Genomic DNA, 72,089 nt, shown 5'->3' with positions numbered 1-72,089 from the left:
GCTTTGTGGGCATGAAAGGTCAAAATTGAAAGAAAGAACACGTGTTTTTGAAAACCATCTACAATATTGTAGACACGACCACAGACCAATAGCACATATTCATAAAAACATGGGTATTATGTTTAAAACGTGATCCATTGCAGCCTTTAAACATAAACGATCTTTAGTAATCACAAACCTTGCTACAAAGATGTCAACATGTGGAAAGCAGAGTGGTTGAAGCACATAAGTCAAATGACGAGTTGCATTGAGTTGATTCCTTATTACTGGCACCCTCTTATTTACTCTCTCGTCCACCTTCCAGCTAATTCTCTCTCTGAGTAGAAGGGGAGAAGATAGATTGAGACTCTCGTTCTGCATATTGAGTCGTAAAACGTTGCTTGGCATTTGCAATTCAAACACAATGATGCCCCCCGCCCCCCCCCCCCCCATTTTATTTCCAAATCGATATTTCCTTTCAGCTGCATTTTTGCTGACAAGTCAGAGGGCTGATATAAGCTGATTAAGATGCTAGACCACAGTATCAAATGATGGTAAATATAACAGATTCACATCTGTGCATGTGTGTGTACAGATTAGTGTGTCTGACTGGCATAAGTGTGTTGTCTCCTTTGACTTTGAACGTAGATCAAATGTTTTTCACCCCCACAGTCACTGCAGGAGACAAAACCGTGGAGCTTCTTGCAAAAACAAATGTTTGTTCACATGGCAACAGCAGCTTAAACATCAGCCATTCGTGGGAGACACATGATCAGAGTTTTCATCACTCCAACATAGACACTCCCATGTTTACATCGGGAGAATGGCACAGAACACATCTTAAGTAATGACAGAGAAGCCCGTTTATGGACCACAGCAACAGGCAACGTTACGGAGAGCTGCGTTCAATGGTACATGAAAATACTTTTTATGGTTTACTGGCACAAACCAGAACATGCCCCGAGTAGTTGGGCTGACCACGTTGCGTCTTGAATTAGTCAGTGAAAATGAACAAACACAACGGAGCATCTCAAAAAGTAAACTTTGTATACATTTCTATAGCAAAACCAAACCGAAAGAGACACCTCTAATGAGGTTCAAGGTATTATTTAGACTTTTAAAATGTCTTGCTGTGTGTGTCTGTGTTTGTACGTCAAGGACAGACACATCAAAGCAAAAAGAAGAGGTGTCAAACCTCAATGTAACAACGTCACCCATTGCTTTGTGCGCTACGGTTTTGAAGCCTTTAATTCGACATTTTGTCCGTCGCCATCTTGGTATTTTGGCCGCCGCCGTCGTGTTAGTACAACCGAATGCTGGAGATATTTGTAGGCCACGACAATGTTACAATTGATTTTGTATGAATTGAAAACACACTATGAAAGAGTTGAAGTTCTAAGACCCAGACCTGACAACACCATGGTAGCGACCTGTCTATCAAAAGGTAGCCCCGCCCTAAAGCCTGCCCTGCTTTATCGCCTATTCTAATCTAAATGGGACGATAATTCCCTAAATGACCATCATGCTGTATTGAAGAAGACTTGAAAATAGCGATTGACAACATAAACTCATGTCTATAAATTCAGACTTCTTTTTGCATTCTTTCTAATCTGTGTGCGTTGGTATGTTTATACACATGTTCTTACAAGTGTCTGACTGTTTGTGTGAATCCCTTCTTTCAGTTTACCCCTGCATAGAGGCATTCTGGTCTGTGTGTGTGTGCTCTGTCGTGGGAAGAGACAGAGGAAGAGAGTGAGTGTTGTGTGTTGTGTTTGTGTGTGTTGGCCAGTGTTTGTTGGTTAGACAGAGGCGTCGAACCACCCAAGTCAAACTGCGTCACACAGCTGTGGCAATCAGACACCTCTAAGGAATTCACAGGGTGGAGGAAGGATGACGGAAGAGGAGATGATCATCAAAAAGCAGCTGGAGAGATGCTCCTGGGTGTTTGTGTAAAAAAAAAGTGCGAGCTTTGTGTTCACTTCCTTTTGAGCCACTCTGCAGCTCTGTGGGTGTTTGTGCCTCTGTCTGTGAGATGCTCTGCATCATTATCGTGTGCCTCCAACTCGTTTCATGAAGTTAAGGAATTTAGAACCAGGGTGCGTTATTTATCCCGGCTGTGTGAAACCAGCACAAAGTGATTCCCGTAACAGCTATGAGAGGCTGTCTTTGATTGAACAGGTGCTGCTGGTATGTCTGGACATTTCATGTTCAAAAATAAGATGTTTGAAAATGTAAACGTTTCTTTAGTGCATGGACACTGACAACTTTTAAGACTCAAGATTTTGGGATGAGAACACTTGGCAAAATACTTGATCTGATTAAACCCGAACTAAACTAACCTTAAAGTTGAGATGAAATTATAAAAAACAAACTTTGAACCATTTTAGATCAAATCCACGGTTAAATTGTGCGCCTTTTTACCAACCTTTTTTACAAAAAAATCTATTTGTATTTTTGTAATCAGTAAGCTAATTTTAACGAATTAATAATATGACATCCATTAATCAATGCGACAAGGGAGGTGTGTCTGTGGAGCCACAGTTCCCTGCAGCTCTGTATGGTGTTACATTATAAGCCCGCCCACTTTTTAGCAGTCCAATCAAATGCAAAGGATTTTATATAAATCCCTTTTTTAACTGCACACGCCTCAAAAAATCACTGGGGAATCCATCACAGCACGAAGCTAAAGTCGCTCTAACTTCAGTTAGATATCGACTGTTTAAAGGAACAGTCGAACTGATTTACCTCTTCAAGGGAAAATATAGCCACAGGCATATTTGTGTGTGGTCAATGATGGATTAGTGCGTGTGATCGGAAGAGTGTGCAAGCAAACGAGAGAAAGATTGTCTTGAAGGTCTTCAAATATGGCATAAACGGGTCCCTCATGAGTCATATTTTTGTTGGGAAACATGGGTCTTTACTCTAGAAAGGGTGTTAGTGTCTTCTAACCGCATTTGTAGTGAAACCAACTCCCTCTCTCATTTTTCTCGATTTGTTTTGTTTTATTTTCCAATCACATAACCGATTGACATAAGAACAATCGCCACTGGCCAGGCTACCGCCTGAGCAGCCTCTGTGCCGCTGGCTCCACTAATGAATGTAATTTAAGTGGTATAGAGGACGGGGCCTCATATTGATGATGGACGATGGTGTTTGGGGGCCTATTTTGTGTTGTGGTGGAGGTGTATTAATCATTATTAAAGACGGCTTAAATGCTTTCCCTATATGCCACGGTGATTTAGACTCCTGGGTGGACCGTGTGCGTAACACTGAGGGAGCCGCTGCTGCTGGTGTTCATAATGAAGCAGTTACTCAACCTGCAGCCGAGAGACTGCGAGGTCACGGTAAGCTGTTATGGCCAGGGTGAGGCAGTTTTACGGGCACACTCGAGGGCAAAGACAAATATACATGTGGCTACATGCACATGCAAAGACATATGACACATAGGACATATGACAAGATATCTGGCAACTACAGTATGGTTAGAGGAAAATATTGATATTTTGGGAAATAGTCTGATTTGCATTCTTCAGTGATTGCTACATTGAGTGGGAAAGCGGATTTCTCGCGGCGCTGTGCCGGCAGTGCCGACATGTAGCACGACTCCTGCCGCCGGCTAACGTCGCCTCGGTTTGCCGCACAAGCAGCAAACCCAATCACAGCTAGGAGCATCAGGAAAGACTCTTTGATTTGAACCAAATCGACAATGACAATTTTGTCAAACAATGTAATTACCTCGACTTGAAAGGCAACTGTCCTCTTTAGCAGTCCTCTGGAGCAGCACACGTTTGGTTTGAAATGCCAAAAACACTGCAGCAGCTCTCCACAGACGCCACAAAAGAATGATAAAAGGAGAGGACTGATGTATAGTTGGGCAATTAAATGAAGGCAACAAAGACAACTTTGCGGGGGTTGAATGATTCGATTAAAGGGTTAGGTAAGATTAAGGTTGATAAGCTCGATCAGACAAATGATCCTGTCAACAGCGTCAAACTATGCTGCAAAATGAAAGTCGTGAAGCGGCCTCTCTCGTGTTCATGTGGGTGTGGTGCGTGGCGTAAAAGGGTTGTTCTTCCACGTTCTGACCTTTCAGACTGTAGCCTGCAGCCTGTTTGCCCTTTTCCAAAGCGGGAGCGGGTCCAGGAACCCGTTGAAATATAGCAGCAACGTGTAAAAGGGATTATTAGTTCCTGGTTTTAGTTCATGGGGCGCCTTAGAACTATTTGTTGGAAAATAGTCCCAGGGTGAAACTGCAGGCCGCTTCATGCTGCTATAAACATGGAGGACAAATGGGAGACAATTTTCACAGTGAAATATCGTCACACGAACATCATTTAAAGCCCATGAAAAACATATTCTTCACATCGTTGTATCTCTCAACAACATTACATAGTCATGGATAAACACGCAAAAAAAGGTTGCAAACATCTTCATGTATTATTGATTAAGAGTTGAACACTAAAGAAAATATAGTTCATTTAGTTTAGCCTATTTACATCAGGGTCCATGTACAAAAACACATTAATCTCATGCTGAGAGATGTTTTGTATCAGATTTAGCTGCTAGCTAATTCCCATAGTCCCTGGGCAGGTGAAAGAAAACAAGACCAAACAGGGCAAAACCTACACACACACACAAACACATCATAGGAATAAACATAAAACAGAATACAAGCATGCTTAAAGCTTCATGCATTGAGCCAGAATAGACAGGATTTAATGTAAATAAGAGCCACAAAGTGTACTGTGTGTTCAATGTCCAACAGCCCTCCTTCATGGAAACCTATCACATCAGTTTTTGTGCACTAAGCTCAAACTTTTCTCCAAAAGTGAAGGAAAAGGAAGTTCAGTGGACGTTCTCTCGGAGTCATGTGAGGGTTGAGCAGCAGTGCTGGACAGCTGCAATACAGTTTATTTATTTTTTTGGGCTTATATTGATTTGATCTTCCTCTGGGCCAGTTTCATGAATTCAGCACGATCGATATTAAAAACTTCTTTTAAATGTGGTCTCCAAAATCTCACACACCTAAACTTCGAAACTGCAACAAGAGATAGTAATCAAATTATTATTAACAGTACGTCACAGCGAGACCTCTGAGGTCCATCTGTTCTTTTATGTACTGTATATACCAAGGCTGCTGCCCCGTCAGCATCCCTGTGGCTCTCCATCCATCAGGCCCAATAAGCCGCCTCTCCCCCCACACAGCGCACCGCCGTCTGCCTCCTGACATGAATTACATTTCCGGCTCAACAAAGAGTCCCTGCGTGGAGGATGGAAACAGCATGTGAGTGCAAAGCAACAGGGGTGAGGAGGGAGACTGACGAGTAGCTGTCGCACGTACAACCCCCGGAGGTCAGGAGGGCGAGACCCGAATTAACGTCGACTGCATTCGGAACTGTAACACTGTGGCGCGTCTTCCTTTTTTTTTTTTAATGGAAGGAAATGGATACTGACTGCTGATTGAAATGGGAGGAAAGATACTCAAAACAGAAATCAGAACAGCGTGTTGTATTGGCAGTTTCCAACTTTGTGGTGTGGTATTTACATCCTGAAAACTCTAAAACTGATACGCACAGACCTTTTTTACCCTAACACAACCAATCATACCACTGTTGCTCAGAATTGGATGACTAGTGTTATTAATTCCGTGGTCAAAGGGAGTAAGACGGCAAATTTGTTAGAAAACCGACTCCAGTGCCCCTTTGTGCAGTGACATGTTGTCATTTCAGGTCCTTTAAGCCTTGCCGCCACAAACCTTTAGCGTTTGAGCGGAAAGGTTTATCCAGCGCATGCATTTATTCTTCTTGCCTGTCAAACAAAGAAAGGGGAAAAAGACCTGCTGTGCTCCGACTGAACCAACCTAGACAATGAAGCGACAGACAAAGAATAGAGATAAACGGAGATACATACTGCACAGCGGGAAGGCAATTCAGAACCAGCTGACTCCTTCGCTCCCCTCTGGACGTCGGCTCTGGAAAAGGTTATCCTCTTTCTCTGTGTGTCGCACCGCCTGAGCTGCCTTTTCTTGGTGTCTCGCTTCTCTCCCATCCAATACGCTCCTCTCTGTTCTTATTAAAAACCAGCTCAACCTCTGACCCCTGTATTTCACAAGTTCCCCCGACGCTGAAGGCCGTGGCCACCGTTGCGGAACATGCTGTCATCCACCTATATTTCAGGGAAGTTTCTGAGAAGTCAAAGTGTGAAATAAGCTCAGAGTATATGATTCATTTACTGATGCAGCCTCGACTCCGGGCAGACTTCAGTGAGTCAGATGTGGTGGGATCCTGAGTTTGACCCGTCATTTCAAACTCTACAGCGCGAGTGCAAGCGTGACAGTCTCATTGGGACCGGTGCTGTTATTAATTCAGCAGCAAATAAAATACATATTGCAGCAAATTGCCTCACTGCGCCTTCCACCGTTATTGCTGGAATCTTGATAATGAGGTCATGGGTTAGATCAGTTTTAGAGAGCGTGACCGTAAAGAAAAAACATTACATCATCAATTAAAGGGTTTGTGTTTCATATTACACACATTTTCCACATAAATGTATTTGCCTAGCCTCTGGCATATAGTGCACACCACCGCAGTAACACCAAAGTTGTTATGGAATTGCAACCTGAATTTCGAATTCACACTCAAAGGATGAAAACAGGTTGATTAAAGCATTTCTTAAAGCTGTAAATGCAGCGGTTTGGGAGAATTTATATATGTTATTTCAGCAGAGCTTAATTCGGCCAGTTTCACAGCACTCATTTTGAAATATAGTCCTCGTGTGCAAGCCGTTTTATTGGCGAAACCAGTGACAACCGTGATAAATAAAAGAAGCCACAGTGCAGACCGCTGCATGTGGAACAACCTTCAGAGGAGAAGGAGAGGATAATTTCTTGTGCTTCCTGAGACCTCTGGCCAGATGGCAGAATGGAGTTGTCAGGAGCTAACACAACAGTCGAATTAAATAGATAAATCTCTCCTCTCCGCCATTACCGATCGTCCGAGATGCTCCAAGCTGTGCTGTGGACGTCGATAATAGCTTCAACTGCTGCGATACCGCCGCTATAGTGATTTTTGCCGCTCAAAAAGCCACAGCTGTAGGTTCTCTGAAAACTCCTGTGACGTTTGTGAATGCATCATTTTGTCCATTTAACCTCCCTCTGGTCCTCTAAGCCCCTCATATGCAGCACAATGCACAGTCCTTTGCTTTCTTTTCCAGATAAAAACAAAGCAAACATATATTTTCTCTCTCCCTCTCTGTCTGTCTGTCATCGTAGCCACAGTGCAGACGTGTGGGTGCTTGTTGTTGTTTGATGGAGCTCATTTAAATATGCGGCTGCTGTTTGTGCCTTTTGGATTTATTCTCCAAACAATAACGGGGGCATTTGTTTCTTTCTGTGCCAGAATGACATTATGCAATTCATTATTATTTTTTTGGACACAGCAGATAATGCACAGTCAAGCTCTCGCAATGATAAAAACCTGTTTCTGCTGAATGCTAACTAATGATCTGCTTTACCTTCCTTTCTGTCATTCACATCTTTCTTTAGTGTGGCACAGAGAGGCTGCAGAAGTATTGCCTGTTGTTGGGTGTACCAGCGCGTTCTATTGTGCCATCCTGATTTCATACATGTGAGGAATTCAACAACTCTGTGCTGGTTGATTCAAACCCTGTTGAGCAACGCACTGACTCTGTCGTTACATTGTGAAGCACTGCTTTTCTTTTGTGTCATACATCCTGCTGAGGAACGACTCTGAATAGCTGAGGGAGAACGTGTTTCATGTCTCAGACACATATTATTCTGCTATGAAGTGAAATGTTACAGTAAATTCAAACAGGGAAATGCAAATATATTGTATAATCATAACCCTGCATTATTAGAGCCTTTGCATATCATTGCATTGCGGGGTTGTTGGCATAAAGTAGTGCACTGTGTAGTGGGAGTGATGTCCGACACAGCCATTGCATGCACTTGCTGACATGAACACTCTGTGTTGTGCTGTCCAGTTATCTATATATTTAGAACAAGTGGGATTTGATGCTGTGTTCACCTACATGGCTGCTTGTAATAGAAACTGTTGTGAATTGCCTCAAGTGATGTCACTCAGTTGACGATGGCGGAGGATTCGGTAGAGGACTCCGTCTGTACTTATCGTACTCGGGTTACAGTATCGTAACCTCCCTCGGGTACATTCCTGCCCGGGGCACAGAGCCCTGGCCTGCAGTCACCATCTGTGTGCCAGCCCAACAGGTTTGACTTTCCGTTCAGCATGTCCTACCATGGAAAGCACTGCAGAGGTGAGCAAAGTAAACCAGCACACAGTCCAGTTTCTAGTGCAACATTCCTGAGAGTCATTGGCCTGCAGGCTTAATGAGAAAGCCTTTTATGTTTTATTCAATAGCGATGTGGTGTTGCAAAACCTGAAGAAGAAAAGAGAGTCTTATAGTGAATCACTGGGAGCTGTTCTGCTGTTTGATATCGAGCAAAGCCGTGCTCTCTTCTCAAGCACAGGGTTTACATGATCAGTTGCAGATCAGCAGAGCTCCGGTGAGCTTAGTGCAATTGTTACACAGACCAAATCTGGCTTCCTGTGTGTTGACTCCTGACCTCAGACTTGTACTCGTGTGGATTTGAATGCAGCCTGTGTATTGTGTAGCTGTTTGCAGAGATCATAGATGGTTTTGATGCCACTATTGTTCATGTGCAGCATGCAAAAACAAAAGGCAGACGAGCCTAACCCAGGTATACTGTGTGTGTGGAGCTGTGCCAGTATCGATGTCAGTAAATGCGTGTCAGCAACGTGTGCTGCTTTGCACATAAGTATGCAGCTGCAGGCACATGCCAAGGCTTTGAAAAGCCTAAATGAGCGAGCGGTGCCTTTGAGAACACGGCGGCATGTGATTTTATTGACCTCTGACCTGTATCAGTGAGTGTGTAGTACAGTTAATGAACGTATTACCCAGCGTAGGCACCTTGAGAGGAGTCACTGACGATGTATGGGGTTAGAATGAGCAGTGAACTATCTTGAAAACAACAAAGCTTCAGCTTCATCCTCCACAGTGAGCATTAACGTAGAGAAGATAAAGACCCTCTCCGCCGAGCACACACACACACACACACACACACACACACACACACACACACACACACTGAGGAGTGAAGGTTAGCGAAGGACTGGAAGATATCTGATGCTGTGCTGTGATTTTTCTAACCTCCTTGTTGATTTACAGCAGCTGAAGTGGGCTCAAACACTCGGCCGTGAAGCAACGTGATAAACGTATGACCATATCTCATCGCGTTGCGAATGAAATGGATTCATCTCTAAATCAGTGACTTCTACTTTTAATGCATCATTGTATCCAGCCGAGGCAAAGTGTCCCCATCCCATCCCTCATACATTTATGCAACATCCCCAGAAGGGCAATGCTGTGAGAGAAAGGTTACACAGGAGAACAACACTGACAAGATTTGTCTCTTTGGTTTCAACTTTTAAACAATATAACAGTCTGGCGGAGTGCAGCTTTTTATAGAGCATAAAAACATGTTCAGGACAAGGCTACAGCAAATGAAAAGGGATGGGTGATGGGGTTGAAACAGAAGAGAGGTCTTTTCTATGTCTGTGCATGTGTGTGACAGCTCGACCCCCCCCCCCCTGCTGGAGGGGGCAGTTCTGTTTCTGCAGGACTAAATTGGCTGTCAAAGCTGCCACAGACGACCCTTCAAACAAGCAGCCCTCTCATATTTCTCCTGTAATATGAACTGGGGGAGAGAAAATGCAATTACCGCTCCCCTTTCGTGTGTCATCTCTGTCATGTATGAAGGTAAAGACACAGAGCCGCTCTTGTAATAATGACTCCCCCAAAACTCATTTTCCCCAGGTGTGTGGGATCCTATTACCGATACTAAGATTGTCAAAACTGTTCGACAGTGTATGCTATTACTCTTCATTCTCCCTCCATTTTGATAAAAGCTCTTTATTAAACCACAGAGGTTGAATTACATTACATCCTCTTGTCCTTACCGTCTCAAGGCTGTTTTCTTTCCCTCAGCAGTAATGCTAATTGTGCTTTGCTCGGCTTAAAAGGAGTCACACAAAGCCAAACCACTCCCCTGACATCCTCATTAAGAAAGTCTATAGACACAACGTGACCATCAAGGGTCCAAAATGACTTGTTTTTAATGCAAATTAACATAATGTGAGCTCGTAAAACCGTAAAGCCTGTATTACAGCTCATCATCACAAAATAGCGGATTGTTACTCTGCATTTATTTTACTTTTTTTTTGGGAAACAAATTCCTGTAATTAATTTTCAGTTTATCCCATACTGTACACTGTGTCGCAAATACTCCCGATGGAGCAGTGGTTCTCCACCAGAAAAATCAGTCTCCACCATGTGACTGCTATGACTGATAAATGTAAATAAGTAATGCTTTCTTAGTGATGACAATTTTAGTTTTAACACTGTTGCCCACTGTGCTCCAGACACTGGACTTTTGATGCGTTCAATGACTTTTTCTCTTCCGCTGACCAGTCGGAAAACACCGGTCAGAAACTCATGTACATGTGTTTTAAAAATAAACAAGAAAAAAAACAAAACATCCTCCAGCCTGAAATATGATATTTTATTTTTGAAAGGTTATTTCATTTTCTTCACAACCATCTGGCGACCTCGGAAATTATCTTGCGCCCCCCCCCCCCCCCCGCACTAGAGCCCTCAATCAAAAATACATTTGTGATCAGTCTTTGAAGATTGACATCTTCAGTACGAAACAAGGAGCTTGGTGCTGAACACAGACGGATTGTTTGAGAATACCAAAAATATATGAAAATATAGTCATTTCTTTCATAGTTCGGGGCCATTTTTCCTGCTGGCTGTGATGACGCTGACAGCTCATTTTCATATGCCTGATCTTCTCCTGTCGTACCTCATTGTACAAATGTTGCTGAAATTACATTTTAACCAAAAACTGAAAATAAGTTCGAAATAAAAAGGAATTATCCTTCAATGAACTAAATTCAGTAACAAGTCATGGTCAGATGGTCAGATGAATCAGTCATGGTCACTCTGCTCCATCAGCAGAATGTTGCACGGTCACGGCACACAGATCAAATTCCATCTAAAGTCTGATTGTTTGATTATGACTCTGTGTATCTGCTTTGATTCAGGAAACGAATGCATTTGGCGAGACCGATCGTGTTCTCCTTGCATCACACTAGATTGCCCTGAACGAGAGTGTCTGCTAAATGGTTGCTTTTGAAATGGATTGAGAGACGCCCACGGTGACAGACTGCCGTCTCCGTTCCTTGTCTGTCCAGATTTCCTCATTAAATGTGCTGCGATGAGACAGCAGAGGTGATCGATCGGAGGCAGCAGCGCTCTCTCATCCTCGTGTGCTCCAGACGTGATTTATCATTCACTCCCCCATCTCCACAGCAACGCCTCCTCCTCCATCATCAATCCTCATCATGTGTGTACGTACAGAGGCATAGGGCAGAATCTAGTGCGGGGGATGCACATGTTAATAAAATGTCTGAGGCAAACCCAAGTTTTGTTCCTGAGCTCCATCCGACATCCTGACTCAGAAAGACATTCCCACCAGCTGATACGCATTGTACGCTCTCGCTCACAAATTACATGGGAGTGCATTTCATCTGTTGCTTTTCCTTCTCCCTCGACACGAGACGAGGTGATTCACCAACTCAATGGAGGCGCAACAGGGACTGATGACTTGTATGACACATGAACTTCTCACACTCTCATTACCTCTGATCTATCAGCACCCAGCTGGCCTGTTCTCTTATTGCGGCAGCGTGGAGCCTCAGCTGACGAGTGACCACCAGATGAATCACAATTAAACACTTCTCCGCTCTCCTCTGTCGCCACCGCTACAGCTATATCACTGAGGTTATCAGCGCGAGACAGCCCGGCGTGTAAATTAAACGCCGACAGAGACGCGAGCTGTCAGTCACCCTGTTCAGAGTGAGTGTATCCATCCGTGTCTCAACCTCCGAGCCGCGGAGGCACCGAGGACACGCAGCGGCCCATCACCATTCAGGAATAGTTCCCATTTCCAGCCGCTCCTCTCTACTGTAAGATTGTTATGTTCTTCATGAATAAATTTGGTTTTCATTGCACGACTGTGCTGCACACTCTTGTCTTGGGTACAAGAAGAAACAAAGCAAAAAACAGACATTAATAGGGCCACAGGAACGCAGGGCACTCACACAGGAAATGCTTTTCTGAGCTGGAAAACAACTGTCTGGGGTTGTTAAGAAAAACAACAAACAAACAGCAGAAATATGCAATGTGTGCCAAGTGTGTATGTGCATGTACCACACACACACACACACACACGCAAACGCCCTGAGAGGCACAACTGCGATTGGATTTCCATACCTTCTTTCTGTATAATGATTTGCAGATGCTCTTTTGTGCTCCAGACAGCACAGCTTGTCTCTGCTTCCTGGCACGCAATCACAGGCTTACCATGCACTGCGTAGTGATGCTGGTGCTGTAGCCGAGTTGTTTGAGTTGAGAGACGACACGTTGGTTGGTGGATTGCTTTGTGGAATACCGTTTGGAACCTTCGAGTTTGGCATTTTGGCCAAGTGGGTGGAGCTCAGTACAACCGAATGCTGATTAAGGCATTTTTAGACTTTCACGAACTGAAAACACACTGTGAAAGGGTTAAAGTTCTAAGACGAAAACAGGAGCAACAAACCAATACAATGCCTGGTAGCGACCTGTCAATCATAAGGTAGTCACGCCCTAAAGCATATCCTGCTTTATAGTCTATCTTACTCGAAATGGACCTTAATTTACTCAACAAACATCAGGCTGTCTTGAATACAGACAAAATAGAAATTGAGACCATAAATGCAACATTGTTTAATGACATCATAAATCAAGTTGGTCGGGTCATTTTTATACAACTGGACTTCTTGCAAGAAGAGGAGTCGCCCCCTGCTGGCCATTAGAAAGATTACAGCTTTAAGACACTTCTGCAACGGCTTCACTATTCTCAACCGGAGGTTGCCGCCCGTTCCATCGTCTATTCCTTTAATTTATATTTACTTTTTCAGTCATTTCGGTGAAGTGATCTCTTAAAAATTAGCCCAAACATCCAGATGTAAGTCACCCATGACTAAGCGGGTGTCCATTGTGTTATTGAATGAGAATCCTTGTGCAAGAAAACTTTTAATAGCACACAACTTTGTCCATCAAAGTGTCTTTTATGGTACTTTTAAGGGGATCCAGTGAGTGTTAAATGCTTTCCCCTCATTAAATATCACTAACTGAAGCGTATCCATGAGTCATGCTGGGAGGGTTTTCATCATGTGGGAGCAAAAGGGTTTCAGGCCTTCTCGTGGTAAACATGGATTTAGAGTCTTACCTCATTGCCATTAAAATGCACGAAACAAGGAACAGATACCAATCGAGAAAAATATTTTACCGTATCACACATTTTAACCGGTCGGATTAATTATCCGAAGAGAGTCTCCAACAAGCTCTTTGACCTTTTGTCACACGTCTCTTGTTAGCAGAAAGAAGGCCTAATGGGAGACTCTTCCGCCGCTCTTTCTGACGCTAATTGGGCCCCTGAAACTGCCACCGTGTCTGAATTTGCACGACACTGCTTTGCCCTCCTGTGATTAAAATGCACACGGGGGCCCAGGGGTTAGTCGTGTTCCATGCCGTCTGTGTGTGGGTGGATTGGGAAGAAGCGTGAGGGGATTGTGGTTCTGATGTAAATAGCTTTTAGTTTGCTTCCTCTCGGTCTTTTTTCACTCTTAGAAATAATTTATGGTGAGTTTATGTAGAACGCGAGCAAAGATAATATGATAAAATAAGATAATTTATGTATTATAACCAGAAGTGAGCCTCGGTGTATATGCCCGTTATGTTTTCAGGAAAACCCCCCAAATGACGGGAAAAGGACTCCTTTCCCATTGCCAGTACTGGGGATTGGTAAACAGAAACGATGTTAAGGTGGTTACTTATTTTTTATATCCGTTACGTATTAATCTCTCTGTCAAACCAGAGTTGGGGATTTTTGGATCAGTGGACAGACTAACACATTTTTTATGAATTTAATTTTGTTGCATCGCGCCGGAAAAGGAGTAAAAACTAGCGCGTCCACCCGGGTGTCTTATTTCTATCACTGCTGATAAACCCGCGTGTGCAAAAGTTAGTACCGTTTGACTGGTTAATGGTAAACGGACTGCATTAAGCACGAATTATTGATGACAGATTCAACATTGCCAGCTTGTTCTCTCTCTCTCTTTAGGTTTCTGTGAAGCTGATAACAACCACCAGCTACTTTCCCACAGAAGCACCCACTGTTTGTCTCCAGGGACACTGAGCAAGGATTCTCACAGCTCTATTCGCTGTTAATCTACTTCTGCAGCCAAACACTCAGGTCGCCTGTGTATTTTGGCATCCCACTTGTTGGCAAATAGAGCCATGCCTCGTAAACTCTACATTCACTTCCTCAACTGATTCTTTCTCGTCTCTACTGTTGCAGGTTTTGCCAGCGTATGATTCACACGCCTCCGACACAACATTTTGTTTTGATTAAGGACAATGTTTTCCATCCAATTGCTTTAGGCGTGAACCGAATTGGCCTCGCTCATTGGAACATTGTGTGTTGTTAACACACAAGATCATTATTCCACTGACCTAAAACATCCACTGTGAGGTACAGCTTACTACTCCAGTTCCTTTTCACTTTTACAGTATTCATTAGAACATTTTGGTATTTTAAATCACTTTAATACTGTTCAACCCTAGAAAATGAAACTAAATCATTGATGTCAGTCAGTACAACTGCTGCTAGCAGGCCAATGTATAAATGCATTTGAAATACTCGTTCCTGTGCTACAAAGCTCTGAGATGTGTTTTTAATTTACGTAAATAAATAAACATTTGATCAGTGCCTCACAGCGCAACACTTCCAGATCAATCACAGATAGCAGTGTGAACAACAAGCAAACACGGAGCCCGTTGAGCTGAGGGGAGGGGGAAGCTAATCCAGAAAGAGGCTGCGATTTTAAAGCAATTGTTCTGTGATTGAAGCACTCCGCTCCCCAGCCCCAGGCTATCAAATAAAGTCTGATCCCCCCCCTGACCCCCAAAATCTTTTAATGAGACCAAATCCTTTTAACTCATACTCCAACTGCCAGAGTTATGAATATAACTCTGTATGTGTTTGCCAGTGTGTGCGTGTGTGTATCGAGGCAAGCTCAGAGCAGTTTTCCCCTTCTGTCGGGAGGAAGAGCAGCAGTTTCCTCAGGAGGAGGAATCACATCAAAGACATCAAAAGGCCGAAAACATACAGCGTCAATATCAGACCCAATGAGCATCATCTCACAAGACCAACCAGTCTGTGAACGCCGGCTGGCATTGCACGCATATACTTCCTCAGATTATCAAAGCTGAACTGCAGCTCAACTATAAATGAAGAAATATTTGCGTCCAATATATTTCACCTGACAGACTTTTAACGGTTACTGCTGTAAGCAATGGCTCGAGTCACGAATGTAAAACTTTGCCCACACGATGACGAGGATATAACATTTTTATTTGTTTTAAATTCACATTTTATATGCTGAGTTTCCAGGATGGTGATCTTCATTAATTACAGGCTATTTCATTTCACCGCGAAGGTAAATTGAGGGCCAAAAACCAAAATAATTTATCAGAGAAAATGTCCAAAATGATCCGATAGGCCTCTGTTCGCCTTAATGTGACCACACACACACACACACACACAAAGTGCTGATATATCTGTAAACTGTGTATTTGTCATATCCCCCCAACATGCTATAAGAAGTCAAACATCATTAATCAACTCAGTCTTCAGTCATCCAACCGCTGACACGCGGTTCATGCATCCTCAGCAAGAGACAGCAAGAAAGAGAGAGATGTAGAACGAAAGCCATTTGCCTAAATACAGCATTACATCATTCCACGCGCTTTGCAATACAAATGCTACGCGAGCCATCTGTTTAGCATTGGCTGCCTAACCTCAAGCGACAGGTTCTTGTTGCTGAAAATCAAAATGAAAAGACGGGGATTTCTCCGCTCGCTCTTGTACCTTTCTGAAGCTTTGAATCGAACATTCGTCACCAGGGAGATGCATTGCTTACCTTGCTCCCCTGCTGTTAGTCTTTTGTTTGGCACTGATGTGATGCATGGGACAGTGGCGCGGCTGAAGATGATGCATGATGATCCAAGCAGGCGCACGTAAAGTGTGTATCAGCATAACTCTAAACCATACATGGGGCAGGCATGTTGAGTTGTGTGTATGAATACACCATGTGTTACCTCGGTGGGGATGAAAATATATATATTTTTTAACTCAAACAGTACTGTTCATTTTAAGAAATTTGACAGGATGGTAAAGAAAAAATATTACTATGATGATGTGATTATTAAATCAAAGAAGTCATTCGGCAATTTCAAAATAAAACGCATTAATATAAACCTACACCAATATACTATTCCTTTATAGATGGCACTTTGCAGTGCATGCAGCTTTAATCAGTGTAGCCTTAGAATTAACCAAAAAACAGGACTAATGCAGGCAATTACATTAAAAACAAATAATAACAAAAGAAATAAGGACACCGTGGAAATGAAACAACCTGCCACTTCTCATGGAATCAGCAGCAGAACACAACTTCACCAAGGCAGACACAACACAGAGAGGTGTGTCTATCGGCGATATGAACTCAACAGTGGCTGCAGCAACATAAGCTACCACACTGGCAAGTGAATTAGCTCCAACAATGAGTTTGCTGTTGGACTCACCTGTCTGAACCTCAATTCTGTGAGCTTCAAGCACCGCGAAGTCCTCCACCATCTCCTCGAAAGTTCAACATCTTTCCGCGTTCATTGTCAAAACACAAGATGACCGGTCCGTTCCACGTCTCTGTCCCACTGCGCTCCTGAAAGTTTACGAATATTCCGAGCTGATTGAGGCTCTGCAGCCACAACCGGGACAGAGATTAACTGTCAACAAACGGCAACGAGGCCTCGAACGCCTCACCGGCATTTAGCTGGCAAGTTAGGTCGACCAGAGCATCTGTAGACCGCTCAAACACATGAGGCGGTTTAATTGGTGTCACGTAGTGGGCTCACGTGGTGCACTAAACCCCTCTCCAAACTACCCCCCAGGTAGCCGAATATAATACTTCCCTTAACGACATTCTTTATGATCTATTATTGCTGTACTGTTCACTGACATCACTAAAACTCATTTGTTCCAGCGATGGGAGTTCATATCATTTTTGACTGCTTCTGTGAGAGATACAAACAGCATGTTTATTATGGACTGATACAATAGATGACCTCCGCATACATCTCTAACGTCCTGACTTCTGTCTCTTCTCAGCAGCGTCAAACCGAACGGTGCATCAAGGGAAATGCACGACGACCCATTTCTAACCTGTTAAATCTGCTCTGGCCTAAATATCCGGTGTGCAGAGAGCATCGCTACCTCACAAGACAGAGGTCGAGCAGATGTGCCCGTGACTGAAGGCTGCAAATGCCGGTTTCCTCTTTGTGCACGGGCGGACAGAGGTGTGGACAGACCTTGTTTTCACCTGTTTTAATGACCAAGTGTTCATCCAGGAGGACCAGCTACTTGTTTACCGCTGCTTTCCTCTGATGTCGGGAAGGACATCGCCAAAGGGAAGCAGAGTGAGAGACATTAAAGAGCTCTCGGTCCGATGAACAGACAGGGATACTCATTAAGGGACAGAATAAACTGCATGGAAGCTAACAAATATGCATTTAGATGAACACACATGAAGGATATCTGCTGTTTAATTCAACCTGGGCCTTATTTTTTATAATTATTTTGCATAATTTCTCTTGGTCATAATAACCTGGCACCTATACCAAGTTCATTGCTACGGTTTGGGAACAGAGACATCGCTAAAACACAAGCAATGCGAGTTTATTTTCAACATTGTCAGTGCCCAAAACCCTCACAACACCCTACCTATCCATTATCCATGACCCCATACTTACACTGTCTCTTGCTAGCACGCACACCACACACGGACACCTGACAGTCCTGTATGATTTAGGAGGACAAAGAAGGAAAACGAGGGTCCCATTGAGAAGCAGGTGGGTGGGTTGAACTAATGAGTGAGCCTATTGTCGAGGATATCCAAGCCGTCACGGTGCAGGATCACAGTGGACTGCTCATCCATCGGGCTCTCACGAACGGCATCAGTTGCGTGTCACACACTCATCAAGTGCTGACAGGTACGGGCCCTTGGCGTGTATCAGGGCACCCCCCCCCCCCCCAGTGCAAAACCACCAAGACTGCAATTAAAGGAGGCCTTTAAAAATGGCCGCACTCTGTCAAGTCACAATCAGAAGAAAAGAAATTCTCTCTCTCTCTTCCTTTGTGAATTTTTGATGCTCTAATGTTGCCATGCTTCCGTGACCACACCACACACACACACACACACGATTAAACACATTTTTCTTCGACAGGCTAACACATATACACATGCTCCTGTAATGCTGTTGTGCCAACATCATCACAGGAACAACTGATGACACCTGATGACAGACAGAATGGAGCAGCGCTGACAGGACGGCAGGCGCCGAACACACTTCATGAAAAACAATACGCCGTTCAAGGCAGGTACGCCTCCAACATGTGGTAGGACAGATGCTGCGTGCAGTATCTAAAAACTTCTTTCTCATTGTCAAAAAAGACAAATCATGAAAAATAGGATTGTCATACGTGGCAAGCCAACGCAAATAGACACAAACAAGTGTAGACAAGCAGAGAAAGAAAGATAGAGGATGGACATGGATCTTCTTTTGTATTTATTTGTTTGGCTATGTGACCTCGAGGGTCGTCCGGTCGTATAAAGTTGTTTAATGGGTGTTCAGTGGTGGTCCAGGAAGAATGAGGGGAACGAAACTGCTGAATGAGCTTTTATGTCCTATACTTATATAGGCGACTAGAAATTTGCAAAGGTCCCATAATAATGTTGGCAAGCCGATGAATGCTGCGTTCACGTCACACGGAAGGATACAAGTTGCCATTTTCCAGCTTATAAAACCAACATCCAAGTCGTAACCCTGACCAGCTGACGTGTTTTTCCTAAAGTTCTGATATGCACAACTTGGTTTCCCACAATAGGGAAATGCTGTGTAGGAAACAAACATGGATGGCTTGCATCAACCAAAGTCAACCATTTCAAGGTAAATAAATCTTCTTTTGTAGCTCATTTCTGGAAAACTATTCATTCCTGTTTGTTCATCTTTAGCCTCCGGTGCCTATCTGACCTGCATACCGTTGCTTTGTGGCTGCGACATTGATGTCCGAGTGCTATAATTAGTATTTATTTTGGGGTAAACTGCATTGCACTTGGCTTTGAAACAGCTGCAGGAGACGACGGTGACTTTAAAAAGGGACGCGATGAGTGAAACCAATTAAATCCAAGGTCAGAAGTAAAGTAAATCAGACGGTGTGTCACTGAAAACGCCATTTCAAAAGTAACTCTGGATTCTTTGCAAAGGCTGCAAAGACACGTCATAACGATTGTTAAAGTTGCACTGACATATGTAGCTCCACCAAATATACTATTAGAGAAAAAAAGTATTAAAAGTCAAACAAATTTACAGTAAGTTGTTACAGTTGTCGTAGATTTTCTCCTCCAGCTGCGGTTGTGAACAGTCTATATATATTGTATCTGGCATTTCACTATATTTCACCCCCAGAGAAATCTAATATTGTTCAGCTTTCCCATAAAAGCATTCCTCACAAGGATAAGCTTTAATGGCCGTTGTTTATATTTGGGCCGGGCAGGTTTATTCAGTGCGCCTACAGAAATCATTACACTTCCCCTTGGGAGAGGCTTTAGCAACGCGTCTTTCACCCTGGCAGATGACTCGGCGATAATATGTTTCCCCTTTATCGGTTTTTCCTTTTGGCGTTATTGGTTACCTTCCACAGCGGTCATTAAAAAACAACTAGGGGAGACAGACAGAGGCCACAGACAGTACCGGTACTGTTTCTTTATGTATAATGAGGAAGGAACTACTTCTGATTGAGTCCACACGGACTGAAGGAGGGAGAGAAACACTAAAGAGCTGTAAAGTACTCAACACTATTTCAATTGCAATGCAAGTATAGTTTACTGAAAGACAAATTCACTTCAGGGTATTTACACTTTTTGAAAGATCCAGAGGCACATAAAGCACAAGCACATTTTGATTATTCTCATCTATGGTCCATAAAATCATGGTAAAGGCTGCTGCTCACTGAAGCAGACGCAGTGTGTCAAAGGTGATTAGGTGAGGCCTTAAAAAGAGGTGTGGGAAGAGAGTAATCTCAGCAAAAGGTATGGGCATCATGGATCCTGTGGGGCTACCAGGAGTACAAAGAGGATCAAACAGAGGTCTGACCACATCTCCACATGGCTCTCCAGTATGAAAGATCAGAAGGAGAAAGGCAAAGTGCTTCTATAGGGAATGGAAATGCATTAAAGCATTTAGAAGACTATGAAAATCCAAACAAAAATAAATGAAGACTTAATAATATAAGATGACAAATAAAAATAGAACATTAGCCAAAGGAATAGAAGGTATGTTGTGGTTACAGTACGAAAATAGCCCCAAACTCAGAGCGTAAACAGAAAAACATTGATTTAGAAGAGGTTAGATCTAGAGCAGACCTCAGATCTCCCAGAGGTTTGTTCCAGAGAGAGACAAACAACTGCTTCGCTATATTTGTTTTAACCCTCGGAAGTACCGATAAAGCAGTCCCAGATGACCCGAGAGGCCTGCAGGCTTGGTAAAACAGATCAAAGAGGCATGTTGGGCCTTAAGCATTTAAAAATCAATATGTTAAGATATAAAGAAGAAGTCACAGGGAAACAACAAAGACGGTATGAATAATATTGGAGAAAATGTATAGTCTTTGTTTGCATATTTCACATCATTTAAATGTGGATGTAAATGTGAGGTTACTTCGTAAGAACTCTGTCAGCAGCAATGTGACTGAGCTGGAGATGGAGGAAAAGCATTAAAGTAGTTTGCCACAAACCGTTCGTATGATGTCAAAATAGAAAAAGGTTCAGTAAAAACCTGTGGCGTGGCTTAAAATAAGTACATTTGTGATTGCTGTTTTCCTATCGTATGTATTGTTTTAATTTGGGGTGAACCGCCCTTTTAACCAAGTAAGTTACGTGACAATTAATATTAAAACCCCCAAGAAATATACAGTCAAAATCCATGCCATCAATGTTATACCAAATCATCAAAAAGAAGCCTGTTGGTGGCCTGTGGATGGTTCAGAGGGCGATTTAATAAAAGAGAAAGATATGGAAGAGACACTCGATCCTATCCAAATGACATCTGCTGGTACTAGTTTATTAGAGTGGCTTATCCACCACCGCTCTCATTCATTCGACTGAAGTTAAATAAGAAGGTAATCCAGTTTGAGTCAAATTATTAAAAACAATACGTGGTAATTAAAGCATGAATTACACTGGATGTCCCTGCAAATGACATTTAATAAAAGCAAAGTCTAATAATCTAGAAAGCTGTGTGGGGAGTGCAGCTGATAAGGGAGTTCGTAGCGCCTCAGTGAAACAATAAGGTGCATGTTGGCGGTAGAGCAGGGACCCTGTTCGTCTCAAGCATCTTCTGTCTGAAAGGGAAAGAGCAACAGAGACACAGGTGGAGCACATGAAAGACATTACTGCTGTCAGGGAAAGCCAGGAAGCTACAAATTGAGGAATCTGTTTTTATTTTTAGCCTCCGCCTGAGAGACAGGCTGTGATTCGAGGGAGTCTTTACACCTGTAAAGGTCTTTGTGTTTTCAGAAGTTTAAAGAATTAAACCCCCAAAAAAATTGCCGACACGGTTGATTGTCGCTGCCCGACAATACTGCGTTCATTCCGTAGCTGGATGGCTTTTGCGATTGCAAATTCAGAGGTGCAGTCTGACAGGAAATCATTTTTCATTCATGCACCTGGTCTACCACCTGCCACTGCTGGCAACCCAACACACGTCTGTTAGCACAGTTGGAGACGCTTCGCACTCAGACCGGGGCCATAAAAGCTGAAGTGATACTTGCACCCAAGCTGAATATTGTGTTTGTGCTTCAACCCGCTCGCTTGGTGATTGTATTTACACAGGTTACACTTCGCCCCATTTATTAGCCTAAAGAAAAACAAAGCACGATTTCAAGTTCAATAAAAGTCATTTTTATCAATAAGGACATGGTCCGAGCACACAAGACGAACGAACGGAAACACACCTGTTCATCTGCTCACACAGGTAAACTAATATACAACACAACCCGTCACAAAGCACTGTAAAACTCTTTTGTACTGCAATAAATAAATAGCACAAACATATATACATGGTACTAAAATCACATCAAAAATACTGCCACTGCCTTATTGTCCCATTAAGAAACTGCAACAGTACTTAGACATCTTTTATAGTGCGTGTAAAAACCATCAAGGGACACCTAAAGCATTGGCACAGGGACCTCTTTACATAAATGGGATAATAAGTACATATACTAAATATTCAAGTGTAATAGTTCAGCGTGATAGTATCAATAAAGCAACCGTCTTTATTTTTCTGGGTGCTTACGAAGGTAATTTCAGGACATCTTGCACCCTTTACAGCTTGTATGTGTGTGTGTGTGTGTGTGTGTGTGTGGAGAAAAATTTGGGGATCATCAATGTTAATATAATTCAGTCTGAAGAGGACGTGACGTCAGAACATTCGGATTCACTCTCCAGAAACCATGAATGTCTGAATGAAGTTAGCATCTCCAGAGCCATGCTGCTAGTTTGGCTAAAAACACAATAAATACATCAAAATATGGTCCGAAATTTGTGATGAGAATTGTTGTAAAATAATTACAAGAGTATTTTAAATGGTTTGACCAAACAGGAGTTCCATCTTTTTCCGCCACAACTGAGGAACAGTTGGGCTTAAAACATGCTTTCCCAGGCGTTTGCAGTTGAATGTAGACACTCTGAAATTGACATATTAGCACAGCTGCAACATCTCTCTCAAAACCGCATCGGCGCTTATTTCTCTTAACAAGAACAACGTGCTTCAGATAAAGAGAAATAAATGATGGCAACAGGCAGCGAGTCTGGAAAATGTGGGACCGACTGTGTCGCACCTCATCATTCAATCCCGATGTTCTGTGCTTCACGTCACGCTCGACTTGGACATAAACAGAGCCGGTCGGATAAATGAAAGAGGGCCAGTTTGCTCCATGGCAAGACAATCACCCGCGAGAGAGACACAGCCTGGCGTTCGCCTATATTGGGTGTTTGCTTCGTCTCCTCTTTTGTGGTAAATTTAATACAGGTAGCGCTCAAGGGGACCTGAGAAAGGAAGGCAGCAAGGAAAGGACAGTAAGAAGCAGAGGGGGGGTGATCCAGTCAATAGCACACACAATCAAATGAATAAAGAGACATTGAACACCCAGTGGACCACAAAACTATCTTTCAAATATCAAAGAAAAGCATGCCAAAAGAGTGTTAAAGAGAGAAATGCTTTCTGGAGTCACCCTTGATCCAGAGTCCTGGCGCTTCATGAATGTCTGAAGTGCTGCGTTGGCTGCTGAAGAGCCTAAAATGCATCACCATTCAGAGGTACACAATGGTTTCCTCACTGCCCTCCTCCCCACCGCTGTCGGTCTCCAAGGGAACCAGTGCGCTGAGGTCCAGCCGAGGGTCACCGGGATGAGGCAGCACAGGACACGAGTCAGCTCCACCTGCTGTTGACGACCAGGTCTCCGCGATGTAGCCGTGACTGTTGAGATCTGAGAGAGCACACAACAAAAACACTTTTTATACTCTATGTAGAAATAATATAGCTGCTGATGCTGGTAATCCACTGACCAAATCACTCACTTACTAACCGCTGATACATAATCACCAGGATGGGCCATGCACCACTTGTTTGACGAGCTCAGGCTAATTGTTTGGTCCTCATGTAATCACTAACTGCATATAGATCAACCACAGCTGCTGCGGCTCGGCCTCACGTTCTCCCTCCTGCTATCAATCACCCCCCCCCCCCCACCCCACCCCACAGACTTCTACTTAGAGGTGTCACTTTTATTATTATCTTTGTCAACATAATCCATCGTCATGGTCGGGATTCGATGACACCCGCCTCCTCACACTTGACAAGAAGAGATGAGGAAACGAGGAGGGATGAGCAGGAATCATAGCGAGAGCAGCCTTAAGGCAGATAACGAGGATCAACAGCATTATTATTCAATTAAAAGAAGAGATGTGAAAGAGTGTTTTCATGGGTTGCATCTAGTTGAGAATGTGTGTGCTCTCAGGGCAGGTGTGCTGTCATGGCAACAGATGGCGTGAACTATAAATTGCCTTATTGTGTCCCCCGTAGGAGAGTCTCTGTTTGATTAATTATATAAGAGTCTGTTAGAGTGGCTCTGTTCGCCACCATATAGGCCTGGCCGCTGATAGATGAGACATCAGTGTGCAGCCGGATGACAAAAACACGCGATCTCTGTCTTTAACCATGAAGTCATGCCATCTTAGCATAATTAATGTGTTACAACACAGACAGCAAATGTGTGCTACAGCTAAAGAAAGCAACAAAAAGAAAAGACAAATTTGTTCGGGCTGCTTGAACATTTGGAGAAAACCTCAGTCTAGTGTGGTAAGCCAGCTGTGGCGAACAGAAAGCAGTTGGCTCGGGTTGTTAGAACAACCCGGATAATTGTGGGTTGCCAGAATCAGTAGATGCTACGTATAAAATACTGCTTTACACAGGAGAACTTTGTCTGTGACGCCTCCACTCTGGATTTGAGTCAAAGCCTTCTGGTCTGACCATGTCTGGTAAATAATATCTATATCAGCGATTCTTTTGTGCAATCAATATCATGAACTATCTATCTCAGGATTTACATTCCGTCTGTTGCTTTTACGGTGTCTTGATTGGTGAGACAGAGCGAAATTCCCTGCTCTGGTGGGACAAGACGATCCATTTCATGCTCATATATTCTCGTTGTGATCTCAGTATTGAGCAAAAACAATCAATAGTATCATTTAACCACCGCTGTGCAGCCCGACGCTGTGTTAGACAGCCACGGATCAGGTTTGAACGTCACGCAGCTCATTATATAAAGGTGTGAATTCATCTACATACTGTAAAGAGACGCCAGTTTCATCTCTCGTCTCCCTCGGCAGACTCTCACGATGCTCTCGTCCTTTGTGTGAAAAGGTGAGCAACAAAAACCAGACACGAATGAGGCGTCATTTCAGAAAATTCCATCCAACTGGTTCCCCGAGATTACATTGTGCAGGAAACTAATTATGGAAATCTCGCACTGAATGAAAAAAAAGGGTGTGTATTGGTGTGTGTGCATCTTCACATGCTCAGGTGAGAATGAGAAGTGAGATCATGTTTTCTTCCATGTGACTGGAGGAACAATGGGGTATTTGCATCTGAAAGAGATTCCTCTTCTTTTCCCACGATAAAAAGAGATACTAGTTTCCTCCACGTAGCAGGCAGCAGGTGATCCAGCATGACTTCAAACCTGAGACTGCATACAAAACACTCAAGCGCTCCTTATAGATGTATCAATCTGATGAGGAATTATGTGAAGATTGGCCAATATTATTCAGTGTATTTCGGAGGATGTCATCGCAGGCCCTCGTGGGATGCAACGAGGAATGCAGCATTGTGGGTAGATGCGAGCTGGAACGCACCCTGCGTTGTAGATTGCAGCCACGTATGCGCCCCTGGCTTGTTAACAAGTGACTCCGGTTTCCCCGGGGCTCGTGTGTGCTCAATAATGAGGAAAGGTTAATCAGCGGATCAATGAGGAGGCGGTTGTGCTGCCTGTCATTGCTGGTAAACAATCCCAGAAACACTGAATATTAGAATGAGCTCGTGCATGAGTAGATTAGGAACGGGGACATGCGAACGTGAGAATGTAGCAGACACCTCATGAGCGAAACGCAGATGTGTCCGCATCTCTCATTTACCTGCTCGCGACCCCCCCCCCCTCCCCGCTGCCATCTCTTGATGCGATGACAAGTCATGCCGTAATGAGTTTTGCAAAGATTTTTTTTTTTGCTTAGATCGATGTCCCAATCAGGCCGCCATCACCTGTGAACTGTGATTCACACGCTGTTGTCTGCACTGCCAGTCGATCGATAGAGGAACCATTGATTTTCTCGTCCTTTGGCAGGCGGGGGGGGGGGGGGGGAATGGCGGTTTCTTTGTCAGACAAGGCCTCACCGGGGATAGAGCCTTGGGAGCGGACGAGTGTGTGTACGCTCTCACGTCCAGGCGGACGGTTTGTTTACATTCTCACAGGAAGCAGATTTCTCATTCATGTAGAGCAGAGACGGTAGGATAACCGCACACGGCTGTCCCATGCAAGAGGCACTTGAGCCGTGCAATGTCTCGCCATTAGCGCATAAGATACAGGATATTAAACACAGCCAGGAATGAAAATGATTAATTGAGCTACTTGATGCATTCATTAGTGGGGGTTTCTACGTCAACTTGCATCCCTTCCCAGATGGCGTCTGAAAGTTATAAAAGAAAATCTTTTTAAAAAATCTCATTAATACGGAAATGAATGTCATTACATGACTCAACAATCTAATCAAATCATTTTCTCAGCAGCATTTTCTATGGCGATAAAAGTTATGTGTCTTTACAAGAGTAACAATTAAAGTGAGACACCCCAGGCAAAAACATTGCTTTTCATTCACTGGTCAATTTTGAGATTTTGGACTATTTTGCATCCCCAACATGTCCTCTCTCTCAGACTCGTGGAACGTTTATTTAACTGCTTATTTGCATCGGTAGATTTTTTGAATTCACCAAAGGTTAGCATTAGCTAATGCCTCATTGGCATATTTAAACATACTTTCAGAAAACTTGCCTGAATGTAAGTTTTGCGATCTGTGTTTTGCTTTAAACCTCCATTACAACAGATGGTAAAACGTCTTACCACTGGGCGTGTGCTGCAGCTCCAGCCGGCCTGCGGGGCTGTAGAGGTACCCTGTCCCCATCATCCATCCCTGGGAGTCCGAGTGTGGACTGTGGGGAGTCTTCGCTACGGGGGTCTGTCTGCTGTTGGATCTTGCCAGCAGGGTGTTCAGACAATTGTGCGCGATGGGGTCATTTCTCTTGTGGTGGACGCGACGGTTGTTGACGCTGGTGCTGGCGAACGCGGCTTCATTCACAAACACGGAGCCGTTACCGGCGAGGCCTCTGGACTGACTTGGTACCGAGTCCTGGGGGACAGAGAGCATCATCTCGGTCATGTTGAACTCAAGAACACCGTCAAAAGAAAGACTTTCAGATCAAGCTCATGTTCTCGACGTGGACGATTAGAGACACCGATGCAACCGTTCAACAATGAACTGATGCATTCACGTGGAGCATCAGGAAATGTATTTTATAAGTGAAACTGCAATGAAAGGTTCTGCTGATAGTCCTTTCAGATCATTTTCTCGAAAACTGTATTTTAAAAGAAGGGCAAAGGGCAGCTCAATCTAAATGAATGTTCCCACTTACCTCGAGAGGCATCTGGTTTAATAACTTGATCGATCATTATGGTTTTATTCATCCAGGTTTTGAGATATCAGTCTCTAAGATTTCTGCTTTCACCCCAATACAACTGAAGCAAATAGAATTTAACTTGTGTGGCTCACAGCATATGAAAAAAACCCAAGTCTGGATAATAGACACAGACTTAACTGTGACGGAAAGGGACTTATTATTCAGCGAAAGCGGTCGCGATGAAAACTGTTAACTGTGTGTTCTGTAAATTCTCTCGAGTAATGGAGTATGTTTCTAAAAAAAGCCAGGAGAGCCTCATCGCATCAAGCCTGGAAAAAGAAAAGAAAAGCCCACGGTGGTGTGTAAATGAATGAGGGCGAGAGGGAATATTGTCACCAGCCTGCTCATTTGTCTGTCCATTCGAGTGCTCTCTGTGTGCGTCTTTTGAACAGTCACACCTGCTGAAGCGAGCAGCACAAAGCAGCACCCGGCAGAGGCTCAACATGGCCGCACGAGCTGCATTAGTTTCACCGCCGCTGCTTGTCCTTGTGAGGTGCATTGAGACGTAAAGGGCAGGGGGAACAGTGAACCCTTTATCCTCCGTGCCTTCCAGCTGCGGGGGACATTTCACTGTGGTGCTTTTCTAACAAAGTGTCGATAATTCAAGTCCTTTCGGACGCGATTGATTGGTTTCTTGGGCTGGTTTTAATTATTTTGTCGGGGCTTTTATTTGCAATGGTTTAATTATCATCAATCATTAAGATGTTTATTGGTGAGTGGAGCTGCTGGAGCACGAAGACAAATGATGCTGAAATTGCTCTCATTATCGCAGGTCATACATCAAGAGGGGATTGTGCTGCTGTGTGTAAATGAGTGAACCAGCGTAACTCAGGCTGATAGCCGTCTGGGAAAAGCTTCTCATTAACGGCTTTAGCCAATAAATACTCCATAAACACTGCATATCTACCTCGCACTCATGTCAGGGTCAAGAGCTTTAGTCCGAGGCATTATTGAGCCTTTGATTAAGGCCTCAGAATAAACATCAGAAGTTATTCCAAAATCCATAGACGGCAGAAACAGTTGTCCGCTGTGTTGCCATACCTGCTGCCCATCTAGAGGGATGACCATGTGAGGAATCACAGTTGGCAGACTCCTCTGCCGGCTGTGCCTCCAGGTCTGGAGCAGCTTTTGCTGGTTCTCCAGACGCTCGCGCTCCCTCTCCACGTTCCTCTGGCCCTCCCTGAGCCGCTCCAGGCTCTGCTGGTACTCCTCCAGCTGCTCATCCAACTCTTCCCTCTCGCGCCTCAGCCTCTCCGTCTCCAGGTGGCACTGCTTCTCCCTCTCCTCCAGCCTGCTCTCCTGCTCCCCCTGCTGGCTCTCCCTGGCCTGGCACTCCCTCTCCCAGCGCTCCTTCTCTTGGCGCAGTCGGTCCTGGAGCCGCTGGGCCGCCGCCAGCTCCTCCTTCCGCTTCTCCAGGTTACGCTGCTTCTCCTGCTCTTGTAGGGTGTTGCCCCGGATGCTTGGAAGGTGCGACCGCTGGGCGCGGGGGGAAGGGCGGCCAGTCTCTTGGAGGAGGAGCCTCTGGACCTCATAGCAGCTGTCCTGGATGGTGACGGTGGCCTGCAGCAACCGACAGGGAAAAGCAGAGACGAGTTTCATGAAAATGCAAAGGCCACTTTAACCACATCCTCACGACAGGTAATATGAGAAGGCGATTTGAATGGGAAAAAGATTTGATCAGACCCTGCCCTGACCTTTTTTTTGTGTTAAGACAACAGAACTTCACATGGTGGAATGAGCCCACCTCCACTGGCGGAGCTGCGGTTTTCAGGTTCATATGCAATGATGCATTCAGAACTTTGAATACGAAAATATCATTGAAAACAAAACCTCAAACTCACACAGACGGGCAAGAGTGCGCACACACATCCCCTCATGCAAATACTCTCACACAACCTCGCTGCACAAATTTACATTTTATACTTAGCAGCAGTGTGTGTGTGTGTGTGTGTGTGTGTGTAGTGAAACAAAAGACTCTTGTACGTCTCCCAGCAGGAAAAAGATCAGTAGGATTCTTGCTCCTGTTGCTCGCTACCTTTGGCTTCAAACAGCCGAGCTGCTTCTCTGGAGCTGGAGCTGGAGTGTGCAGGCATATTAAAGCCGTTATCTTGACTGCGCATGGCACTAACAAAGCGTACAGTATGTTGTCAGCAAAAAATAGAAGCGGTTTGATCGTTTCCTGGCTTTCTGATTGGACAATAATATAGATGAGGAATGAGAGCGGGAGAAGAAGTAGCAGGTGGTTCGCCGTGTATTGAACAATGCACTCACCTGCAGACTGTAGAGTAACTGGGTCAAGCTTTGGACACTTTGAGCAACCTGTTAACGGATACAATCACAACACAGCATGCAGATTAACAAGCCCGCTGTGATTTTGATGCGAGACATTTTTCTGCGGAACAATGAGTTACACTTTACAATCTACTCACAGGAAAGTCAAAATATTTTCAAAATTGGAAGCTGCATTCATGCAACATGTGCGCCCCCTTGAGGCCGCATTGTGTCCTGCCACACTGTTTAGGGTCAAATTCACACACTGCAGTGGATAATAGAATTATTCCCTCTTATCGGAGTCATTTACCTCACAGGTCACAAAAAGCTACAAACGGTCGCACAACCGCGGCATGGTAATTGGAATAACTCTCCGTATCCATTTTTAATGGCGCAATACCTTTGGAAACACAATGGACTTCTTCCTTTATTATGAGCTTATCAATGATTCATCACATTGAGATGGAAATGTAATTCTAATAGACTCTGCTGAATTATTAAAACAACTGTTGGCAATCTTGATGCCCACATCTGTGAGGAAATGGAAAGCGGTGAGGTTCAGATGCAGGCAGTAAAAGACTATAATGACTTATAATACAGCTGTACCTCCCCCATCGCAACGACAATGAACATCACATCATACTTCTGCATCAATGTTTAACTCAAAAACACCTATTGAATTCACAATCTTTATTCATATGAGGTCATACGAGAGTGGCTATAAGATTTATAGAGCAGAAAGTGTGCTGTACCTTGAAGTCAATGTCATTCCTGTCTGGTTGTTGCAGGAGAGATGGGGCCTGAAGCACAAGGGTCTCAGTCCAGCTCCCCTCACTGGCCTCCGGGTTTGCGAGTGAGGCCTTGGAGTCTGAGGGGGGCTGTACAGGCATAGCAGGGCTGACAGGAAACACAGAGTCTGCGTCAGAGTCCGGGCTGCGAGTCGATGGAGAACAGGCCTGAGATGACAGCGTGGCTTTCAGGTGCTCAGCTGGGGGAAACAAAAGCAAACAGCAAAGTGTGAAACTCAGTGTGCTGCTCTAACACCTCACACCTGTTTAATATGAGACCGAGAGTTCTGGCTGGAAGAACAAAGACAACATTTTGTGAATTAAAAATCCCACGAAAGGGTTCTCAGGGACAAAAAAAAATGCTTTTTATTTTCCGATTTTCTGGTCTTGAATGAATTTTTGTCATGCTGACAAGAGATTGTTTAAAAAAAAAAAGCAATAATGAAAAGATTCGACAAGATAACATCTATTTAAAGGCTGCAATGACATAAACCTGATCATAATCTTATATATGCCGATATGTAATTGTTGAAAAAAATATTAATTCATAAAAAATTTGAAAATGTATTGAATGAAAATTTCCCACTTCTTGATTTAGACTTTATAAGCAGTACATGAACATTTAATAAATTATTTATAACACACTATGATGTAGACAGACGTGTCTATTAATGTATTTGTCAGCAGCTTATAGTGGATGCTGTTGTTCAAACAGCATAATGAATGACAATAGTATTTAGAAACACAACTATAATAATATAAAACATGTCTTCATACTGTAGAGGTTTTAATTGTTAAATACTGTACATTAACAAACAAACATGTCCTGATATCTGCTTTCAATATCATATAAACCATTGATTACATGTTAATCGTTATTGATGCTGGGTTGTAAAGTATATCCAATATTTGTCTTCCTTTCTTGCTCAGAGTTGTGTTTGTCTGTTTGTTCCTGCAGGGTACAGTGTATGGAAAACATCTCACCCTCTTGCAGAGCGGCAGAGAGCAGCATTGTCGCCTGGGGCAGCTCCTCCGAGTGCGGCTGGACCAGCAGCCGCGGTTCGACCGGCGCCGCGTCCGTCCTCCCACTCAGAGCGGCGAGCCCCGCGTAGACCTGCAGCTTCTCCTCCAGGCTGGAGCAGATCCGCTGGTCCTGGCTCATCAGACTCTCTGATCCACGAGGTCATCGGGATTCACAGATGGAGCATTGTGAAATGTTTAAAAGGGGTAAAGAACATTCAAGGCCGCGGAGAAAAGAAACAAATGATGCCACAGGTTTCAAAATACCTTGTAACTTATGGATCTTCTGAATACGAGCCTCGGCAGCTCGCCTCTCCTCTTCAGATTCACTCGTGGATTCTTCTTCTTCCTCCGGACAGCTGAGCAGAGCAATAAACCACTGCGGGTTAGACTTTGTGCAAATGGTGAAATCTGTATTTCTCAATATCCTCCTCCTCACACACACACAGACATAAAACAGAGACCTACACACACCTCTCCACTGCCTCTCTAATGAGCCTCATCCAGGTGTTTCGCTCCTCTTTGGATGACGTGTGGACCTCGTACATTTCTGGCCCGGCGGCTGACGCGCTGATCAAAAACATCCCTCTCTCCTCGTTTGCCACTTCTCGCACTATTAACTTCTGCAGCGCGATGACTGGAGGCTTCTGATCCTGAGGCACATTACAAGTGGGGAGTTACATTTTAGTTTGACGTGATGCGATAATGGGCCGAGATAAAACCACTGAACAGGTAATGGAACACCGTAATACACACACAGATTATCAGCGATCGAAATCATTTTGTGTGCGTACCACTGCGGCAAATGTATACTTCTGGTCTTTTTCTTGCAGGAAGATGAGTGCATCTGTGAGAAGGAGTGCCAGGACATCTGTGGAAGTGAGGATAAGCAGGACAAAACATGTCACGAAACTGATCATTTATTCACATTTTGTACATGCATTAAAAAAAAAACATGCAAATACAGCAAATGGATCACACAACAAACCCCGGCCTCACCTTTAAGTCGCCCGGTGGCGGTCTTCCACAGAAGCGGGCCCTGGTGTTTGAGCGTTTGCCCCGGCCCCATCATGTCCTGCTTGCGGAAAGTGTGGCCGTTCTTCAGCTTGGCCGCGCTGCGGTTCTCCATGCGGTTCCACACTTCCTGTAACCTCTGGCGCCGCTCGTATTCGCTGACGCTCAGGTCCACGGCTGCTATCACCTCTCGGATCTGAGCCAGTGCTTTGGAAAGCTCGGCATGCTCCACCGTCTCCTCTGAGGGATCGGGAAGGAGACATACATGAAGGCTGAATGTAGACTTTTAAACTGAAATATTGTCTGTTGTGCAGTTATTGACTACACAAACATGTCGCCAGTAGAGGGCGGTATAGGACCGACCTTGAGTATGTTGTAAGATCCTCTCCAGCAGCACCGGGTACTTTGTAATCCTTTGGGTTACCAGCAAGATGCACTCTGGGATCTCCTTCCGTCTCACCAAATAATTATTACCTTGTTGCTTGTAAAAGTAACATAAACAATTATCCTACATCTTCCTGATCAGAAGGGTCATTTTCCTTTTATTAGTTATTAGTTAATTAGTTGAGCAGGAAGTACAAAAGATGCTCTGGGAGGGTAAGGTACCTTAATGAAAATCTGAAATCTCTTGTTATGCTGCTGGAGCTCTTTGAAAAAGTTGACCGCTTCGTTGTGATGGCTGCAGAATTCTCCGTACACCTGCTTCATATTCTCACTGTTCTCATCTGAGAACTGCAGAGAAAAAGACACACGCACGAGTGAGTCGCACCCTCGCTGGTTTCCCCTCCATCACACATGAGAGAGAGGCAGCCCCAGAAGACCAGCTGACCTGTTGGAGCAGGACGTCTCCTATTCGCTGGATGAGGTAGTTGCCGTGCCCCTGGGGCTGGGCTGAGCTGTGTCGCCGGTCCTTCATGGCGGCAAAGAAGGCGCGGTGGGAGAGCAGCAGCTGGTCCAGACAGGGGAAGACCCGCTCCAACGCCTCCGGGTCGAGCTGCACCTCCTCCTTCATGCCTCGCCGGAAAACCTCGGCCATGATGTGTAGCGTCTGCAGGTGGTGGAGCTCGGTCTGCATCAGCTCTGAGGTTCAACATGTCAACATTCGATGCGTGCGTTACATGAAAACACGTGTTGTATTACGTCGCATAGCTTTAGCTCTTCCTCGATCATATTAATGGCTGACTGGCAGAAAATGACACATTCCAGTGGGTTTCTTTCACAACTCTGGCATCTGCTCACCATAGATCACATCCTGCCTCTTGACAGCTCGTTTGTCCTGCTTCTTGCAGAACTTGTGCTCCACGGTAAGACTCCACGACTCCGCCTCGTAGTCCACAGCATCGGCCGAGATGTCACACGCATCAACGCAGTCTACGGAGGGAAAGAGGAACAAAATCACTTTCAATCAAAAGTGCAGTTACTGGAGAGAGACTTTACTTCACCTCATCTTTATCCCTGGGGCTATTTAGATTGGGGGGGAATTTGTCTCAATACTGGTCATCAAATGTTTCATGATCCACAAATTTTTTTTAAAAAGTTGAATTATTTGTGTCAAAACAAAAAAAATAAAAATTTGTTTTTAGTGTTGTATAGCAGTTCAGGTTTTTGGCTATAATATATCAGCAACCAATTTGAACACATTTATAAATAAATACAGCAACCCAACTTGAGTACAATATTAGTACTTTATTCGTATTTTGCATGTATTGACGGATTATATAATGTGTGTGCCAGATCACCTGACCTGTTACATTTGATCCACAAACACATGTTGTGTGTCTGTGCTGACTGGAAAACACTTTCACTGCATTCATGTGGGATTCCCAAGAAGGAAAGGCATTTGTCCTTAAACATGCAAAAGCTTGTCACCCTTTGATGGGATGAAGTTTTATCTAAATAGTACTTGAAGTATTTTTCATTGGAATATTCCGGTGTCGTATGGATTGAATTTGCAACACTTTGAATTACTCACACATCGTCAAACACATCTGTAACCAGCAGAATCATTTATCTCCAGACAATTATGTTTGTTTTTAATAAATGTAAAAAAAATGGGTGGAAATCTTACAAAAGAAAAACGATAATACAAACTGGGTGAAAACGGCATTCTTTAAATATCGGTTTTCCAACCGGAAAGGCAACAACATTTTGGAGCATGAATTGAATGTAAAGATAAGAAACTCATTATACTCGTGATAAGTATGTCGAAATCTGTAAACACTGCAAACAAGGAGCAATAATGGTATCATACCTTCTCCGAAGGACGAGTCAGTGGAGGTGGAGGACACTGGAGTCGGCAGGAGCTCTTCTGATCGACCGTCGACCTTCCAGGCGTCAGACTCCGTCTCTGAACTCTCACTGAGCCGACTGTCACCCAAATAAAAACACATGAACAACCAATATAACCCACAAAATATTTACCAACATCCACAACTCGTATCATGCGAGTGATAAAGCTCTATGACCTGTCACTGTTTGGGAACGTCCCAGAGAACAGGCACGGCTGCGTCGCAGTGTCTTTCACGACAGGCAGAGAGGTAGAGACGGGGACGGCACACTGAGGAGGACTGTCTCTCACCGTGAAATCTGCGGGGAAAGCAAAGAGAACGAACAATAATCATTCCCAGAATGAAACAAACAGGAAATGCCACGCACAATATGGCTACCAGAGCTTGAAAGCAAAATTGTTGGAGACTGGGAACCTTTGTGTCGTGAACTCACTCTGTGGGAGGGACGCTGTCCTGTCCTTCACCAAGTTAACAGCATACTTGTCCTGAAGTTTCTAAGTAATACAAATGAGAGAGGCTGGTCACACACACACACACACACACACACGGACAGGGCTCCAGTAGAGAGGAACAGTTTTTTATTCTTATATTCAAAAACGATCATCACCTTCAGACATGGGGGGACAGACTCCTTACAGCCCTTATGGACAATTGCAGTGCAACCTGGGAAAGAGAGATTTTTTTTTGTAAATGCACTTTTTTTGTAAAATAAATAATAAAGTTTCAAAATGACGCTGTTACTTACCAGAGCAATGCAGCAGGTCCTTTCCAGATGCCGGTTTATCACACACCACGCACATGGTGGGGCCCAAACAGGACCCTGTGTTGAACCGATGGCCAGTCAGCGGCCTATCCTTAGTCTCCCTGTCCTTCCCCTTCCCCTTGGAAAGCCATGCCGGAGACATGAGCACACAAAGAGGCCACACAGACTAAACGTGACCGCTACAGCTAAGCGCTCTGAGCAAAGCAGACCTCAGCTCATATTTTCACAAACCAGAGTGACGTTCTAATTGCAGAGTGAACTCTCCCAACAAGTAAGCAGATATATGAGCCTGGAAGGAATCCCCGCCTCTTTACAAACTACAAGTCCACCAACAAGGAAATGGAGCGGAGCATAAACAACACATGCAGGTCATGGAGCACTTCCAGGCTCTGTGCTGACTCAACAACAGGGGATTAATCATCAATCGGGAAAGAGGTTTGACCGCCACTCTGACCTCGAGTTATTCCCAGAAACGTTTCCTGGTTGCGTTTCTCAGAGAGTCTCATATTCCATAGTAGACCGGGAATACTGGCCTTCACAAAAGTTCTATCGTGTTTAGTAGCATGAATACTTAAATATACTTACTCATAAAAATAAATAACACAATTGAATCAGCCAGTTAATCACACAATTACTGGTATTCTCAAGCTAATAAACTAGGCCGAGAGCGTAATGTGGCATGTTTAATTCATGTCCGGTCATCGTTTTTACTCTAGTTCTTACGGTTGATGGGTGTTACAGCAGAGGTGTGTGGTTTGGGTTTACCTTGGTCTTGTTGCGTGTACTGGACATCCGGTTCTTGAGAAAACTGAAGGTGCGGATGACTTTGTACTTCTCTGACTCCACCTTTGTCGGGATGTTGTACTTATCCAACTCCTCCTCTTCAATTCTTAAGACACATGAAAACAATCTCAGTGGGACTTGTTGTGTACCTTACAACACTTAAACAGTTTGTTTGCCGACATGCGTTTGTTGGTAAAGTCACGCCATCCTGGTCGTCTTCTTGCTGAGTCTACAGGACAACAAAAGCAAGGCTGGTGGGTTAGTGTAGGTGCAGGCAGGGGGTCCTTATGAGTCTTTATTCTTATATGCTTGTAGTACACATCACCTACAGTAATTGTGGTTAATTCAAACTGCAACTTCCTGTCATGAAATGACAAACAGTTCATCCAAAATTCTAATTTCATCTGATATTGCACAGTGTGTAGTTTTTGGTAAAATGCATGTTTGAGAGAGCACTTGAAATAACATTTGGATCATTTAAAAATCATGTTTTCAGTCACTAAAATGTGGCAAATAAATTTCAGTTCATTCTCTGCAACTCTTGGCTGTGAAAGTAAGTTAAAATTAGTAAAATTGTTCGAGGCTGGATACATGCAAAACGACAATGACAGTCTTGTTCTGCTGTTAAAGGAGCTGCGAGGAGATGAAACAAGGAGAGTAGATGGGAGGAGAGGATAGGAAAGGAGAGATGAGGTGAAGAGACAAGACAAGGAGAGGAGATGAAACAAGGAGAGGTTATGAAACAAGGAGGAGAGGATATGAAACGAGGGGAGGAGAGGAGGTTGGTGGGTTGTTGTCAATCGATGCGTACATGCTATCGGTCAGAGTTAGTTGGAACCGGACGGTTAAAGGACGCTACAACAGTCGAACAGGGCTCGACCGCCCACATACTCTTTGAGGAACTCAGACAGGGTGAGATGTTGGAGGGACTCTGCCAGCTCCATGCTGCCGTCATCATCAGCAGACTGGGCTCGCTGACGGAACCTAACCTCCCTGTAAAGAACAGCGCACACACACACGGACACCCACTGACGTTTTAATGCTGATGATTAAAGACGCAAATCTGGTTGTTCAACTCACACACGAAATAGGCACAAAGGGCTCAATCAATGGGATGAAATGCTGAGTGTTACACGACCATTTTGTCCTGATTATGTCTGGTGTCTTCCACTAGGGGGAGCTGCTGAAGTGTGGCAGTTCAAGAAGGGAATTTATACATAAGAGGGGAAAGGAAAGATCAGTTGGCATCAGTGAAAACAGGAAGAGGAAAGGAAATCCTCTATTCGATCAGTGCCACATTTCCGAGAGCAGACAGAGACCATATGAAGCAGCACTGGCACTTTTTACAGCGTTTTTCAAATCATAAACCGTAATTTGCCAGAGCATTGTAAACTACAGTACATCCACGATGCAGCAGGTCACATCTGGGGAGAGATGACACTCTTAGCCATGGATGTAAAAAAAACAAAGAGCATTGTGCATGACAGAAACAGGGCTGTGTGTAGCTCAGCGTCACACGGATATCTGGGACAAAACACACCGGGACAAAAACAGACGGGATCAAAACACCTGTAACGCACAATAAACCAGCTGCGCTTTAAATAAACAAAAGAGCTTCATGAAAGACGGCAGCAAACTGCCCGCTGTCACCAAGCAACCTGGATGTCATGGTTATCCACATACGTTGCTCCCGGGCGCTGGGATTTGATGAAACGTCTTTTTAATTAATTGCGAAAGCCGAAATGAGTGAGGCCGGAGTGAAAGGACAGAGGCACGCTTAAACTGAAAAGACAAGACGTAACCCAAATAAGACTTAAATATGAATTCAATCATAAATACCTTTTTTCATGAGACTGCTCTGATATACTGGAGGCTCTTTGCTCTGTGTACATAAAGGAGGAGGAGTTGTAAAACTTAATTGAACAATCAAGACAACACGTTTAAAATTCAGACTGTTACAGAGTGAATAAAACCACAACTGATGAGCAAAGAAACAGATGATCGGCACAGACTCGTAAACAAGACCAAACCAAACATATGAAAGCTTAAGCACAGGCAGACACAGAGCGCTGAGCCCTCAGACCCACATCATCATCAGGCTGCAAAGCAATCAGCTGGCTTTTCATTTCATCACTGCAAATGTGATTTCTTCTTGCACACCCACAATAAGGCTGCGTCATGATTAAGGAAGCCACACACACACACACACACACACGCGCAAACATATGCCGACGCCAAGGTTATTACACTTCAGTGGCTCTAATTTACCTTTTTCTTCAGCTATTGATTCAAATCCCCTTTCTAATTCCAACTGGTGTTTACTCATATTTTAGTTTCCCACGGTTTTGTACTTCAGCGGGAGCATTCAAGAATTCACAGATTTTACATTTAAGATGACTCAAGAAATGTTCAGCAGAGGAAATATTTAATATAACTTCAGAATCATGTTTTTGTTGCCACCCGATGAATGTCAGTATTGCATTCACTCTCGTTTTAGCTCTGTTTTGGTCTCAACCAAAGAAAATATCTGGCCTTTCAGCTTCTAAATGCTCCACTGTGTTCCCCAGCTAGTTGCTGACTTTGTCTTTCTGCTGCTGCTGGACAGGCAGCACACACATACAGTGGGTTTATCTGTGTTGTTTTGGGTGAAAACAGCTGCCTTCGCTTGGAAACGATTCGGTAGGCCGTAAAACCAAAACAAAGAGCGAACGCACGTTACAAATCTCTGTAAGAGCTGAGGGGAACTGCTAAGTCAGGTGTTTCTGTTTTTGAGTCAAACTCAAATTTTCAGCAGTTGGAGAATCAGTTTACAGTAATAACCTTGACTCCCCACACACACATAAGCACCGACACTGACAGCGGCATGCTGGCTGTGCTGGGCCTTAGCGCAGTGTGACGGCTGCAGCTGTCCGGTACTTACTACCAGGGTGGAGAAGGGACAGCGATTTAGACAGAGAGAGGGCCTGAAGGAGAGATCGGCTGTGGCTGACACTGTGGAGCACGCCATCTACAGGGCAGAGTGGACAGAGGGGAGGGGACTATCACCACGTACTGCATACAGTCAACTCCGGCCTGAGAGCTCTTGAATTGATATTTCTTGCAGTGGTGCAGGCTCGTTGAGAATGTTTGAAAAAAAGTAAAATAAATCTAGAATCCTTTTCCATTTGAAGAAAACTGTTAAAGTAACAGTTTAACATTTTGGGAAACACGCATATTTGCTTTCTTACCAAGAGTTGAAGACCACTCGCATGTCTGTCTCTTGTGGTTTTTCAGGCTCAAACCTCGAGGGAGTCACTGCTCCGAGCCAAGAAACTATTTTTTTACGAATTGAAAGTTTCTGTGGGGAACTTTTAACTTGTTGTGAAACAGTCTCAACCAAACACTGATGCCAAGACAGACAACAGAGCGGCATTGATCTTCTCATCTAACTGTTGGCAAGAACAAAAACGGGTGTATTTCCCAAAAGAAAACTATCGCTTTAAGCACATTCATTTGTTGGGAGTTGACCGCACTTTATACATTCGTAGTGAAACTATCTTCAGTTGAAAAAAAAACAGAACGTAAAAAGTTAGCATCAACCATTAGGGACACACCAAACAAGTGAAGTTAGTTCATTGCCACATTGTTAGTTGTGTGTTAGACTGTACATGTGTAACTGTGTGAGGGGCTGAATCGTCCCCGTGCTACTGACCAGGGCTGATATCTGAAGCGTGGTTGTCCCGGGAAAACCGAGATGGACGCAAGCTGATTTTGGGGGATGAGTAGGAGTACGAACGCAGTCGAATCCCCTGGTCACACACTTCCTGGAAAGAAATTTGAATACAAAAACGTCAAACGTCTCGTGATATCTGGAGAAGTGGAATTACCTGAGCCTGAGATCGTATTTTACTTTTGTGGTGGGTTCACATGCTGAGGAGGCAGATTGACTGCGAGTGCATGCGAGGTCAGGGGAGGGACGAAAGGTTGCCATTTTGTCTTCAATTTTCTCAACATCTGACAAGAGCGGGGAAAGTGGAGACTTTGGCTCAGCGCTGTCTTCTTCACTGTCCAATTCCAGAGCCACTAAACTGGGACTGGAGCAACACATGACCAGTTACACACAGAGAAACCAGAAAACACTGCGTTCAGGCAAGAGACAGCGTCCTACCGCGTTTAGTACCTGAGGTCACAAGTGTCCATGGGCGGACTTTCTCCGGTCGGCTCAGAGGACACGTGACGGTTCAGCCTGGCGAGGGCCTGGTCGGCGGGTGAGAGTGGGGGAGAGCAGGGGAGAGAGGGAAGGTAGAAATCCTCCGAGTAGGGTGGAAGTGTGTCAGTAGCTGGCAGGAGATCTTCCGAGTCCACCGCGTCCCACAGCCCGCTGTCCGTCCCCGTGCTGTCCCTGGTCACTCCACTGACGATGTTCATTATTTCGGCATCTTCGTCCTGCAGTAAAAACACACGGCAGCAGAAAGAAAAGGGCAAAAATATAAAGAAGCAAATCAGAAGAGATGACGTGATGAATCGGAGTTTAAAGCGAGAGGGTGATGTATGACCTGTGTGTGGCGTGCGACGGTCTGATCGCCGCTGTCCATCGTGGAGAGCAGAGGGTCTGTAGCATGCTGGATGAACTGGTCCTCTCCAATGGACTGCATGGGATGCCCATTCACTGTGATAAACATACAGTACGAGCTTCAGCAAAGGTTATAATCAATCAAATACTCTACTTCTCTTCGTCTCCAGTCTGTTTTCCCAGTGCGGATCAGCTGCTCTACAGTACTGTGCAAGATGTCGATTAGGAATTTGTTTTTATCCTGCCGAATGATTTACCATCACAGAACAAAGTGAGAAGCCACTTTTCGGTGCCATTATTCATCCCAACATCAGTCGGATGTCTGGTTGAATACAGACAGCTGCTCACAGAGTAACGTGGATCAACGTAACCAGACAACAGAAAGACATCGACAAGCACTTAAACAAGAAAGCCACCAGCAAACATGCCAAAGAAGAGATAACAAATGACCAAACATGTCATTATGTTGGACTGTTAAGTCATATCTTCGTCGGTGAGCCTTCTGTTCTGAATCAGTGATTCGCGCCGTAATTTATTGATCTTTCATTGCATGAATGTGACGGCTTAAGAGTAAAGAAAGGAAAATGTGATGACACTACATACCGACTCCCCGTTTGACCTTTAAAGGTTTGTTTTCAACTTCACCGGCAGGCTGTCTATTTTCTGGCATTATTGACGAGAGTCTTGCTCTCTTTTATTTAAAACAGGAGACGCCTTGTTCACCATGAAAAACGAAGAGGGGCAAAGTGGAGCTACTTTTAACGCACGTAATTGCTGGATGTTCCCATAAGAATGCATCATAAATAATTACATGTTTTGCATTGAAAACCTGTAACGTAAAGTGAGTATCTGCTTTCAAATGTAAATCGTGCATTTAATACGCATTTGCAGAAAGGAGCATAAAGTAAAGTTAAAGCAAATATGTATTCAAGGACAGTGCCTGAGTAAAGTACGTGTGTACAGTATATACACAGCTATATGTGCCACTGGTGGATGGTGTTTCTACGATAACAATGTGGAAAAAAAGCCCCTCTCCGATGGAAAGCCATTTTCATAGCTCTCTAGCGGAGCACTTTCCACTCAGACTTTGATGTCTGGACCAGCCATGCCTGCACTAATGTTGGGGAAATCCTGGGCATCACTGAGGCATTTCCTCTCTGCTGCTCTCACACAGTGAAGACATTAGCACGGAGCTCAAACATACAACGCAGACCTGTTATGTCAATCCATTGTGTTTATCTTGTCTGTCTATTTGCTCAAATCAAACGGTCAGTGTGCATAAAGCTTTCCACGGGGACACAAACACCTTAATCCTAATTTAAAGCACGACGGCAGACTGAAGGAGCAGTTGGCTAATTGTCACACCGACTGGCTCCAACAATAAACCAGAGAAGGCCTTACAATCATTTCAACAGATCTGGAAAAAAACAATAACTCTGGATGACAGGTTTGCACCACAGCGACCTCGAGCTGCTGTAAAGAAAAGAATCTGCAGTCCTGCTCAAGGGTGAAACAACGGGATCAATGCCCCTGCGTTGTCACTCATCACTACTTCACGTTATCACACACACACACACACACACACACTTCAGTTTATGGTCGCAGAGTTTATGGGCTCCATTCAGCAGTCTCTCGAGCGTTCACAACAGACTCCTCATTCTTCCACGGGCGACACACAGGAAATTAGCATTCACAGTAACCGTGGCAACACCTGAAACATTTTGAGCGTCCTCCTCAAAAGTTTTTACAAGCCAGCGAGTGTTTGCGCTTAGCTCAGCTTACACAACCCGGCGTGCTTAAAGAGAATTCAAGGTTAATGCACGGGGCTCACCGAAGATGTCAACGACATCTGAGCTTGTTAATTCAAGTACTGTACAGAGCTCCACTGTCCGATCCAGGGGAGTCGGGGGAGGGGATGGCAAGGCGACAAGGCCGGGGGGGCAGAGTTTGAGTGGGACACGCCTGACCCCATTCCTGCCTTTGTCCCAGTGACAGGGCAGATTCCTGGGCTGAGTCATTGGGGAAGCCAGCGGGTAAAGAGACCCAACCCGCACCGCCCGGAGCCAGACTCCAGGAGGATAACACATCGGTTGAAGCCAGACTCCAGGAGGATAACACATCCGTTGAAGCCAGACTCCAGGAGGATAACACATCCGTTGAAGCCAGACTCCAGGAGGATAACACATCGGTTGAAGCCAGACTCCAGGAGGATAACACATCGGTTGAAGCCAGACTCCAGGAGGATAACACATCCGTTTAATCACAGGAAACTGCTCATCAACCTGAGACAGAAGTGAATCCCTGTCTGTCTGTGAGGCAGTTAGCGTATTGATTTCCTATGATGTGATTCAAAACAGGGCCCTGCATATTGAGCCAGCACCACAAGAGAAAGGCTTCCAGTCGGGGCTCCTCAACCTGATAATCATGCGTTGTTCCCACACCCTGTTGTTCAGCACAGCCACAAATACGTATTTGTGTTTTTTTATGAATTACCCATTCATTATTTCGGCCACATTAAGCCCCTTGCTCATGCCTGTGCAAAACAAAAAACATTGAAACAGAGGTTGATGCATGAAAGACTAGCAAACGCCTACTCCTCCTTCTTGTGCTCTTCCTCCCAGGAAAAGCAGTAGTAGCACAACATCAAGTCTTCTGGAATTGAAACCAGATGCCAGAGTATTATTGCCATGATATTAAAATGAAAACAGCATTTTGGATCGGATAAGTTGCTCTTGTGTTCGCCAAATCTTTGAGGAAGATTCAAATCGAGAGAGAAGAGAAGACGAGAGATGAGGAGAACAGAGGAGAAGAGAAGAGAAGAATTACCAGATAATGAGGATGGGTATTCTTCCTCATCGTCGTCGTCATCATCCAAAGAAAGAACAAGCTGTTCTTCAAATACCTTTAAACAAACCAGAAAACACACAGAGGAAACATGGCTCCTGGGAACATTCAAGTTGTTTTTACTTAAAAACAACACAGATCAAAATCACAGTTGTTTGCAACAAACTCCTGTAAACATTTACGGCACACAGCGCACTCTGTTCCACAGACTCACGCGTATATCTCTACGCATACTCACGTTGTCCACCAGCGCTAGCTCTTCCACTCGGAGCTCGGAGCCTGTGGAGAATAAAAATATTTAGCCAGAAGTTGACGCACGACACACTTTAACACGTCTCCTCCCAAGAAGCGCCGCGTGGACGGCACGACATCGGGTCCTCTGGAAGTGACTCCACTGTCGAGGAATTGAAGACTGCCGATGAGATGTTGTGCTCGTGCGAAGCAGCAGGTCCAGAGGAAGAGCACATACTCCCTGCTGTGGGGTTGTTCTTTCGAGAGGATTAATGGACGGCTGCTGAAGGGTTAAGGTCAATACTGAGGTATACTTCCTTCTTCCCTTTAATGAGTCAATACTGAAATCTGCTATGGTTACAAAAACCAGTGGCCACAGGTTAAGTGAGAGCTACCCGATGTGCGTGTGTGTGGTTACCAAAGGAGAGAGAAAAACGATCTGCCCCCTAAGGTTTCCTTGAACTGCCTGAGGAAGAACAAACACACGTGCAAAGGAAAGAGTGTGCGTTATGGTGTCTGTTGGAAGTGTTTTCTTAGTCTCCTTTTGCAGTTGCAAGTGATGGATGTCCGACCATACAAATATTTGCTCAACTGATTCTGTGGTGGTTCATTTTCCACCATTGCACGCACACGCACACACACACGCACACGCACACACACACACACACACGAGCTGTTTGTGCAGGCCAGAGGCCAGTGTGATGGCAAAATCAATGATTACACTTCATCATTGAGTAATCTGTTTGTCATTATTTTTGATGACTCATTTGAACATTTAGTCTCCATCGTAAGAAGAAGAAAGTAAAACAAAACAAAAAATGTCCATCACAATTTCCCAGAGAAACAACAGTCCAAAATCCAAAAATATTTTATTTAAATCTGCATTTTAAGCGCTGCTTCATAAATGAATTTGAATATGAATTGGTTACCCGAGCTAGTTTTCTGTCGTTTAACATATCCCTGATGATTTCAGCACAAGACACCACATCTGTGAGTCTTGTGTCACTGCGTATGCGTGCTTGTCTGGCTCCGAGTGTGACGTTTGTTTTTGCCGGAGCACATGTCACACAGCTGGTACATCCGTGTGACTGCTAACGTGTTGCACACGAGGGGAAACCACAGACAACACAGGTGTGCGGATTGATTTCACCTGCGTCTCTCTGGATCATGGGTAAAAAAGCTGACAACCAAACCTCATTATCAGAGGAAGTACGTCTGAAGGCACTAAATGGCCACTGCAAACATGAATTCAATACTTCATACAGCACAGAGTTTCATTTCATAAGTCACCTTACCTTCATCACGAGGGAGCAATTCCTCTTTGCCCCTCTTGTCTGCCTCAGTATCAGCTTTGAGCACATTGATCTGGAACAAAAACAGATCTTACGTGAACACATTGTAAATATACAACGAAATCACCACATACGAGCTAGAAGCAAAAGAGTATGCTATTGTACAGCTTATGGTTACACTGATGTCATATTGTAAAAGCCAAACCCTGCAGAATAACTCCCGTGATTACATATTTCAAAACATCATCTAAGTTCATGTTGCACAAGCTACTAACACTGCACGCCCTCTGATTCATGAGCTGCAATAGCGGCAGTGTTTTGTTTACCGTTACTTGCTCAACTCAAAATGTCTGATTGCAAATTAAAGGGTGTGGAAGTCTCGGGCTTTTTGTTTAAACACGTCCGAACAAAGCCTGTGCAAATGGCCTTATCTCGACAGCGACAACACATGACATCATGCACAGAGCCGCATGGGAATATTTATCAGCGACGACTGCACTATTTGATGTAGTTTGTGGGATTACGATGAGGACTTTAAATGAAGGCGTTTCCGCAGGTTTGTTCTCACCAGTTTGAGGATGCTGTCGTCTCCCAGTCTGTCTCGGAGGATCCCGATACTGTCCTGAGGGCAGCGGCCCGGTGCCTGCTGCACAGTCAGGGTCAGGGAGTCCGTCGCGGGACAAAACCTCAGCATGCAGGAGCTGTCGGACCACACACACCACACACCTGGAACGGGGCCGACTGCTGGACCTGGAGGACTGATGAGGGGAAAGAAAGATGACAGGATGTGAGGTTATTGGAACAGAAAGGAGCCTCCCTTATGAATCAGCCTGATCAGAATTCTCTCATTCGTCCTCGTGTGTCAAAAATAAGACAAGAGATAAAATCATAGGCTTACGCTGCCAGCACCCTAAACATGGCGTGCTGTCCGTCCTTCTGAGCCAACTGGAGGGGTGTGTCTCCCTCCTGATTGGGTGAGGTCAATGCCCTTTGACCTCTTGGTTGGTGGATTAAGAAGCGCGAGAGATGGACCAAACCCAGGCGCACTGCAAGGTGAAGGAGGGTTTCTTTGGGCTGGAGCTCAGCAGCTAACGAGAGAGACAGAGGAGGGAATGATATGGAGGCAGATACATCATGCACAATGCTGTTTTATTCTGAAATTAAAGCTACAGTTGGTAACTACAATAAAAATAACTTTTTGTCATCTTTGCATCTTTTGTAGTACATCATCATCATCAGTTTGCTCAGTTTGCAGGGTGAGCAATAGATCAATGACATTATGACAGAGAAAAACTGGATGTTTCACCAACACCTGCTGTCAGACGGTTGCTGCCCTGTGCCTCGTGTAGGGTGGAGTATCAGGGAGCGTAAACAATCAGTATAAGGGTATAATGTATGAACAACCCCGATGCTCTAACATGCACTAACTGGGTTCATATCACGCGGCAAGCACATGGTGGCAACAGCTTCGCACATGTCTGCCAATCCCTTGCTCAGCACAAATCCTCCACACACACACCCTTGTTGTTTTGTAAGCAGTGTTTGTAGAGAGGACCAGAGGTACTTCATCTTCCCTTTAAGTGTGGGTGAGAGCTGCAGGTTGCCATGGCGCGGTCTCTCCTACCCAGGAACAACGTGCAGGAGAATTCAACTCTTATTTCCTCTTTTCCCTCCGATTTGCTGCTGGAGCCCTGTGATGAACCGAAACCCTCCGTCACCGCCACAATGGCGCCGTTAATTGTGAACCAGTTTCGCAGCGACTGAGAGGAGTGAATACTGAACATGCTCTTCGTGCAAAGTTCAACAAACAAGAATGTCATTGTCAAATAGGCCAGTAAATGGTGCGCCGGGGGACTTGGGAGCAACAGCTACTTTGCATTTGCACCTCGTTTGTGTTTTGCATGGGCATTTGCAAGCCATGTACATTAAACTATACTGCTGTCTGCTGTATGCTGTATGCAGCCTTCAACAGAGGACTGCATACAGTTGAGGGATGTCATTTCCTTTTTCTCCCCATAATAATTTTAAAGAAGTCAGCAATATACTTTTCCATAATGGGCTGTGTAATCTCTTAAAATGCACCCATGTGCAATATATAGGACATTACTTTGGCCTGCCGAGAGTGTCTCGCCCTCATTTCCTAAAAGAAAATGAGGCGCGATTTCACTGCTTTGAAATATTGAAACGTCATGAATCACGAAATCTGAGGCCAGACGCCAGAAACAACTCGCACAGAGCTGCGGTGCACAGGAGTGGGGGGGTGCAGTGCAGAGGAGGATTGTGGGAGTTGACTTAATAGACGCCGAGGTCTGCGAGACAACTCTAATCTGGCTGAAGAGGAATAATGGCAGTAATTGCGCATAAGAAGAAGATATATTTCTATTAAACCATTGATTCTAATAAGAGTCATTTTTGACACACTCCTGGAAGAGCGTAGTGTCGTGTAACATGTCTTTCAGGAGACAGAGAGTGTCCCCTTTGCTGTGGATAATCCAAACGCCTCAGTATGATCACTTAGCTCTTTGCTACTGCAGAAGTAGTCCCTACGAAAACAGAATGGATATCTCAAAACCTGTTCCAATGAGAGCAGAACTGTGGCTCGATACCGTTAGAGTTAAGTCTCAAAATATGCTGTTTCTGAACTCGGGTGAACCAGCCCTAAGTGACATCTCCAGGATGTGCATTACAGCAACAGCAGCACAAACAAAGCAGTAATTTGGGAGTTGAACAGTTGAGAGTCCTCAGATACGAGGACACTCGGGGGAATCCCTGATATTTGACCACTGTAAATGATCCAGGAAGTAGCGGAGCACTGACGAGGAGGGGAGTGGATGAGGCCTCGAGGGCTTGTGGCTAAAAATCCATAAATCTTTTCTGAGAGAGAAAAATGAATCCACACACATATAGACCTCCTGGATACGCTTTGTTTTGATTAGACTGGTTTGGTTTTGAAGTTTATAAGACTCACAATATGCAGACTCAAATAAAAGCCTAGAAAATTTCAGCGTGTGACTTTAACTCCCACTTCATTACCTTCTCTCGGCTGACTGTCAGTGTTTTTCCACTGCTGAGGGTAATCCACGTTGGCCATAGCTTGAGTGATCTTCTCGTCCAGCTGCCTGAGACCAGCTTCATCACTTGAACTTCGTCTGAGCCGCACATCCTCCTCGTCTAAACCTGCAGCGGACAGCTCCTCGTCGGCTGCCTGCGCCCACGTGGAAAACCTCTTCAGGACCTCCAGGTAGCTCTGGGGGCCAAGCTGGTCCCTGTTTGCGCTCAGGTACTCTGCCGCCTCCTGGGCAACGTCCCTGAGGTATTCAAGAGATGTTTCACCCTCGCACGGCTTGACTTGGCCCTCTGCGTAAAAGTAGGATGTGACGGAGACAACTTCCACAAGAGCATGACCTGAGGGAGAGGAAGGAAATCATGACCGCAGGGGGTGAGACAAAGACAGGCAAAGAGAGAAACGGGAGTGGTTTTACAGGCTGACTGAAGGACATACCAGGAACTGTGAAGCAAAGGGTCAACCCATCATCCCCTCTTTTTGCTGCAGTCACATGTGTGAGGTCAGAGCCTTGTAAAACAACATAAAACTCAGCGTCTTCAGGAGCGCTGGCTTGTAGCCTGACACGGGCCTCCACCTGTCCCTGAGATGAGGAAGAGAAAATCCATTTCATTGCCTTTTCACAACAACCGCCGTATACGAGTCTGATTACCTTGAGTCAGCTTCACAGAGTGCAATGTTCATAGAGTACTGGATGGAAGGAGTAGAACAGGGCAACAATGAAAAAGGAAGAAATAGAGAGCGATAATCTCACCATGGGAGTGAGCTGCACCCTACTGGGCGTCTACTTCATGATCCATTCTCATAATGGCATTCATTATTTCTGTTACATCAGTGACCGGTTTGTTTTTTTAATGCCCTCATCTGAACTCTGCTTTGAGCTGCATCACCCCAAAGACAGCCACACCTCTCTCCCTTCATGTGTTCAGTGCACTGAAGACATCAGAATTCGCCCCCAAACTTACTGCGGGTGTTTTTATTGCGATACAATCCTATGTCGTGCCATCCCTACTGCAAAGTAAATGTTTCTGTCCTCTATATAAACACAGATTACCAAAACCACGAGATTTACTTCACCTGCTCAATGTTGTTATTTCCTCCAGAGGCTGACCTGGTGAAGAGGGCTAGCTCAGAGTGTATCGTTCCACGTTTAAGAGGGATGCTTGTGCAATATCCTTATCTTCTGTTTTCTTCTGCTCAGCTTGGGGGTTTTATCTTGGGATTTATGGGGTCGTCCTTTATGCATCCTTATTGTTAGTAAGGTATCCATCACGTTGAAATGTAGTTTCAGGGCCTCCATCAGCTCCATCAGGCTGATCTTATAACATTTTTGAGGGAGAGCAGCTAAAAGCAGGGGACTGAAGCGTTGCCGTCTTAGATTGCGGACGGATTAAATATAATTAAAATCATTATGTGTAAACAAGACTCAAGAGTCCGTGGGGCTTCACTTAGGCACTTGTTTTGAGCTAAACGCTAACGTCAGCATACTCACAAAGACAATGCTCATCAGCTGCTGTTTAGCAGGAATAATGGTCACCACATGGTTTGGTGTGTTGATATGCAACACAAAGTACAGCTGAGGCTGATGGCAATATCAGTAGTTTTACAGGTATTTGGTCTTAAACTAGATAGTGAGCGGCCTGAAACAGGACACAGATAAAGTTCTACATGATTACGGTATTTTCAAAAGGCATTTCATTGAAGTATTACAGGTGGAAGATCGTGATGTGAAGCTGGCTGGTTTTGCCTGAGCCTTGAAACTGATATCAGTGTCCCTTGTATTTGTTTTGCCCCGAAACTGTTGGGGCTTTCCAGAGTTGCTATCCGAGTCCAGTCAACAGTGTTTCAGAGGTAGAAATGGAGCTGACCTCTTGTGTGAGCCGGCTGTTGGCTTGCACTGATAATAGAGGTCTGACTCAGGCTGCAGTTCCTCCGCTTGCTGTGAGCGCTAAGTGGTTAGCTGTAGCACCACTTAGCGCTGTTAATGTTATCGTTGATTGTTTTTCCATCTTACAAAAAGATAAGATGTCGGCCTGTGGTTTGTGCAGCCTTCCTGATTTCTCACCAGGCTAGCTAGGCCCACGGCACCTCCAGTTATTTTGCAATTTATACATTTTTAAAAGCAGAATTTCATTAATTTTCTTTCAAGGTTGCCAACATATTTTATTGAACTTTTCCAAAAATCATTCTCACACAAATTCGTCCTATTTAATGTCACTTGACGAGGACTATTCTGATATATCATAATGACAACAAAGAGATGTCCCCATTCTCTATCTTTACTTTTGGGAAATTGTCCTCCAGCTGCAAGTATCATTATTATATATGAAAGACACAGAAACACATGTGAACGCTGATCTTTTGATCTTGTTTTCACTCCTCCGAAGGAGGCTGTAGTTCCCACTTTATAGTCCCAACAATCTGCAGCAGCCTCAGATAATATTGGTTCACACTCGCAGAATTTGATCAGACAGACTTTGCTTGATCCTAACCGTATCTCCTGTGCCTTGGGGGGGGAAAGAGGAACGAGGATGTTTGGCTGGTGATAAGAACCCAGACTGATGTGATCTGTGGCCTTTTCTCCCGGGCTTTATCGTGACACAACCTGATCCAGTAACAATGAAATATTCAACACCTTGTGGTTTCACCTCATGCCTCCCTTACGGGCAGTTCTCAGGTCAGGCACAATGTGTTAATTATGGAACATGAGGAGGTCTATCGCATATGCAAAAGGAGCTTGATACAACTCTAAAAGGCAAATGCGCTCTGATAGATTACCTCAATGTGGACAACGACACGGGGAGATTATAAGTCTGGTGCATATTAATATTTGTTATTATTAGAACGGTTACACCAGTGACATGGTTGTGTAATCTCCCCGTGTTGTCCATTCAGTGGGGAAAAACATCGGATCTGCTGCCTGTGGTCTCCAGGAAACCAGCAGTCATCAGCTTTAGAGCTCTTTGCTATGATCTCCTGAGTGCAACACGTAGGTGACGTCAGGGGAGCAGCATCGCTGCCACTGCAACAACAAAAACAGCTCCAATAACAGCCAGTTCCCCGAGTGGGAAGACAGCCTGACGTCAGCGGGAACAGAGTCCTTCTTCTGTTTTTGTTCTGACTACTAACAATTCTTCACAATACAGTATTTCACCTAAAGGTAACCAACACAAATCACATTTTGCCTCATTAAGAAGAAAAATAAAGTGCGCTGAAATCCTCACACAGTCGCTATAAATCATAATAACTTCATGGTTTGGCTTTGCAAGCCACACAGTGCCGCAGTGACATGTAGACATGTGAGTTAAATGAAAGTCAGTGGACCAGAATCTCATTGGAGTCTTGAGCGCGACAGCTAGAACTGCACTGCGGGCCTTTTTCACATACTCAGCTGAGACGCATACCTCCGACTTAATCTGCTGTGCAAATGAGATACCAATAACGAGTCTACATGTCAGCAAAGGCTGTCAGCAAAGCTGGCGCGGCGCTGCAAACATTTCCTTTCAAAGGACGGGGCTACCAAGTATGGACTCCTTGTTACATAACAATACCAAGACGCACCCGGATTTCGTAATTAAAAATGCTTAAGTCTATTTTTGGTCAGCAATAATTGAGAAAACCGCCATAACAAGAGCACATATAAAGCTTTTAGTTAAGGTGAAGGAGCTTTTTCTTCCTTCCTTTACGATTGACTGGCTTATCGTCAATAAACGACTGGCAGTGTGAGGTTTTGTTGGACATGTGAAAAGCACGACAAACACAATCACCACAGCACTTAAAGGGAAACAAAATCATAAACCATAACACAGGGAAGCCTGTGCTCAAAGAGCACTGTGATAGCTTTCTCTATCAAACCAATACGGGCGACTGAACAAACACGGCACGACAAGGATGTAGCTAATCCATCATCTCGTCTCATAACACAACATCAATATAATGTTGATATGTTGCCCAGCTCTAGAGCATACTTGAGTTTGGCTAAAAATTGAGAAGCATATGTGTTTTTTGGTACTCCTCACATTTCAGCAACACGAGAACACAGTCTTCTAGGAAGGAGATCAATTTTACTCACACAGAATCACTTTGTCCTGCACTGGAGCTCAATAACACCTCCTCAAACACAGGAAACGCCCCACGTTCTGCCTGCAACTCAATGCAACCATGTATCCATTGATCTGGAGCGAACAGTGTCTGCTACGGACACTATGTTGTATGTGTGGAAGGTGCACCATAACACATTACTGAAAGGCTGTTACAATAACGGCCTTCATAGCACAGCAGTGTGCTGCGGCTATGCCGACACAAAGCCTGGCATTGAAATCCGGATCTCGGTCGGCAGCGAGAGTTTGCTCCCGTTGAGCTGTGACCTTCGAGGGTGGAGACGCCACTTCCTCTTAATGGAGAGGTGCATGCGAAAGCGGTAGAGCCCGTAATGATTCACATGCCCGGGTTTCAGACGGGTCCTCAATCTGCCTCTACGAGAGAGTGTGTGTGTGGGGGGGGGGGGGGGCAAACATTCCCCACCGCTCTAAAATTGGTGACACAGCAAAACAAGCAGACACTCTGCTTACCAGAAATCTGGCAACGCTTCAGTGACTGGCCCACCCAGGCTTCCTCACACACTGCAGAATAGGGGCGAGCGAGAGAGCGAGAGAGAGAGAGAGAGAGAGAGAGAGCGAGAGAGCGAGAGAGCGAGCGAGAGAGAGAGCGAGATGGCGGATATGGAGGATTGACCAGGAAAAGGAAGAAATTAAAGTAGCACAGAGAAACAGAGCTCTATGTCAAAAACAAAGAAAACAAGAAGTCAAACACACCTGCACTCTAGCATGCTCCCCAATGTAAAATGTGTATTTATTAAATTTTAAAACTGGTGTTCTCCCGACAGGAAAAAAAGACAAGAAACAAATATGGTACATTCCCTCCGAAGTTCACAGTGGAAGCCATGCTTGCAGAGGCTTGCCATTTGGCGAGCGGGTCTGTGTAAGGCCTGGCTTCCCCGGGGACTGAAACCCTCCTGGCTTGGGTTTCAAGTGTGACACAAGGCTTGCCAGTCAACATGCATGAGGGAGAGTCGGGACTGAGGGAGAGCAAAGGGATGGCAGGAGGGAAAGACTAGAGCGCTCTAATTCCGCTGAGGAAATCGGGCCTCAGAGTTCATGTATTCACCCAACAAGACCCCTCTACGAGACCACCAACACGTCACACACTTATAGACATCATGGAGCAAAACATGTAGGCACTTACATATAGAGGCACCTCTGTTCTGTTCACCTCCATCGTCTCTCCATCCACCAGATGCCTAGGGAGGAAAGTCATGTTACACTACAGTGTGAGGATAATAACAACCCAAAGTGTTTCTCTATCACTCATTACATTGTTTTCATTGTTTTCATTTTTGTTTTGTTTCCCATAGGCAGAAATTGAGATGCTCAAGTGATGATTGAGGAGTAAACACACACGTGAGGTCATTTTCTGGTGAGAGATGTGAACACTACTTTGTGACGCTCTGCTAAGATAACCTGTATGGAAGAAGCTACTCTAACCACAGTACAGTGTCCGACTCTTCAGGCAGCAGGGTAACGTCTCATCACACACACATCGGATCCGCTGTGACGTCACTCTCAGCTGTGAATAGTGCATGACTTCCAAGCTGCACAGTGGTGTCAGCTCTGCAGGCGCCGAGACACTCAGACAAAGACACCACAGTTTGGTTGTTTTGCACACTGTACATTGCATCGTTTCTGCTCAATAATGTTCTCTCCTCTTTCAGGTCCCAATCAGGTCTCACGGCCCAGCATGATGCTGTTGAAATGTGTTGTATCATCTGACCAACTGTCCATAATTCAAATGTACATGACATTTACAACCATGTCAAACAGAGAGAAGCATAACATCCTCACACTGGAAAAGCTGGAATAAGAGAAGTACTTTAACGATTAATCGGTCACCAAAATAGTTTTCTCAACCCCTAATTCCACAAATTAGAATTAAATAATGAATCTATAATGGCAGGAAGCACCTCTGAATCTATGTTAAACCCAATATTACTTTATGTTATTTGATGACAATAAAACTGTAAATTAAAGGACAGAGCAGAGCAACATCAAGAACAGGATCCAGTGTCTTAACAACAGGTCAAGTCACATTATACTGTCAGACACTAACAATGATATCACTATCACTGTAATATGGTGTCCAAAGGACATCTTATCAATAGAGGTGCAATGCCAGAGGCCTGGGCGGCTATCGCTTGTTTGTTCATCCTACTCATCTCCATGGAGCTCCACCATTGTAACGTGGAACGAGAGATGGTGTGCGTGTCACATTGTAGAATAAACATTGTGCCAGGTTGGCAGGTTGCGCCCCATAACCTCAACACACGTGAATATTCTGGTATGCTTGTGTTTACGGAAGGTTTAAAGAGGGGGGGTCTCAAATTTAGATGTCCAGTTGTTCTAGTCGGCACAGATTTTGTGTCAGCCATCGGCCTCGGGGTGACTCCAGCCCCCGACATGTTCAATGTCAATAAGAAACCTGACCTGGCTGGTGGCCACGCACTCCAGAACAGAGCGTGAGAAAAGAGATTACACAGAACAAGAGAACAAACGCTGTCACAAAGCATCTGGGGAAACGCATTCTGACACCTTTATATGTCACGCAAATATGTTCAGACACGAGCAACTTGATCCTGTTGTCCTTGACATTTTTTTCAGGGGATGCATCAGTGAATAATGTAATTCCTCTCACATGCAATCAGTTATAAGCTGTATGCAAAAGGTGTGATTCTGCTTTGCAGCCCTTTGGTAACTACACTTTAACGTGCTACGTTGCTTTGTCATTTTGTGCCCGGCTTACATGGAAACTAACACCGATGCCACAATAAGCATCATACTCACTTCAGCAGTGTCACCGTGGCTTCATGTGATGAAAAGGTGTGTAAAACCTTCACTGGTCACATATGAAACCATAAGGATTGTATCTCACTCTATCAGTGTGAACAGTACACTACTTTTTCTGCAACCCTATAACAAGAAACAATGGAAAACAACCTCAATGCTAAGCTACTGACAAACTCTCACACAAAGAAGTGAAAAGGACTATCCGCATTATCAGCACTCAAACCTATCCTCCGGGAACAATGCATGGCCTCTCCTGCTTTCACCGGGAAGTGAAACACAGTCCGTGAACGCATCAGTGCAAGACCACAACAAGGGACATGACAGATTCTGCAACATCTGGCTCCCAGTGCAGGCAGTCAAAGTCGCCACGTCTTTTTCTTTTTACCTTTGAACGCACCAGCATTTGACCGTCTGTAAATAAATGAAACGACAGATGCCCAACAAGTACAATCGTCCCGATAATGTCAGAGCACCGTTTTTGTTTTGTTTCATAAAAATACATTTCAAGCAGAAGTTGTTCAACTGAAGATGAATCGCATGCATTACCTGCAGTCGTCTCTCAGCTCTCGGTCCGATTTCGACTCAAATCGCACGACTTGAAGTCTTTAAATTAACTTTTTTAATCCCGTTGCGTGCTTCTCCGGTTAAAAAACACCTTTTTGCGCAAAAGTATTTCGCATTGCTGTGCGCCTCCGCTTCACCCGCGCTGTACGTTGCGGGAGTGAAAGTCGGTTATTCGTTTGTTCGCAGGTGTCGCAGAGTTGTTTCTCGTCTGCAGCCTGGCTGGCTGCTCCTCTGGCCCCGCCCCCTCTCACGCTCCTCTGGCCCCGCCCCCTCTCACACACCGGGCTGCAGGACTGAAGCAGAATAACATGAATAACTTATATGTTCATATTGTCCAAATACGTTTTATGCCACCTGTATGTAATGAGTCGATAGTGATAGTACAGGCTTTATATGATATTTACATATAAACTTGCTGCACTTTATGGTGTAGGCTGCACTGGTGCTGTATGGCGACTCTGCTTGTAAACAAAGAAGAAACAACACTATTATTCTTTACATTTACTCAAGTATTGTACTTTCGTACAAATTTGAGGCACTTGCACTTTACTTTCATACTACTTTATACATTTTAGCAGGAAATATTGTACTCCGTTATATGTATTTTGCAGCTTTGGGGACTATGTTCACAAACAAAATATCTGAAAAATAAATTAAAGATAATGCATGAACAATATACAGTAGCACCTATGCTGCTGATACATTACTGCATCAATAATAATAATACAATAGTCCTGCATAAATAATAATACAACAGTCTGAGAGGGAGGATTCTGCTTAATACTCTACTTTTGATAATCCATTTTGTTGATAAAATCTTACTTCTGCACTTTAACTCAAGCAGAAGATAATGCAGGACTTGTACTCGTACGTATTTTTAAACCATGAGAAACATATCCAAGTACCTCTTCCACCACCACATTTTGATATTTCTGACTCAGGAAATGTCTGAGATATTAATGTATGAAATATAGTCTGTCTCAGAAGTGTATGGGTACTGTTATGTCAGTATGTGTTATTCTTATCTCCTGTGTGTTTATGCTGTCTCAGTTTTTGTCCCAGCAAACAGACACATTTAGTCACTGCTTCCTGTCTGGACTACAAGTCAATAATATGTGCTCGTGTCAGGTGCAATGTGTTCATTAAAGGGCTATTCCAGCAATTTAGTGTTGCAAACTATTTTCACGCCAGATTATAAGGCTTTTGAATAAAGAAGTCAATTCTTTACCAATTAAAAAATACACCATTAATTCAATACATTCAGGGGTTTTCTGCTACAGGCTTACTTGATCTGGTATGACCATGTAGTTCATGGCGGCGATTGTGTAAATGCAACCTTTAAATAGATATGTTTTAGCATTTCCCATGATCACATATAGGCTCACTTTCTGCAATTATCAGTTGCAAGCAGTTGCAATAAGCAACAGTCATTACTGACCTCATAATATTTTCATAACTCTTCGTATATCACATCAGTTAAACTGAGAATTCATATCAGTGTTCAAAACGCATGATATCTACTGGATGGAAATCTCAGTCCAGCTCTCAGCTGTGTTGTTATGATCACACCGAGACGCATGACAGTAACAGGAAGCGAGAGGAAGACTCTCCCACCCTTCCTGCTCCCGACTCATCACACTGACTGATGATGAGCAACAGATTAAACATGTGAAATGAGGTCACGGCTGTAAAACAATGCTGTCTTACTTTCAACACAGTCAGCAGTCTGAGTTAATGGTACAGTTTCAGCCCGCACATTGTTGTCTTGCTTCATTGGGGAGATGGGATGATTGTGTTTGGAAGAAGAAAAGAGGCCGTCATACTTGTGTTCCTGCAAGTGAGACTGCGGTGCCATCTGTTGGCAAAAATATATCAGTGAAGAAAAAGTGAATCACGTTACAATACTTCCATCATGCGGCGGTTTTCCAGATGACACACATGCATCGTTGGTGTCACTTGTTTTTAGAAATATGTTGCAAAATGCACCACAAAGTGATCTTCTCACTATGTGTATAGGTGCGTATTCATAAGAATTCAAATAAATCAAACTGATTGTATTGCTTCACAAAGCTTCTGGGTGACCGTGGGCTCCTCGGTGTCATCCCAGTGGCACATAAAAAGCCCCACAGGTGGCACCAGAGCTACTGCCATGCTTTAAAAAAAAAAAAAAGGTTTATCAGCTGTAGGTGGCAACATAAATCTCATGCTCTCAGCAGCCATCAGTCCGGTCTCAGTTTGCCCAAAGTCAAGAGACAAGAAGACGTTTACGGGTTCAACAGGAATCTCAATGCTTCCTCCTGCAGTGCGGAGATCGTAAGAGGCCTTCAACTTCCTATGATGACACAACACAGCACACCAGGTTAAAGAAGCAAGCAGCAGGACATTGTACCAGCCTAGTCTGTTCCACAAGCAGGATGTCTGCACAACCTTATCCACACATCAGAACACATGTAATCCTTCAGGTTCGTCCCATTTTCACATACAGCGGCATGACTTAAAGTCATTATAGTGGGACAATTGGTGCGATAACCCTCATTTAACCACTGCCTTGATACACATACGGTATGAACTGTGTTCTTCATCAGCTGCACTGGTTTAAAACAAGAGAAACCCAGAGGATGAAATGAAGACAGGAGGGGTTTTGCTAAAGAGCATTAGTTTATTTTCCACAGGTTACTTCAGAAACAGGTAATTATGTACAAAATCTGGAATGTTGGATAAATGCATATCAATCATCATCTCACTGTGGCCATTTCCAGAGCAACCTTAGAAATACTAGCTATACATTAAAACGAGTGCCTCTGCATTGCAATTTATTGCTGGTTTTACAATCGCAAGTCACTAATGCCGTTAATTATTTTCTCAATTTTGTTTTTGAAGAGTATTTACAATTTGATTAGTAAGGTCTAAAAACCACAGAAGACTGCTAAATAAATAAGAATAGCGGAGCATAATAACCGACCCACATGAGTGGAGAGAATGCGACATGTTTGATCTCCCTAGATTCTCTACGACGTCCGACTGCACGGTTCTTTGCCATGAATATAAAGTGACCGTTACCGCAGAAATGTTTCCCCCTAATCTCAGAAAGTCAACTGAACTCACCAACAAAATGAACACAAATAATAAAAACAATTCAGCCGCGTAAAATACTAATTTCTGTGAGAAATTTGGGAAATGCACATTATTAATGTCATTGGCCCTGTGAATTAAAATGTACCAATTTTAGATTCAGTTAAAAAATTAAGCATACAGCTTCACTTATTAAAACAGTACGACTATTTCTATTTTAATTTTGTTAATTTTCACAGTGTTTTTATTTTGGTTAGACAGTGCCACAAGAATAAAATATGGGTCAATTGTAATTACATACGGGAACAGCAGATGCCACAATCTACTGTAAACAAGTTAAGGAATGCCATTTTCTGAAACAATATAGGACAAAATGATGTATTGTACAAATAATCCAGTGGTTACAAATCTATTGTTGCAATTTATGGGGCCATTACTTTGTCAATCATTTCCATTTATGTTTTTTTTGGAAACACGTCTCACTGAAGAGTTATTTAGCAGTGAATGAATATTAAGTGAGAAACTGAAGTGACACAACGTCGTCTTTAAAAACGCATTTTTCCTTCCGACACAGTTCTTTGACAGACATTAGGAATGTTCTGAGATGCAGCTTCGACTGGATTATTTTAAATCAGGAGTTGTGGTAATCTGAGCAAACAAACAGTAAAAAGCTCTCGGGCAAAGTGACACAAACATTCACTTCGACACAATGCAGAGAAATCTTTGTTGTTTTTGAAGCACTGCCGTATATATTTCCTGTGCTACTTCATCACAAGAAAAAAATATTATTTCCACAATATAAAAATCATGTAAAATCATCAGTGACTGTTAGAAGATTGTGTTGTTAAAAAAATGCTGTCGGATGTCTTTTGAATGAAAATAAAGGCTTTAAATATTGCTTTTAAGCCATTATATGCTGCACATGTACTCAGAAGGGTGTGATATTGCTTGGGTTCCTGTTCAAACAGCTCAAGGTCTGTGGCACTTGACAACTTGTTTCTCCCGACTCTACTCTCCGTACAGCAAAGACTAAAAAACAAAAAAAAGAAATGACTGAGAAACTTCTCCAAAGTGACGGGTAAAAAGCATGATAAAACATTTTTACAGACGCAAAAGGCAAACTGTGGTCTTCTCCCATGTAAAAGATAAAACTTGACAGATGTTGAAACCAAAGCGATCACTCGTCTCACCAACGGCTGCCTGAAACATGGAGCCCTTCAAAAAAAAAAGAAAAGACGAGTGAAACGTTGACCTGTTCTTTCTTAAGTTCCTGCTTTTGCCTTCCGTCCACAATTTCTAAAAACCTGCTTTGGTTAACTCGCACAACCGCCAAATCTTTCTCCGCTTAAAAATGAATAGTTCTGACATTTTGGGGGAAAACACGCGCATTCACTTTCTGGGAGGACAAAGATCGCAGTAGATGGACAGCTACCACTCTCGTTGCTCGGGCTTCTCAACTCCGCCTGAAAGCATATCAGCGTATTTTGCAAAATGTTAAACTTCAGCTTTAAACTACATCTTCTCCAAGCTGTGATTCATCCACATTACGAAGGATTGTTTCTTGTGATATGCAGAGCAGTCGCTGTGAGGACATTTGGGGGGGGGGGGGGACTGAGGACAGAAGTGTGCGCTGGGGGGTGTTCACAGGTTTATGGAAGCAGGGGTGGATGATCTCCTCTTCTCAACTCATCGATCTTGCAAGAGAAATTTTAAAAAATCTCAAAAATCGAAATCAAAACACCTCCTTGATCTACATTCGTCTCCACACGAAAAGCACGTAACATAGTCCTCCATATAAGATCACACGGCAGATCAGAAAATGGTTTCAACATCTCAAATTAGAAGTAAAAAAAAAAAAAAAAAAAAGGCTAATTAGATGACAGAGGAGAGGGAATTCTGTCCCCAAGTGGTCAATTCATGTCGATCCGCAGAAATAAAACCCTATTTATGATAAAGGACTTATGAGTTTTGGACAAAATAAAAGATGATCTGTACAGAGACCACAGTAATCACTTGCATCAGAGCAGGTCATATCTTCAGCTTCTTTTGTATAAAAATATATATACCACAGTGATGGCCTTTTGAGGACTCGTACTTGCAGAGGTTCGCCTCCTTCTCACTTTAATCCACTACATTCAGTGGTTTTCCCCGTTTAATCAAGGCTATGAAGATCTCTACTATAAATAGTCCCAACAGGTCAGTCTCCTCTGCGTATAAAAATATGAGAGTCAACATAAATTTCTCCGTTCGTCTCGTGGTTGCGTCCGCTTTCGGGGTCGGTTTCAGTTGAGTCTATGCTTGCGCTTCTCTTATGATAATCATATCCACAGTGTTTGGAAACGTCTTCAGGAGGGACACTGCATGCAGATGATCGATATTCACAAAGCTATATCCATTAACCTGGGAGAAGAGACAGAATTTGGGTTAAGATATGGAGTCAAATCACAATGAACATTTATGTAACTAATCACAGAAACGTGGCCATGTTTAGCTTTGTGATACTTCGTACAGACAGCAGGGTACCTGGAGGATTTTATCTCCTGGCTGAAGAATCATGGATGCCGGTCCTTCAGGTTGAACCCTTGTCACAAAAATACCCTGAAATCATATAAGATATATTATTGAAATATATTAATTACACATATCAAGATTCGCTAAATTGTACGGATTCTTTTCCTGAAGTGGGTGTACAGTACCTCCTTATAAGGTGTCCTTTAAAGGGATTGTTCAGATCATTTAAATGGGGGGTTGTATGAGCTACTTATCCATAATCGGTGTACATTAGATGGCTGGTTGGCACTCCCCCAGTTTGGAGAAAGACAGTTGGAGTTACTGCACAGAATGGTAAATGGACTTTCTCGTCTTCTGACCAGTCAAAGCGCTTTTACACCACATGTCACTCCCCCATTCACACCCATTCACACACGGATGGCAGGAGCTACCATGGAAGGTGCCACCATCCATCAGGGCTAGTTAACCATTCACACACCGATGGCACAGCCTTCAGTGAACTAATCCTTTAAAACACAGTACATGCCTTTATATATATATATATTATATGTTCTTCTAGGGGGCTAAGATACGGTTTGCTGCTGCCGCCGTTCACAGCGGTACATCGCTTTGCTTCTGTGCCGGTACTCCTCTCCGAACTATCCCTTTAAGTCCGGTACCATGACAAATATAAACTTACATTGTCATCTGGTCGAAAGGGATTTCCCCGGCCGCCCACTCCTCCTGATATACTGAAACCCAGCTCTGGATTCTTCTCCACTTTCACACGGATCTGAAACACACCAACAGACTTTCATTAGCCATTAATTCACAGTCGTTCGCTGTTAATTACACAATTTTCCAACATTAGTCTTGAAAATCCCCAGCAGGAGGTTAGGAATCAGACTCTTACGACCTAAGATTCAAATACTTAAATGTCCCTTAAAGGCATAGTTTAACTCTTGGCAAGAAAGTTAATTATTTGTCATATTTCTCTGTTAAATATGAAGCGACAGGCAGCAGGTGGTTAGCTTAGCTTAGCATAAATACTGGAAACAAGGGAAGATGATTCTTGATCTTCTCGGCAAACGTCGCAAGAGAGGGAATAAACGCTTTCCCCAAAATGTCCAATTATTCACCTCTTGCAGTGCGTCCTGCGGAACGCGTGGGGGCCCCGGGGCCCCCGGGGGCTGATGGGAGACTTTGAGCATCAGGTAATCAATGAGCTGCTCTCTGGAAGGGTGGCGGGCCATGGGCGCCTGGTTCACCTGAGGACGAACAGAAGGGCCCATCTGACCGTTCATCAAAGGCACCTGGGAAACAAAAGCACAGTGATGAGCACAACAAGTTCATCACTGCTCTGCAGCCAACGGTCTGTATGCATCAAACCTACTTTTCTGTGGTGATCCAAGGTGTAGCTCTGCTGCGCTTGGGGGAACACATCATCCTGAAAGGGGAGAAAGTGAAGATCATTAACATTGTGCCAAAACCTCACTCCACTGAAGCTCATTAACAAAAGGATCATAGACTAGACGGCCAATGAGATACTGACGGGAGCATTCTTCATGTCTGGTAATGGTATGAGGCAGTGATGTGTTGCTTTAGAAGGAGGTGAAAGGCACACATCTGATTAAAATGATGAACTGTGCTTCTATTTGACATGTCATTCTGAATATTAGCTTGCTGGAGATGAAGTGGATCTTAAATGGTAAGTAGGGAAGTGGTTACGCAAAACTCTCAGAGATCTCTAGAGGCACAAAGCCATTCCTTTTCCTCCTCAACAGATTCTAATATCTACTTTCTAATCACTGAGACAAACACCTCCGTCCACTTACCTTTTGCAAACAGTTTTCATCCCCACACACACAAAGCGAGAGGATGTGAAGTGATTCTGAAGTGATCGAAAGTTGAAGTGAAGACGATGAATGAGCAAAATGAAGATTTGAAGTGCGGTTAAAAAGGAGAAAAGAAATCACGGTTGCTGAGGGGGGGGGGGGGAGATAACACACACACACCGGGAGGGACGATGATTATGATGTTAAAGCACCTGGCAGGTTTAACAGGGGGTGATTTGTACCATACATATTACATATCTGATTTCTAACTTAAGTTAGCTTTTCTTCATGACGAGATCTCCCTTTGCAGAATAACAAGAGAAACATCTTCATTACACAGTGAATGAGATGTGGTAGATGTAGACCTACAAGTAGATTTTAAATCATTTCTAAATAAGAAAACTTTGTAGCAGCCTTCAACAATTCAGATCTCTCTTTCTCAGATTCTATCATGGGGGCAGTAAAGCGGATGATGGTACAAAAAAGTAGTCCCCTTTTAAACAAGTCAAGCTGCATTACCACTAAGAGGAGCAACAGAACAAATTAGAATCCATCAATTTGTTCACTCAGAGGAGACAGTGAAAGGGTCTGTGGTCGTGAGAAATCAGCCACAAGGAGAGACATGATACTTTCAGTGAAAGGTTCTGAGGGTCAGCGATCACTTCGAGAAGAAGGAAACAGACAGTTCTTATCTTCTAAAGGATGTGAAACTAGCAGGAAGTGGAAGGCCTGGCTCAGTATGAGCTGCAGCAGCTAACCTCAGGTTCACACAGTACTCACACAGAGGCCCAGAGCGCCGTAGGGCTGTCCGTCCCTGGCACTAAAGACCAGAGACCCTTGGCTGGCATGCATATCCCTACAGCTGCCGTAGTGAGACCAGCTCAGCGGAGCGCTATTGGAATTATAGGAGCGAGACAGCGCATTCTGAACGGAGGGACGACACGGAACAACCAGAGCCGTGGCCATGCAATCCACCAAATGAGTGATGACAAAAAAAAGACACAACAAAAAGGTTTACGGCATATACAGACAAGCATGCAGTGAATCAGAAACATACAGCTGGGTTAGTAGGCTTCGGTAAACTCCATATTAAAGGGTCAATGCACCTAAACATAGCGGCGTCGAGCCAATTCAGCACTTTATATGAAACTATATCCTTGTTGTGCTGCCTTGAAAGGATGATGTGTTCATACTGTTGGTCTTCTAAGGGTGATCTACGCGTCATAGGTTAACCTTAATTATTACTTTCTACTTTTTTACCTTTTCCATTTTCTTGGCCTCGATGTGCCGCATCACCTGGTCCCTCCAATCAGCCGGCACCCTTCCTGCCCCAACTCCCCCCGACACCTGTCCGGGCCCGTCCAGCAGCGAGTGCTCAGACTTCACCCTGGCGTTGGGCCTCTTGCTCGGGCTGCCTTGCTGGTAGTTGAAATCGCTGACAGACATGGTCCTCTCCGAGAGCTCGTGGGGCTGCGGCCTGGAGCCGACGGGCCGGGAAGCTCCGGGGACGTCCATGCTGTAGGTGCGGGCTGACAGGGGCCTCTGCATGGCGTGGCTCATTGCCAGCGGCCCCCTCGCGAGGGTGTGGATGTCCCTGTACGTCATGTAGTCCCCTTCAAGCACCTGCATGCGCCTCGGGTCGCCCATGGAGGTTATGGAGGCTGTGGAGGCCGTGCTGCTTTGCCTCTGCAGAGTGCTGCTTCTACCCTGGCCTCCAGCAGAATGAAGTCTCTCCTTAGTCCACATGTCCCCAGAGGCTTTGGGAGCCATGGGAGGCCCCCTTTGCTGGGGCTGTAGAGGGTACGGAGGTGCTTGATTACGGTTGGAGTAGTTGGTGTTGGCTAGTGAGTGTGGAGGAGGGAGGTAACCTTGGTGCTCTGGGGGCATGGGTGTCCTCTGGGACCAGAGGCCCTCTTTAGGCATGCCACTGCTCGCATACTGTATATTGTACTGAGGGGGAGGGATGCCCATGGCCATGCTGGAGGAGACTGGATATCTGCTGGTGCTGGCAGGGGGCTGAGAGGAGGAGAGCAGGTCTGAGGAAGACGCAGAGGAGCCGGGGTAGATCTGGAGAGTCTGGTCGTTGAGTAACTGACTGGCGGACTTGCTCCGGACGATGCTCTGGCCCTGAGCCCCCGGGGCGGCCCCTGCCATCCTAGTCATTCCCGCCGCGTCATAGGAGTCGTCATCGCCGTCGAAGGAGTACAGCTTCAGGCCTCCTGCTTCTATATTGCCGACACTGTGAGACTTCGACACCTGCGCGGGATGGCACCTTTTATCTGGAGACAGTTCCTCTGTGCTGCGAGACAGCGACATGTCACTGCTGGCTGTCACGCCTGTCGGGGACTCCACTCTCGTCGCTTGGCTTTTGTTCCCCAGACTATTGATGCAGTCGCCGGCCTGCTGGTTTCCATTCAGAAAACGCTCCTCCATGTTGTCGTTGCCAAAACCCTGCTTGCCGTCCAAGTCCTGTGTCACTGAACCGTTCTTGGTTTTGTCCACCTCGTCCAGCTGAACCATGTTGTCCGTTGGCAACTTGGACACGTTCATATTGATCTGGTCCCACTTGGTGTAGGATTCTCCCATGCCGTTGTTAAACCGCTTCTCAATGAAGGCCAGCCTGGCTTCCAATGACAGTTCGTAGTCGCCCATTTTATCTGGCGGAGTCTGCTGGGTTTTCAAAAGGGCCTGGAGGGACGTCTCAGAGCCATTTCCATTGTGGAGGAGAGGGGTGCTGTCTTTAGGCTGGTTCATATTCTCGTCCTCTTGCCTTAAACAAAGAAGGAGGTACGTCAGGTTTTGCAACAACAACACGAGGAAGACTCTCCGTTGTACTCTACGTTAAAAAGGTTCAGGAATGATACAAACCGGCTTTTTGGTAGGAAGGGCATCTTTGCCTCTCGCTCAGGGGTGCACAGGGAGTTGTCCTGGCTGCTGTCTGTGGTCAGAGACACCGAGTCAGACATGCGTGATGGCGACGAACAGTTACTGTTGTTCTGGTTGCTGTTGGCCACTGTGTCATCCAGCAAAGAGTCGGCGTCGTCTGTTAACCAGAAACATCCCCATTAGCGTATCGTACATCAACGCCGTCACTTTAAATATTGTATTTTAGTCACGCAATAAAAACTTTTACCTTTTTTGTCCTTAGTTAAAGTCACTACTTTAGGCTGGTTGATGGAGATCTCAATAAGAGGGGGTCTCATCTCTGCAATTTTCATCTCCTCCTCTTCATCAGACAGCTCGTCAGAATCCTGAAGGCAAAAGCAACAACATTGTTAAAGTGGCCTTTTCCAGTTAAACACTTCACAATGTGCTTGCTGTTTGAGTCGTTTGTGGAATTGTGAGGACTAAATAATTACCAGTGTGTCCTCGGGGTTCATCATGGAGCCCCCCGAGGGTTTGAGAGGGACTTTCTGAGCGCTGTAAGACTCCGATGTGTCTTTCGATTCTGTTGCGGAGGGGTTGTGGGAAAACGTGTTGTGGGTGGATATTTGGGACTCCATGTCTGACGCCGTGCCATTCGGATAGGGAGCCTCTATCACCTGCACAACAAACAGCACAGAAGCTGTACTTATCGAAAAGCGTTCCTTCGACTTGCTTGTAGAATATGCAGTTTGTGAAGGAGGAACGAACGGGGAACCAAGATTTAAAATCAGTAATATATAAGACATGTCATTTGGCTAAAGCTGACCTTAACTCCCACGTCCTGCACTCCAATGTGGTTCCTCTCAATGAGTTTTGCATCCTTCCCCGACTCCTCACTCGACTCGTCCTCCTTAAGCCTGTGAGCCACAGACTGGGCCGTCTTCACCATGTTCTTCAGCTCGTCTGGGTATGGTGTCGGGTAGCGCTTCAGGTTTCCCTCCTGGAACAGGACACATACCCACAAACTTACCGCTAAAATCATGTAGCAGTAGTTTCAGAAGTGGGACTCGGGGAGAGGTAGAATATCAGTGTTGAATGGGAAATACATGGAGAATGAGGTGCATTCAACGCACACATTTCCCATGGATCCAATGTCTGTCAGGCAATTTCCTTAATCGTCAGTAATGGTGTTTTGGTTTGAGCTAATATTTTCTTGACTTTAACGTAGAAAATGAGACACGAGGCACATTTTAAAACCAAAACAGCCACATCCACGTGCATTTCTTATTCTTTTCCCACTTATGCGAACAACTGTTTGACACTGACCTTCGGGGGTGTTTCTCTGTCGTCCTTGTCCTCGTCACACTCGAAGGCCACCTGAGCTCGCTGCTTGCGCTGCTCCTCCCAGAGAGCTGGGTTGAAGCTCTCAGAGTCAGAGCTGGGGATGTCTGAAATAAAGGCAGACACCAGGAGGAGGAGGAGGTTTAATCACTCACCCCCATTATGTTTAACTCAGACAAGTCTGACTTTGACCACAAGATGGCGCAAAGTCTACATGAGGCATGCCGATAAATTGAAGATGTGGAGGAACTTGAAATTTAGACTTAACCCCTTACTCAAACCCGAACCATTCAATGCATAAAGAATTCATGCTACTTGGAATTGTGACTATAATAAACCGACATCAAAATAAAAGATGGATTTTCTTGCAGGATTTGCCGCAATCTGTGTCGTAGCATCTTACATTGGTGATCTGCCAGTCTGACACTTACTGCAAGTATCACCTGGAACAAATATGAAACTTGACCAAAAACATCAGTGTGCAAATACATCCCATCCTGTTTTGTATTTTTCAAGAAGTTATTTTGGTACTATGTAACGTGCCGTCATTTAAGCTTGACGTGTGAAAGGTGTGAATCAGTCCGTGTGGTTTCCTGTGTTAAAAAGCTCTTGAGCTCAGTGTACACAACAAACTTGCTGAGAGTTGAGAGCAGACCATATCAAGACCTGTTGTCTACAATATAACACACCGTACCAGAGTCCGTCAATGCAGAGGGGATAACACGAGTCACCTGGTGTGTGTGTGTGTGTGTGTGTGTGTGTGTGTGTGTGTGTGTGTGTGTGTGTGTGTGTGTGTGTGTGTGTGTGTGTGTGTGTGTGTGTGTGGCGGCCTTCGTAAAACATAATTATCGCAGTAAGGCCATGACTTATTCCAGCTCCTCAGGAAAGACACGAGGAAACAAATAAAGCTCTTTTGGAAAAGCTCCCAGCAGATAACTGTGGAAAACGGCATGAAGCAGATAGCTGGGAGATATCAACCAGAGGACAGGACATACAGCGGTGGCTCGTATGTGGACATTTTCTGGCGGCGCACCACAATACTGCCGTTGTCGCAGAAATCGAGCCGCTGATTCAATACCATTTTAGTTTCGACGCTGCAGATTTTGAACCACTAATTGCTCTAAAGCTGAGATGCAACAGGGTCAGCACAAGCCGTCTGGTGTCACAGGAGACCAAAACAAACAAACAGACGCTCGTCAAGAAGAAGAGGACGAGTGTTTCTTCTGCAGCTTTTGTCTCGGATAACAAGGTCCCTCATGAAATATGAATGTAGGAATCCTTGCAGGCCATCTTTAAGACTGCACCGGTAAAGATGGGAGCTGTTAGTCATGGCGGTGCCTGAGAAATTTGCATGAAAATACGTGTGATCATGTTAGTCATACAAGTTCTAGGAATGCTAAGATTATGTGGTACTTCCTGATTGACAAGCTTACATATTTGGCATACAGCTCTGCTGCTGAGAACTAAACAGGCAAGAAACATTCTCAGATTGAACGGGATTCAGTGCCTCTCTTCTGTTCTTTGATGATTACTCTTGTTGAGTGCACAGTACTCACACTCCTCGGTCCTGGTTTGCTGGGGGAACATGTAGTTGGTCAGCACAGTCTTGTGCGTCTCTGGGTCCTCCTCTTTCTGGAGAGGGATCAGGGGCTTAGACTGTGGGAGACAAAAAGAATAAAAAGAAGGTTTGAGTGTGCTATTACATTACATTACAGTCATTTAGCAGATGCAACAGCATCCTGGTGTTCCCTGTGCCTCGCTTTGGCATGGCAAGAGGTGAACTGGGCTGCAACATACATACTTGCGACAAACCTCAAGTTGCACCAATAACTTCCTACAGTTCTTTACGGCCGAGTTTCTTCCTCTAATCTAAACAACCCACTGACCTCACTTTGACTGAGACACTTCTGTTAAGAACAGAGTCTCACCAATACATCAGCCAGGTTTGATATACCAAGTCAGCTTATAACTGATGAGAAAGTGAGTTTTAGAAATGTTTTTGGAACAGTGTCACCGTTCTATAGTTTGTCCCCCAGAAAGGTACATTTCAACTCTCAAATATCAACATTGGTACCGATTTAAAAATCCTGTATCCGTCTGGCTGTATCCGGTAATTCACACGTTAAAAATCAGTTCCCCTCTCACTCTGTTGGGCAGACAAAGGACGTCCTGGAGGGGCTGCGAGCCCAGCTGCCCCTACGTTTGCTCAGCATGTTTCTCTGACAACTTAAGATCCAGACCTTCAGGAGGTTTTTACCAGAAGTGAAAATATCCACAGAAGTCTCCTCCTCTCCAAAACAAGTCAACCCGGTGATCGAAACCAGTAAAAACACTGAAGAAAGCAGTTTCACATCAAAAAGCTGTTTCTCCGATGCTGTTCAGCAAACACAGGACGTCCCGGAGTTAACATTTGCTCAGCTTGTTCTTCTGATGACTTTAGATCCATCCGATGAATAGAAACCCTTCATCCGGTTAAAACATACAGTTAAAAACACCAAAGGGCTAAAAAGTTGTCATATGTGGTTTAAAACTCGATCAAGAGTCAGTTTCTGACAGCTTCTGGGAGAAAACCTCAACACTGACACGAGTCATGGGGATACGTTGCCATTACCTGCGACCAAAGGAAACGGACCGTTTGAACAGTTTTGATCACATTTGGGAAAATATAAGTACACAACTCACTAAAAAAAATGTACTCGATAGGTCTCGTTGTTTTTAAACATTTTTATGTGGAAAAGGCATTTGAACAGCTAGGATGAGAAAAATCCTGAATTGATTTTAGAAAGCGGTGACAGTCAACAGACCGGATCAATGCTCCTGCAGCATCTCCAACATCCCTCTGCATTACATTAAGACTCCTCTGCAAAGCTTCATACTAGAAGTTCTAGAACTCCTTTCCCATACAAAGCTGATGACAAAGTGGGACTCAAAGCCACCTCCTGACAGACGAGCCGAGCAGACTCGAACGCTTCCACCTCCGATAGGCTTATCTAGTGTTCTGTCGAGGGCCAACTTAGCCAGGGCAGACGTCCAAACTTCAAGCGACGCGACCGGTACCCTTGATCTCTCCACATCTGCTTTCCGTCTGTCGTTCAGATCTGTGTCACACCACACCTTCAGGGGTTTTGACTGGCTTGTCTAGATTACCGTACTGTTAGTATATCGTAAGTATTGATGAAAGTATAACATTTTCTGACATTCATTGGGATCCTTCTACACTACAAAAAAAGCAGAGTTTACGGTATCACTGTCTGACCTGCACTGCCATTTGGCATGTTTCGATCAAATGTCCTGGAAGTGGTTAACTAAATTTTGGATGTGTTTTCCTGTCAGCACCTTGACCTTGCTGGATTCATTTACAGCCGACTGCCATTACATCTATAGAACACGTCACACGTCTGAACTCAGTGGCACCTTTTGTAAAAAAACGTATACTTGTGATATATACACAATACATGTGGACTTACCTGATTCTCAGACAGCCACATTGCAGTCATCTGGTTCAGTTTAGTGAAACTGTAGGGGAGATTCCTCAACCTGCAGAGGAACAAAACACAAACAAAACACACGGGGACTCAGCTTGATGCACCTGTACCTCAAAATGCATTGTGGAAGGTAAGTCTAACGTGTGAGGGTCCGCTATAAAGTGTTGCTCAAGCCGCCTGTCAGTGTTTTTGGGTCGTGACCAAAGTGAGTCAGTGTATTTGGCAAAGAGCAGACACCAGCAGTGGAAAACCCCCTGATTAAAACCTCAATCAGGCCGTAGCATCCATAACAGCCCATTTTCATTCTGACCAGAATTAAGACTCTAAATCGATCATGATGTTGCAGGACTGCCTTTCAAAATGCAATATAAATAGCGATAGATGTAGATTTATTTTTTATTGCAACAGAGAAAGGGGCCAGGGCGTGATTGGAATTTTCTGCTTTTTCTATGTTGCAACAATTCAAAATAAACGGAGCAAAAACAATGACTGTTGTCCTAAAACTTGACGCTTCTTCCGAGTGAATACAGTCAGTCTTGGCTCACTTGTTGTTGCTGAGATTGATGACTTTGAGCTTCTGCATGTCGCCCATTTCCTCAGGCAAAGACTCCAGCTTGTTGGAATGTAGGAACAGCACAGTTGCGTTCTTCCAGGTGCCCATCTGTGAAGTGGCGGAAACCAAGAGCCATGAGCCAACAAGGATCTAGCTGTTACAGATGAGCAGACTGTCTTGCCACACCATTTAACACGAGCTCCACACACACACACACACACTACTCCATGTGCACACTCACCTCGGGGGGAAGCAGGGTGAGGAAGTTGTGATCTGCAGCAAAGGTGCGGATGCTGACACACTGGCCGATGGAAGAGGGCAAGGCTTCGATCTCATTAAAACTGCAGTCCAGCTCATCCAGAGATGTCAGTCTGATGCAGAGAGGAGGAAGAGAGGAGGCCTTTAATCATGTGGAACGTCAGTGATTTTAGTAGCGTACTTCCAGAGGGTTGGAAGTCAAAAGAAAAGA

The 72,089-nt window shown here is 44.5% G+C and overlaps 2 protein-coding genes across 3 annotated transcripts in view; both read right to left on the bottom strand.

Moving 5' to 3' along the window:
- Positions 1 to 22,152: 22,152 nt before the first annotated feature.
- Positions 22,153 to 56,085, bottom strand: arhgef28a (Rho guanine nucleotide exchange factor (GEF) 28a). The gene is made up of 36 exons (XM_079289361.1): positions 55,962 to 56,085; positions 53,761 to 53,815; positions 48,955 to 49,099; positions 48,486 to 48,857; positions 46,351 to 46,540; positions 46,021 to 46,210; positions 45,456 to 45,525; positions 44,168 to 44,208; positions 43,912 to 43,987; positions 41,069 to 41,181; positions 40,693 to 40,958; positions 40,423 to 40,606; positions 40,225 to 40,336; positions 39,454 to 39,540; positions 38,373 to 38,415; positions 37,425 to 37,526; positions 36,516 to 36,639; positions 35,733 to 35,868; positions 35,595 to 35,650; positions 35,421 to 35,481; positions 35,165 to 35,285; positions 34,951 to 35,066; positions 33,939 to 34,070; positions 33,529 to 33,779; positions 33,306 to 33,431; positions 33,063 to 33,180; positions 32,685 to 32,939; positions 32,480 to 32,556; positions 32,160 to 32,338; positions 31,953 to 32,044; positions 31,650 to 31,835; positions 30,630 to 30,865; positions 29,878 to 29,925; positions 28,648 to 29,166; positions 26,993 to 27,278; positions 22,153 to 23,809 (listed from the first exon to the last, which is right to left on the bottom strand). The coding sequence occupies exons 2-36, from the start codon at positions 53,791 to 53,793 to the stop codon at positions 23,634 to 23,636; spliced, it is 5,319 nt and encodes a 1,772-aa protein (XP_079145487.1). The 5' UTR covers positions 53,794 to 53,815; positions 55,962 to 56,085; the 3' UTR covers positions 22,153 to 23,633.
- Positions 56,086 to 58,642: 2,557 nt separating this feature from the next.
- The window catches only part of erbin (erbb2 interacting protein), a 42,127-nt gene continuing 28,680 nt past the window's right edge, over positions 58,643 to 72,089 (bottom strand). Inside the window, exons 12-27 of one of the 2 annotated variants that reach the window (XM_079289818.1) lie at positions 71,862 to 71,991; positions 71,613 to 71,728; positions 71,050 to 71,119; positions 69,139 to 69,238; positions 67,568 to 67,689; positions 67,068 to 67,241; positions 66,736 to 66,918; positions 66,510 to 66,627; positions 66,245 to 66,419; positions 64,637 to 66,146; positions 64,157 to 64,300; positions 62,935 to 62,988; positions 62,681 to 62,854; positions 62,242 to 62,334; positions 61,575 to 61,649; positions 58,643 to 61,451 (exon numbers count right to left, since the gene is read on the bottom strand). In XM_079289818.1, coding sequence (XP_079145944.1) covers positions 61,344 to 61,451; positions 61,575 to 61,649; positions 62,242 to 62,334; positions 62,681 to 62,854; positions 62,935 to 62,988; positions 64,157 to 64,300; positions 64,637 to 66,146; positions 66,245 to 66,419; positions 66,510 to 66,627; positions 66,736 to 66,918; positions 67,068 to 67,241; positions 67,568 to 67,689; positions 69,139 to 69,238; positions 71,050 to 71,119; positions 71,613 to 71,728; positions 71,862 to 71,991 — 3,346 coding nt within the window. In that variant the 3' untranslated portion in view covers positions 58,643 to 61,343. The remainder of the gene's footprint in view (positions 61,452 to 61,574; positions 61,650 to 62,241; positions 62,335 to 62,680; positions 62,855 to 62,934; positions 62,989 to 64,156; positions 64,301 to 64,636; positions 66,147 to 66,244; positions 66,420 to 66,509; positions 66,628 to 66,735; positions 66,919 to 67,067; positions 67,242 to 67,567; positions 67,690 to 69,138; positions 69,239 to 71,049; positions 71,120 to 71,612; positions 71,729 to 71,861; positions 71,992 to 72,089) is intronic. The other variant, XM_079289819.1, reaches the window with a different exon arrangement.

Source organism: Melanostigma gelatinosum (assembly GCF_949748355.1).
Source record: "Melanostigma gelatinosum genome assembly, chromosome: 18".
NCBI classification, from domain to species: domain Eukaryota; kingdom Metazoa; phylum Chordata; class Actinopteri; order Perciformes; family Zoarcidae; genus Melanostigma; species Melanostigma gelatinosum.
This window is presented reverse-complemented; position numbering and strand designations above follow the sequence as displayed.

Coding starts and splice junctions, on each gene's coding strand:
- arhgef28a (XM_079289361.1), bottom strand. CDS start 53,793: ATGGAGGTGAACAGAACAGAGGTGCCTCTATAT. Junction 38,416..39,453: donor GTCCCTTCTCCACCCTGGTA/GTAAGTACCGGA, acceptor TTATGTACACAG/AGCAAAGAGCCTCCAGTATA. Junction 34,071..34,950: donor TGACTCGTCCTTCGGAGAAG/GTATGATACCAT, acceptor TTCCCTCCGTAG/ACTGCGTTGATGCGTGTGAC.